Here is a 72,089-nt window from a genome sequence, read left to right as displayed (position 1 = left end):
GCCTGAGAAACATGAATGCCAAGTGAGTGATAAACCACATGATCGGGATTGCCCACACTTATTAAAATAAATTAAATGCTAAAGCAAAAAAGAGCTAAAAAAGAGTAGAAACTCAAGCATAAAAAAAAATACAAAGATTCAAAAGCGAGGTTGCACACCTTGGGGGCTTATCGAGGGTCTTGAGCCTTTTTCCCCTTCTTCTTCAAGCCTTTAGCCTAACCACGTTACAACCCTTAAAAAGACCTTTTTGAGGTATACATACACTTGTGCGAGGTTCGGCTAGAGCTACGTTCGGCCTGATTCCTAACGGATACGTAGGCAACCTCACATCGAGGTGCGGCCGTAATAAACATGCATTCATATTCACATTCACATTCACACACCATGATCATATCAAGGGATCTCCTATGATCATCCCTATTTACTTAGAGATAGACTTGGGGGCTTGATCCCTACATCATTAGCTTACCTAGCCTAAGAGTCACCACCATTTGACTCTTTTCAATATATTTTCCCACACACTTAGCCCTTGCGACCTAACTTTAGTGTCACTATCACACACATCACAGATACATGACCAAACATACTTCCCTTAGGAACCCCTTTGTCATGGAATTTTAACACAACATTGAAGCATGCCTTGTCATATCAACATCACTCATCAATCATAATTGTCATTGCATCACGAAGTATGAAGTGCTTAGCCTCCGTGCCTAAGTTACCCAAATACTTTCATCATTGAGTCAACCATTGAGATAGCCTAGGATGGATTAATCCTTGCACCTTGAGAGATAGTATCAAACAACGTTTGACTAAGCTCATTCAACATGCATTCGAAAACTTCAATTCTTTTTCGTGTCTTTCTTTTTCGGGAGAAAGTCGGTACCCTCCACAAAAATGACGGAAATTTTTTGCTTTTTTGCATTTTCAAGTCCCACGATCACAATACAATGCACACGCGAGTCATGTACACGTTGAGTCATGTCATGATATCACCTTGATTTGAGTCTAACACATGTGTCAAACACTTTAAGTCGAGTCAACCTCGAGTCAATTACATCAAGTCAAGTTCATACCTTGAGTCACGACAAGTCAATGAGTCAAGCAACACTAAGTCTTACGTCAACCCTAAAGAAAGATAAGCAAAGTCCTATAGTCAAAGATATAAATGCAGGTGTATCCTAGCAAGCGAGGACATTCCCGAATTTTTTAAAAAAAACCGCAAATATGACACAGGAGATTCCTCCAAGATAAGAGGAATTACATTGATTGGTAAATTAGAGATGAAGAGCTTTAATTTACAAAAGACTTGAGCGGATTTGGTTGAAAGGAAACTACCAAGCTTAAATTTCAAAGTGAAACTGAGCAACAGCGGCAGCAAAAGCAGAATAGGGAAGACCCGACTCCAGCGCCAGACAAACACATCCAGCGTCTGGCAATATATTTCAGCTCCTGGCGCTAGATCCCAGCGTCTGGCGATAGAGAAAAATCGCGGCGCCAGAGATATGTCAGCAGCGACAGAGCTCGAAGCCTCTCAGAACAGCAATTTCGGGTTCCTTGGTACGCCAGTAAGCCCCTATAAGCAATTTGACATGATTGAGTAGTCGATTTGATTACAACCGCAAATAAGTGATCTACCTGAAGAAAGATCGTCTCACTTAGCTTAAAGCGCCTAAACATTGGCTCATCATAAAGGCACCGACATACTGGTTCAGAAGCACCGACGTAATGGTTCACATCACCGACACACAGGTTCACAATTCAAAGTACCGACATACTGGTTTATAAGCAGCAGAAGAGCTGATGCACTGGCTAAAGCAAGTTTAAGCGAGCTTTAAAGATCAACAAGCGTTGGTCTTCGGTGATTTTCTTCAGAATATTATCACAACAACTGAGGATGACTTCAAGTAAAGTTATTTTCGACGGCATTCGCTAAGATTGTGGAGGTTGTCACCAAGATTTGAGAAGATAGCACGAGATGGGCGGTCTTCGACGGCATTCGCTAAGATTGTGGAGGTTTTCACCAAGATTTGAGAAGATAGCACGAGATGGGCGGTCTTCGACGACTTTTTACTATAATTGGAAAGGTTGTCACTATGATTCAAGAAAGAGGCTCGAGATGTAGCAGCATTGATCGACGGCGTTCCCTAGATTGCGGAAGATCGTCAAAACAAACAGCAAGATGGCGTTCCCTAGCTTGCGGAAGGTTGTCACTACAGCATACAATAGTAAATGGGTTACTTTCGGAGACGTGTGCTCGACGGTGCAGGATACGCGTTTCTTAACTCTTTTATCTGTTTAACTAATGCTAGTTTGCAGGTATCGGCGTTTCAAGAGTGATTTAGGATCGCAGAACGTTCTGAATCATTCTCCATCCCTATCGATACTTTGACTTTTGTTTTCGAAACTTGCGTTTCTCCAAACTCAGTCAAAGTGGGGGCTTCTGTAAACACCTATTTGTATCTCCCCAAAACCAAACCCGGTGATGAGTACCTTTCACGTCAAATCGTAATCGAATGAAGTGAAAGTGTGGAAAGTCTAGTGTTGCGGATAGTTTTAATTTGTTTTCTCTTCTCTCTATTTTTGAAAACCAATTTTAAGAAAACAGCCAATCCAGTTTGGTTGGTCCATGATATGGGGTCCAATATTAGTGTAGTTGGATAGTTCTTAAAAAGAGCTTTCCAACGATATATTATAAGCCCAATTCCGATAAATATTGAGGAAGTTATGTCCAAATTACTAAATTGGGCCCGGTTTGAGCCTTATATGCGGCCCAATGATGTAGGGGAGGGCCTAGTATGGATTTATCATTCCTAATGAAATTAGGAGTGGTTTTAGTCTTCTATATTCATCTAGAAGGTTCTTTTCATTCTTAATTCAATTAGCATTGATAAGTTGACTTTTTAGAGTTTTAATCAGAATAAAAGAGTGTTTTTGAGGAAAATACAATTTTATCCTCCTGTACGGTTAAATTCTATCTGATTTTAGAAAACGCGTCAAAAACGGGATTAGTGCCTAGCGTTTGGCGCTAATTGCCAGCGTCGGCGCTAATCAAGTTCTATTTGCGTCAGAACTCTAATTTGTTTTTTTTTTTTTTTGGCTGATTTTCTCTATAAATAGTCTCCTAAAAACCCTGTTTTGAATAACCAGTTCTACAATCTACAATCAACAATCTACAATCATCAACTTTCTAGCTAAGCTAAAGCTTCTTTCTCTCTCTTTTCTAAACCTACTCTTTTTCTTACAAAATTCCGCATTCACAAGACCTAAATACACCTAGCATTATTCGAAGTTGCCTTCGCCCTAGACGTGAAAGGTTTTAATTTCTGAGTGTTTGGTCCCAAATCTTTATTTTAATTATTTAATTTAATTTTTTTAATTATTATTTTCCTTGAAGTTACTAACGTGTGTATTTTGTTATTAGAAAGAGGTACGAGGCATCCAAGTAAGTGCTTTAATGGTTTTTATTGATGTTATTATGTAGAAATCATGTCTAGGTTGTTATTATGATTCCTAGTGTCATGTTAGGGCGTTTTGATCTTCCTAGTATCATGTTTAGGGTAACAACTATAATTTCTAATATCAAATATGACAATTGTGTTTCCTGCAATGCTTCCTATTTTCTTTCCTAATAGCATGTTAGTATCATGTTAGGGTTAAAGCTTTGATCTTTGACGTTTAGTGACATGCTAGGGTTTGTTATTAATCTTGTTAGTATCATGCCTAGGATCTTGCTATTATGCTTTAACATTATTATTATTATTATTATTATTATTATTGTTATTATTATTATTATTATTATTGTTATTATTATTATTATTATTATTATTATTATTATTATTATTATTATTATTATGATCATGATTATTGTTATGATTATTATTATGTTGCTTGATACATTATTTATTGTTATTGCTTGATCACACCCTTTATTCATGTTTAAAGGGAATTGATACTTGTAATCACGCTTAATAATCTCGTTTAGGGTTAATTTGATTATAATTCAAGTGATCGCCAATAATAGTTTTGTTTGTGCATTAATATTCAACAACATAGATAAACAGGTTTAGGGTAAACCTATTGATTGCATGTTAGTCAGAAAGCGCACATGAATACGATCAGAATAAAGTAGAGGCCTATTATTAGGGCAGGTTCAATCTCTTTTAGGTTGGATTTGTACCTTCATCCCCGAACTACCAGTCATGGTTCAGGACCTATTGGAGTTAACGATCTCCTGGATTGTTAAGAGGTGTAACCTTCACCTCGTGAACGGTTTACAAGTTCCTAAAACTTGTTGGCGACTCTTTTGCTCTATCTTCTTTCCCTTTGGAGGCCACCATACTTTAGTGTATGATCACAGTGGGGTTCAAGCTAGGGGTAGTGCTTGAAATATTCCCTACAATACTCACAACGTTATAATTATATATATATATATATATATATATGTATGTATGTATATATATATATATACATATGTATGTATATATATGTATGTATATATAATAATAATAATAATAATAATAATAATAATAAAAATAATCGAGATAGAATGTATCTCGATATTTGCGGTGAAAATTGTTAAAGTTGAACAACCCTTTGTGAATATAATATTAAGTCTTTTTTACATTTAAGAATCACCAAGTTAGACTAGCAACAATTCAGCTTTACCAAACCCTTTTAACATAGTTAGTCTCGACATCAAAAAGTAAGTAAAAAAATCTATACTTTTATCTAAATAGGTAATTCCCATTGTACATTGCTCCAATCTATGCTTCATTAAGAGGGAAAAGCTTGGTTTTATCCTTTGGACGATTTAGGCTGATGAGACAAGTCTCTCCTACGCATTTTCTGTATTACACTTTCCTTCTTCCCAGCTGAATACATATGCTAGCAGGCTCTATTTGGTCTACAACTCTAGCATATGTGTACCGTCTACTTTGTCTTAAAGAAGTAACAAGACCAGCCTTTTCATTATATCATAATATTTTGGTGTTTGATTGATCTAATTTTTTGTTCAAATAACTTAATACGATTAACAACATATAATGCTATTATTATCTATGGCACCAGAATCATCTAAGTCGTTCGAGTAAATTGTATTTATATAATCAATCGTGATTAAGAACTCTACTCGCAAACAAATCAATCTATTAATAACTTCCCTGTTTTAGATTTTGGTTTGAAGCACTTTCGAGGTTTGTTCAAGTTCTCAATACATAAATTTTGGCAATACTTAAATGACAACAAATTAATGAACATGATTAACCTAAGCAACCACCAAAACTATAAGCATGATCCAAGCATAAAACTAACTAGGTAGAACCATAATCAACTTAGGCCGAGGTTATAAAGCATTAAATCTATTTTAATTAAAAGTACTCATACTCATCACTGTCGGAATCTTCAAACATCTTCCTCAACCCTGGTAACTTGATAGATCATCAGATGCAATCCATCTTGGTTGCATCATTGAAACAAAATGTATACAGTCTTAGAGTTATAATTGGTATTGAAATCACCAACAAATCTCATGTGTGTATAATCAAAATTAAATAGCTCGAGGAATGCCTTACAATAAAAGTTGTAGACATAATGTGGCCATACACAGTTTTCTGCTTATGATGAAAACGTGGAAAAGCCTAATTATCCCATATTATCATAATCCCACCATTGTTACTGTCTGGACCAATTACCTCTACCAAATACTCTCCTACAAGTTTCTTTCGAATGAAGTTGATAAAAGGCTTACAAGCTCTAGCATCAGTCATAATAACTAACATCGGTCTAAAGGCCCTAAACAAATTCCCAAAATTTTCTTCAAAAGAAGGTCTATGCACGCTCCTTGCATTCCATAATATAACAGTTCACCCCCTCAAGAAATTCTTAGTGCTAAAAGATTTAGCCGTCTTTTGCTAGCTAATATTGACACTATAAAAACGGGTACCGCTACATGGAGTAATGCAAGAATGAACACTGATATTTATATGAGACAAGTGATCTTCGATTTTAAATACATGAACCCCAACCCTATTAGCTCCTAATAGGACTTCTTTAAGGTTAATAGGAAATGAGAAAATGGAAATTTCATAAATGGATATTATAATAACTAAATAAAAAACATGAACTAGATCACTAGGAATGAACCGAGGACTCACATAATCCTCTTCTTGGCAATACCATCTCATAAAAACAGACACTCCCCTATGCAAGTACGCATCCGTGTCTTCAATTACAGGGATGTATGCAGGTTGAGTTAATCTTGGTGAAGTTGCTAGCTAACACCATTACCCTAAAAGGAGATCTATATGGTGTTCCGTTATCTAGGTCAATTGCTATCTCTAACCTCAAACTCGACACACCCACTTAAATGTAAACACTTAAATCAGTTTCGTCTTGGTAGTAAATGGTTGAGTTAAAATCCATCTCAGCTTCGTTGGTAGAATCAACTGGTTTGAAGTATAGAGTTTCCTTCTGTGGATGGTAAAGTAAACTCCGGCGACTAGATGATTGGAGTTGTTGGTTGTTGATTTGGGATACTGACAGGGTAAAGTCGTATCCCCTAATAAAAAATAATTACCTAAATCACTAACTAAGGTAGATAGGGAAGTAGGGTCGATCTCCACAGGGAAACTAGTCTTTTTACTCCTAATTTATTATTATGGTCCAAACTATTTAAGTAACCAATATTTATAGTTGAATATGAAACTAAACTAAAAAGAGTAGGAATAGGGAGAAAATAATATATAAAGGATCTAGGGCATAGGTTCACCAATAAATTATACTCCGGGGTAAAATAGGGTAATCAATCATTGACATTGCATAAATAACATGATTAACAGGCTCTCGCAATTTATTAACCAACATAGATCTAACAGGCTCTCGCAATTTACTAGATCTAAGTTCTTATTGAAAATAGCCTTTAATATCAGATTAACATCTGCTCGATTCATCAATTTAATATTGCTATACTTTTACAAGCCGCAATTGTAAAACATTAAAACAATTCAATAAGAAATTATCATGTAATACCAATAATCAATAATAGCCAATCATCAATGCATCAACTAACCAGATTGTAAAGGGCTCTCGCTACAATCACACAATTAATTTATAACCTAAAGAAATATTGAAACTAGACCTAAACATTAATTCTCATCTCTCGATTCTTGAATTAATATTGTCAAACTCATGCATAAAAGATAGGCCTAATCTAGTTACAGAGCATTAATCCAATCAATAGGAAATTAATCTAGCATTGATAATCAACAACAATAATTTACCCCTTCATATTATTTATTAGATCCCCATAAACCCTAGAAATTAAACTACTCACACATATTAAAAACCAAACCAATCAAAGCAATAAAATAAGTCATGGTGAAAGGAATAAAATAAATAACTAAGATTAAGGGAAGAGAAATCGTTACCAAAAGAATCTGGAATTAATCAAAGAAATAAAAACAAAGGTCTTGAGAGAGAGTTTAGAGAGAGAAGTCTAAGTAGAGAGAGAAAGACAAAGGAAGAAGAAGTAAAAGTCGTATCCTAATTAATCCGTAGAAAAACGTATTTAAACAAAACTAAAAACTACTCCTAATTAGAAACTAATTGCTCGTCAAAAACACTTCTCCAGAAACACGCGCCCGATTGGGCTAGAGGCCGCCCGATCGGGCGCGCCTTTTTTCTCGCATGCTCTTCTCGCTGCATCGCCCGATCGTGCTAAGCCTCGCACGATCGGGCGCGCCTCGGCTTGCTGCGCATCCTGCCCTTGCACGCATCCACCCGATCGGGCGTATGCTTGCCCGATCGAGTCCGGTCTTCTTCTCCAAGGCTTGGACTTCGATTGGGCTAGATTTCTCGGCCCAATCCATATTTCCTCTCGGGTCTCGAATACATGGTCCAATTGCCTCGTGATCCAAATAACCGAGCCCTTAATCACCGGCTCGATGGCTCTAACCGGCCTTGGGCTCCATAAGTGGTCGTGTTCTTCCAATGCTCATAGTTGCTTCATAAAAATCCCGGGAAAATGCTCCAAAGGTGCAATTCCCTGCAAAACTCAACCAAAACTACGAAAACACTAGAAAACACATATTAGTAATAAAAGTGGCCCGAAAGAGCCAAAAACACTACTAATAATGACCACGGGACGGGGGTAAAACACTATATAAAACAGACATATCAGATACAATGGAGTGTCGGTTAGAATTCATGATGAATTTCGTTTGATAATTGTAATCACGAAGGAAGTAGTTGATGGAGGAACATCTAAGAGTGTAGTTTTAATCCTTTTTCTGTTGCACGGACGCTTAAAAAAAAGAATAGTGGAATGTCTGACATGTCTCCAACATTAAACAAGTTGCCAATTGAATGTATTCATTTTCTAATGGTTGTTTTTACAATAATACCCTTAACCCTTAACCCTAAACCCCAAACAAGAAGCTCAAACTCGACTCGGTCAAACTCGACTTGAGTTTGCTCGTGCTCGAATCAGCTAGTAACCCGATAAATGTAGCCATAAATTCAAGATTTTTACATTATGTCATTCTTAAAAGTTAGGTGTTGATAAACCCTCTTCTCGTGGTCGACTTCGACTACTCGCTCAATTAGCACCTCATCCTAAACCCTTAACCCTAAACTCCTAACCTTTAGTCCTAAAAACAAAACCCTAAACCATTTGCCTTTTTTTCGTAATCGTAAATTGTAATCAATTCCGACTCGAGAACCCGACCTTAACTTGACCAGATCTTAACCAAAAACCAATTTCATCCAACACTTTATGACCGTAACCCGAACCTGCTACTAACCGTAAACTGATTTAATCCGAGAACCGACAAGCATATCCGTACTTGAACTAGTACCCGACCGAATTATTAAAAATATTTTCTTGACCTTATATAAATTTTGATCTAAATTAATCATATATAGGCTTACAAAAATTTTGATGATTCTTGATCACATAATTAGAATTATATAGTTTAACTTCATCACATTAAGATTTATTGGAGTTGAACTTTAACCAAAAATCGACTAAACACTACGCTGAACCGGAATTTTTTTTATAAATAGGTGCACTTTTCATAGCATTGGATGCCATATATATTGGTATGACATCATCCCAAAACTTCTAAGGTTGATTGATTTCCAACTAAAGAAACGACGATTGAAGGCCTTTTATTAAAAAAAATTCATGACTTTTGTGGTTGATGATTTGACATACAACCTATCATTATTTTCTTTTTTAAAGGTTTTAATATTAAACCCCCAAGTTATTGGTCTTTCTTAGGGATTTGACAATTTAATAACTAGTTGTTTTTCCTTGTTTTGAAAATTTTAACTTTAATAAACAAAACTATAAATTTGTAATTAAAATGCTAATTAAGTACAAGTTAAGTATGGTTGTAGCTTTATAGCCTATACTTCAAATATTATAACAACATACTATTGGTTTTGGATTTAAAAATAATCATTGCTTCAACTTTTGAATTTACAATTATACCCTAGGTTATTGAGGATTGATCAAGCAAGTGTTCCCTTTAGAATAGATCAAATATTAACTTATAAACGAATATAGGTGGAATGCTTTGGATTCATCTTGGTTAACTAAGGACATAAATACATAATAACCACATCAGACTCTTTAATTTCAGTAACCAATACATAGAAATCCAATGATTCATTGTCACTAACAAAATAATCCGTATTAGCTCACCAAAGGCAACAATTACATAACATATATGCTTTAAGCTAGTCTAGACTAACATTAATCCCCATCACTACTCTCATCTTCATCTACGTGAGTAGGTAAATCATCTTCATTCATCTTCATTCAGGTTCGTTTTCCAACCAGGATGTACAAAATCAAAACAAAGGCATAATACATTATTAACTCACGCAAATATATATAAACACGAGGGGTTCATGCATGTAGCAAAATTAATACCAAACAAAATCACGACTAATTACTATTTAAATTATTACTTACAATTATAGTTGTGGACAATACATGACCGAACAAAATCTGTTGCTTCCGATGAATATATGGTAGCGCACGTCTATCCCAAATAACTAAAAGGACCCCTAATCCATTGTCGGGACCAATAACTTCGATTAAGTAATTTTCACCCAACACCTTGCGAATTAAGTACACAAATGGCTTGTTTACTCTAGCTTCAGTCAAGACAATGACCATAGGTGAATAAGCTTCAAATAGGATGGCAATATTTTCATCAAACAAAGGTCGATAGATACTTCTAGCATTCCATATCACTAACTTAGAACCCTTCATGAAACATCTAATTTTTTATGAGCTCTTAATTATCTGAGAACTAATACATACGTTGTAGAACCTAGTTTGACTCAATGTAGCTACGCAAGAGAGGACATTCAAGTGAACATGTGATATCATATCATCAACCTCCAACACGTGAACACCAAACCTATTACCACCGAACATAACTTCTCTTGAATCCAAAGGCACTGAGAATATTGGAATCTTCTCTGGGGATATAATGATTTTCAAATCAAAAATGGGGACTAAATCCTCTGCAATGAAAAGAGGATCCGTGTCCTCAACATTGTAGCAAAACCATTTCATGAAAACTAAAACACCCTTGTTTAAATAAGCATCCATTTCATCTAGAAGAGGGATATAGAACAGTAGAAACTGATCCGGATGATCGTGTTCCACCATCGTCCAAAATTGGGAGCCAAATTGAGATCCATTCTCTGGACACGTATTAAGTTCAGAAAATAAGGCAAACAAAGAAAGCTGATTATCAATTGTACAATCACTATCATCGTGATAGTATCTTATTTTGTTGAAATTCAGTTCGGATTTAGAAGATGCACACACAGGTTTAAAATACATTGTTTTATTGCGAGGACGAAAATTGATTTTGCGCCTTGAGCTACCAATCTCAACTTTGTGAAACTATGATATAATTGATTTGGGATTAGTTTACATTATGTCAATAAGGGAGTTTTTTTTCAAATTGGATATCTTAAGGAAGTGTATGATAACGATGTAAGAGATAGGACAAGACAAAAAAAAGACAATTATTCCTTTCAATTCGGTCTTTTAAAGAAACATTGATTTTAGAAAAGTGATTTTGTACACGTGGAGAAGAAATTTTATGAAACAACTATAAGTTGATATATTTACCAATTTACCCTAAACCCTAAACCCTAAACCCTAGCCCTAGACCCTAAACCTAAACCCTAAACCCTTGACGCTAACATACATAGATAAAATCTCGAAGATAAATCCTTAACCTTAAACCCTCAACACGTTAACGATATCACGATTAAATACACAGATAACATTATGCTCACTGGCTCATCAAAATAAAAGCTTCAATGTTCAGCTATTACGAAGTAACAAGTTTTAACTAGGTTCAATCCATTCTAACTTTATGTAATTCTCGTTGTCGGTTGGATCGATTTAGCAATTATGATACATACATTCAATTCTTATTCGACGTATACTTACAATTACGGTTAATTGAATGGATTAAATTGAACTGAACAGAAATAATGGTACCCTCATTACCCTAAAGTGTGTGATAGATAATTAACAAATGCAATTATTTATTCCTAACCTCGGTTCATTATATCAAAAATTTGCATCATATGTTATAGTTAACATTTTGAGCATCGGTTTACCTTGTTAAACGTGACCACTCTACTTTGATATATGTAGCTACCCCTTCAGTCATACTACTACCTTTGTTTTTATTTGCTGACACGTGTTGACTTAAGTAATATATACACACTTCCTATTGATCGTGTATTGTGACTCATACGTAATGACCAATTATAGCCATAGTAGCCGGTAGACCTGGAAAATGGGTCATTTGGGTCAGGTATGGGTTGGATCACTTTCGAGTCAGGTCATTTCGGGTTAGCTAACATTCGGGTCGGGTGTGGGTTGGGTCAAGTCGATTCGTGTTTCGGGTCAATTTCGAGTTAGGTATGAAAGGAATGGTGTTCTTCGAACAAGTGTACTATTCCGTTAGTGGGTTCAGAATTATTAGAAAGCTAATATATAAGTAAGGTCAAGTGATCGGAATGCCTGGGTGGAGGCTTTTTCTGATCAGTAATATTAATGCATAATTAATATTACAGCTTAATCTTGACTGAACCCTTTGGGTCACACCCAAGCAACTAACGAACCGAAGTGACGAATTAATCCGGAAGGAATTAATAAGTCAACCGAGTAATTAATATTTAGACGTCAGGAATTCGAGCTTAGAGCGTCGAACCCGAACGTCGGAAGTAAAATTGAAAAATAGTAAAAGACGAGATGTGAAAATAATAATAAATCAACAAAGACCAAAATACCCTAGCATCGGAACACCGAGTGCTAGGGGGTATAGCCAAGCTAGCAGCCCGCACCAAGTGCAGGACTTGCTAGGAAGCTGCGGCTAGCTGCCCGCACCTAGTGCGTGGCGTGCTAGCATGCTACAGCTAGCAGTCCGCACTAGGTGCGCGGCATGCTAGCAGCAGCTCTCGGCAGGAGCAGCCCGCACGCAAGTGCATGGGGTACCGGTCGAGAGAGTGCGAGCAGCAGTCTGCATCTTGTGTTGCGGGGATGGCTGGGTCGAGAAAAGGGCAGTAGAAAACGGGAAGCCCACTTGGGTGCCTTGGTGCCCAAGTGGGAGTTGCCAAGTGGCGCAAGGTGGGGGAGAATGTGGGAAGCAAGTTTGGTCCCCCTTCCTCCAAATGGTCCTCACCTAACCTCTCACATGAGTTTGCCACTTGTTGATTTATTACTAGTTTGATTATTAATTTTATTTTAGCTTTAAAATAAAATTGGAAAATCAAATTCTCCCACATTGATGGGAGAGCTTTTCACACTCATGCATTTCCCTATAAATACCCAAGTTGGGGTATTGGGAAAGGAACTTGAGTAAGAGTTGAAAAAGGCATCACCATTGTTAAAACCTTTGAACTCAATAATTACTCGGGTTTTGGTCGGGCTTTGCTAACCCCAAGGCATTGGACCGTTTTCGGTGGTCGAGTTGTGGGTGGACTATCGTTGGAGGCCGTCGTAATTTCGAGGCTTGCTTTCGAAGTAAGAGCCCCTTCCAATTGGGCGAAGCACGCTCCAAAGGTAATCGTTTTATCTTAATCTTGTGATTAATTTAATTATGTTTATCGTTTTATTTAGGAAAAATGGAAAATAATAATCCCACCTTTGGGCTTTCTTCTCAAAACAATCCCTTCTTTTTGAAATCCCAAAACAATCCCACCTTTAATCCCAATTTGCTCAAAACAAGACTTTTACCGGTTTATAAAATTGGTAACCTGTTTCAAAAGGTTACTTGCCACGTGTCGTCTTTTGATTGGTTTTTTAAAAAAAATTAAGATTAATTAAAAAAACATGTCTTCTTCCCTCTTCCCCAACTACCTCCCCGCCGGACCAGCCGCCCACTTGACCCAACTACCTCCCCTTGCCGGAGCCTAACAAAGAGTACTCCCAACCATACCCCAAGCCACCTATCAGAAAATCCCACCTGACCCACAATTCCATACCACTCAAACTCCACCAATTGCAATTCGCAATTTCATTAGACAACTCAAACTCCATAACAATAACAATTGCAGTAAATATTTGCAATAATAATAATAGCGAGAAAATAAAAGATAATTAGATAGAAGAAGAATATTCAACAATTGCAAGGTGCTTTAATGGAAGACCCTATTAGTGTTCAAGATTTATTGCGTGGGTCAGGTAAGATTTTTCGACGGTGAAGGTCAGGAGGGTCGCGGGATCGCTGAGGTCAGGTGGGTCGCGGGATCGCTAAGTCAGGTATAATTCTGGTGTTTTGGGGTTGGGTGGGAGGGCTGCTGGACTAGGCGAAGTTCGGTGGGTTAGGTGGTGGACTAGGCGAAATTGGGTGGGAAGGCTGCTGGCAAGATTTGGTCAGGTGGTGGTGTGGTGGTGTTGATTAGGTGGTGGATATGGAGGGGTGGTGTTGATTAGGTGGTGGATATGGAGGGGTGGTGATAATGGTGGAGCTAACAATGAAGGGGTTAGGGAGGATAGCTTAAGAAATAAATTTTAAAAAAAATAAAACTATTAACCGGTTAAACAGGTTATGGATAAAAGGGATTGTTTTGACCAAATGGGGGTTAAAGGTGGGATTGTTTTGGGATTTCGAAAAGGTGGGATTGTTTTGAGCAGAAAACCCAAAGGTGGGATTATTAGTTTCTATTTTTCCTTTTATTTCTTGCGAGTGCGGTCTTGTATTTAAGTTTGTTTCCGCGATGAGTCGGACTCACCAAATCCCAATAGCGGTATTAGAGCCTCGCTCGTTTATTTTAAAATCATAATATTTTTCAGGCTGTTTTTATGGCTTAATTTTTCTGGTATTAAGTTGCTAATTAGATTAGTAGCTCGTTTTATTTATTTTAACCTCGTATTAGAGTTGTCTTCAGCCCCAAACCCAGATTTCGACCCAAAAATAGTGAATTTTAGGTGGAAAAGGCGTTCTGGAAATGGTTTTGTCCTCCTAAGACTCGGTTTTTAGCCAAAAAAAACGACCAGAAATGCACTTTTCGAGGGATTTTTCATTTTGACGAAAAATTTTAAGTATTTCTAACCTTGAAAATTAATTGCATATTTATGGTGGTTATGTAATTGGTTCAATACATATTTTATATGCAATTTTAAACCTCTTTAGGCATGATTACTTGGTGGTAATTTGTGTTTGAAAGCTTGGTTTTATTTTTCACATAATTGCAAACTAATTGCATTAAGTGTGAAATTGTTGTTCTTTGAGGCTTCTAAGTACTAAAGATTCAATCTTTAATTATGTTAAGTGATTGGATCTTTGAGTTACTAAATTCCATGAATTTTTGTTAAACTTTGTTGATTTAATTATTTTTTAGTTGATTGGAATCATAAAGTTTGAAACTTGTGATAGAAATTTGTTTATCTTTATATTGGAAGATATAATTTTTTCAAGGATTCACAAGCATTAAAGTTGGAATCTTTATTGAACTTATGTTCATTTTTCAACTCCCTTTTATTTTGTCAAAAACTCAAGATTAATTGAAATTAACTAAATTGATAGTGAGTAATTGCCCTCTTATTTTTGTTGCACCAAGTTAAACCAATTTTATTAAAGAATGGTTCTTGGAAATAATTTTGGTTACATGCACTTGGATGATTTTTTTATATAAGTTAGACTTGTTTAAATTTTCAATTTTGCTCCCGAAAATTAGTTCTAAAATTAATTTAGAATTAATAAATTGTCACGCGAAATTTGGGATTAAAATCCCGAGGCTATGGCACGCAAATCGAGGCAAAGCCTCCCTTGGCTAGCGAGGCTGCATAGCAGCCCGCATGTGGCTGCCAAGGGCATGCTCGATGCGTGCGGCCATGTGCGTGGGTGTGCGAGCGTTTAGTGCGTGTATATGCTTGGTGTTTTGGTGTAAAGGGGCAAGCAGCCGTGGCCTTGTGTCTAGCGTCTAGGGTGGACCTAGTTAGTGCTACGTGGGGTGTTGAAGGCATGTGCGCCTAGCCGTATAGTGCGGGGTTGTTAGACAAACTTAACTTTCATGTGGCACGTATGTAATGCGTGAACCACTTGAGTACGGTTGGCTTCGTGTTTTTTTATTTTGCCGTTTTAATTATTTTATTAATCTAATTTGGTTTTAATTATTTTAATAAATTTTGGAGGCTAGGTTTTTGAGCGGTATTGGCAAAATTTATTTTGACAAATATTTGGGTTTACCGACTTAATTAATTGGATTAATTAAGTTGGATGCGGAATTTAGTGGGAGCTTCATTTATTATTTTCATAATAGGTTAAACAACTTTGACTAGTTTTAATTAGGCGAGTTAATCGGATTAACCACCAAGATTAGTTACTAGTGTGCCCGTTTGTTTGATGCATTATTACTTGTTTGTTGTTGGAAAATGCATGGGCCATTCACAGATAGTGAATGGATGAATGGAATATATATTCTCTCATAAGTGTTATGAAATGGCAACTAGTGGGGCCCGATTAGGATAGAAAATACGGACTACGTGCCGTGATGTATTTTTGTAAATCTAAATACGGTCTACGCACCATTGAGTATTTTTGTACGTTAATATTTAGATTTGTCCTAATCGTAGATACTAGTATTTGCAAAGTTTGGTGAAGTCTTGAAGACGGAGTTTCTTGGAAGACGGAGCCTTGAAATTGCAAGTGAAGACCTTTTGAAGACTTGAAGATTTCAAGGGGTCATGCTAGTTGCCAATAAGCATCTTATACTTATGCTTTATATTTATGCTAGTGCTTATATATGAATGATATGTTAGATGTATGTTTAGGCTTTCTTTATGTTGTGATGATTAATTAAGTTCACTTAAATCAAGCAACATAGAAAACCTAGGTCCCTAATAATATTGAGTTAAACTTGCGTTTCCAAAACAACACTTTCACACTGAATGAGTGTGATGGTGGGCTACGCCAAAGCGAGGTACCATCACTACTCCAAGGATTGTAAGGCACACCGGGTTTTCATGTTGGTTTTGGTTGTACTCAACGATATGAGTGATGGAGTCCATACATGTTGAGGCAAAAGAGATAAATCGTCATGAGAGCATTAGATGCGACAATTATCTAACCAAGAGTGGCTTGGAGCCATTAGGAAAGAGTTTCTTACCTTAGAAGATTGAGTGTTAAGATAAGCCAAAGCATGCTTAACCACTCTTTGTTTCTTTCGGTCTTGGAATCAACTTATTCTCGCCAAGTAGGGACAAATGTAATGCGTGGATAAGACGTTTAATAATAAGATTGAATTTTGCATGAATGCTCTTAAATTTCAAACTTATTATATTCTTGATAAGTGGTTATACTTTTCACTTATATTTATAGTATTCTAAATCAAATAATATTGTTTCCATGATTGGTAAAGCAAACTTTGAGGATAATTCTCAGAGAAAGGAAAAGCATTTCTAAAATACAATTCTCATAAATGACTTTTATAACAAAGTCCGAAAGGACTATTGGACATCATGTATTCAAAATACTAGGTAGTTTTGATAAAACATGAAGTATTGAGTTCCAAACTCAAATTGTCAATATTTGACAACCAACATATCTTTTCGCTTCATACAGAAATAAGTAGGACTCATCAATGTAGTAGTTCAAGCGTGAATTAAAGAAAAAGATGGAACTTTGTTTTACGGCGCATTAGATGCTTAGTTATGCCCAACAAAGTATAAAAGTCAAGGTACTTAAATAAATGGTTCTTAAAGTAAGGTCATGAGATATTGTATGATAAGAAATATAGGAAACAAGGAACGAAGAAAAGGAATAAGATTCCATTTCAACACATGAGTTCATGTTATTGTAGTTAACTTAGCAACTCGTTATCTTCACAAGTATTGGATACTGCTTGAGTGTTCCACTTTGAAAGTGACCTCAAACTATTGAAGTTAAGCTAAGTTATCGACTTACAAACTTAGAATGAAGCAACAAGAGATACATAAGTTGTAAGGTCGTATGCTTTGTTTAAAGACCTTTTAAGCAAAAAGGCTGGAACGAATAATGGTTATTATTATGTTCCATAATCAGCAAATGATCCGTTCACACACGGAAAGACTCACATTCAAAGTAAAGTAGCAATAGTTGAGAATTTATTTTAATGGCATGGTTAACCAAGCGTTGAGTCAAGAATACTTTATTATAAACAAACATTTCCCTAACATGATAAACTCACTAAGTTCAAGTCATGGGCATGATTTGCGTTCCGAACATCTTAAGCAATGTCACATCGACAAGAACGTATTCAAGGCTCTATTAGATAGGCTCTTGATAGTTGCTCGATTCGAAATCGTTCTAAGACAAGAAAGTCTTAACTGTTGAAACTGACAAAGAAAAGAGCTTGTTCTTGGTATAGACAATTCACTCCGAAGGATAAAGAGGATTCAATTACTTCAACGTTTCACAAAGAATTTGAAAGGATATGGCTATATTCATCAAATGTGAAAAAACTTGACATGATTAGCTAAAGAGTTCAGTTAAGTACAAAATCGACTTGGCAAGATATAAAAAGTCTAGATTAGATCGAGCGATGTTTGCTTAAGCTAAGCGTGACCATCACAGAGTTATGAAATTGAAATTTTCATAAATAACTCCACAAAGAACATAGTGTGAGACCTCGATGCCATTTTGTAGGGAATATTTCAAGCATTATCCCTAGCTTGAACCACACTGTAATCATACACTAAAGTATGGTGGCGTCCAAAGGGAAGGAAGCTAGAGCAAAAGAGTCGCCAACAAGTTTTAGAAACTTGTAAACCGTTCACGAGGTGAAGGTTACACCCCTGAACGATCCAGGAGATCGTCAACTCCAATAGGTCTGGAACCATGACTGGTAGTTCGGGGATGAAGGTACAAATCCAACTTAAAAGAGATTGAACCTGCCCTAATAATAGGCCTCTACTTTATTCTGATCGTATTCATGTGCACTTTCTTACTAACATGCAATCTATAGGATTAACCCTAAACCTGTTTATCTATGTTTGTTGAATATTAGTGCACAAATAAATCTATTATTGGCGATCACTTGAATTATAATAAAATTAACCATAAACAAGATTATTAATTATCTTATCAAGCGTGATTACAATTACAAATTCCCTTTAAACATGCATAAAAGGCGTGATCAAGCAATAACAATAAAAATCAAGCAACATAATAACAATAATAATTATAATAATTATAAAAATAATAACAATCATAATCATAATCATCATAATAATAATCATTATAACAATCATAATAATCATAATGTTAAAGCATAATAATAGCAAGATCCTAGGCATGATACTAACAAGATTAATAACAAACCCTAGCATGTCACTAAACATTAAAAATCAAAGCTTTAACCCTAACATGATACTAACATGAATATTAGGAAAGAAATAGGAAGCATCGCAGGAAACATAATAAGCATATTTGTTATTAGAAATTATAGTTGTTACCCTAAACATGATACTAGGAAGATCAAAACGCCCTAACATGACACTAGGAATCATAATAACAACCTAGACCTGATTTCAATATCATAATAACAATAAATCAATTAAATTAAATAATTGAAAGAGAGATTTGGGACCAAACCCTGAGAAATTAAAACCTTTCATCACGTCTAGGGCGAAGGCAACTTCGAACTTGGCTAGGTGTTTCTTGATCTTGTGAATGCGGAGTTTTGTATGAAAAAAGCTAGAAAGAGAAAAGAAATCTTGAAAACTAGAGAGAATAAGAAAAATAATTGTTGTTGATGGAAATTAATTTATTCAAAACGGAGGTTTCAAGAGGCTATTTATAGAGAAAATCAGCCAAACAGATAGAAAAACAAATCAGAGTTTCGACGAGAATAAAACTCGATTAGCGCAAGATGCTGGACATTAGCGCCAGGCGCTAATCCCTGTCGTCAGGCGCTAGTAATTAATTTCACGCGTTTTCTTAGTTTTGATAAAATTTAGTCGTAGAGAAGGGCACAATCGTATTTTCCTTAAAAACACTTCTTTTATTCTGATTAAAACTCTAAAAAGTCAACCAAAGTCAATTTATCAATGCTAATCGAATTAGGAATGAAAAGAAACTTCTAGAAGAATCTAGAGGACTAAAATCAATTCTATTTGCATTAGGAATGATAAACTAATATTAGGCCCTCCTCTAGATCATTGGGCCGCATATAAAAATCAAACCGGGCCCAGTTTAGTAATTTGGCCATAACTTCCTCATTATTCATCGGAATTGGGCTTATAATATATCGTTGGAAAGTTCTTTTCAAGCCCCATCCAACTACACTATCATTGGACCCTTTCCATGGACCACACCAAAATGGGTTGGCTGTTTTCTTAAAATAGGTTTTCAAATACAAAAAGAAAGAAAAGAATTAAAAACTATCCGCAACACTAGACTTTCCACACTTTCACTTCATTCGATTATGATTCGACGTCAAAGGTAGTCATCAATCATCACCGGGTTTGGTTTTGGGGTGACACAAATGGGTGTCTACAGAAGCCCCCACTTTGGCTGAGTTTGGAGAAACGCGAGTTTCGAAAACAAAAGTCAAAGTATCGATAGGGACGAAGAATGATTCAGAACGTTTTGCAATCCTAAATCACTCTTGTAACTCCGATACCTGCAAAACTAGCATTAGTTAAACAGATAAAAGAGTTAAGAAACGCGTATCTTGCACCGTCGAGCACACGTCTCTAGAAGTAACCGATTTGTTGCTGCATTGCTGTATTTGCTGTTGTATTTGTGACAACTTTCCACAATCTATAGAACGCCATCTTGCTATTTTGATGTTCACTCGTCTTTGAACAATAGAGGTTTTTCGGATATGTTCACGCATCTCTGAACAAAGAGCTTCTTTTTAATATGAACTTCTGAATGATGTGTCCACGCGTCTCTGAACAAAAAAGCTTCTTTTTGAGGATTGTCCACTCGTCTCTAAACAATGGAGCTTTTTTGGATAAGATGCCCACGTGTCTTTGAGCAGGAGAGCTTGAAATACATGTTTATGCGTCTCTGAACAAAAGAGCTTGAAAGGATTGTCCATGCGTCTCTGAACAAAAGAGCTTGAAAGAAATGTTCTCACGTCTATGAACAAAAGAGCTTGAAAGAAATGTCCACGCGTCTCTAAACGAAAGAGCTTTGATACTTGAATGTTTGTTGCGATAATATTCCGAAGAAAACTTCCGTAGACCAACGCTTGTCGATCTTTAAAGCTCGCTTGAACTTTGCTTCCGCTATGCCAGTACGTCGGCGCTTTTTCTGCTTGTGAACCATTATGTCAGTGCTTCTGCCGTTTATGAACCAGTATGTCGGTGTCTCTGCTGTTTATGAACCAGTATGTCGGTGTCTTGCGATGAACCAATGTTTAGGCGCTTTAAGCTAAGTGAGACGATCTTTCGTCAGGTCGATCACTTATTACGATTCTAATCAAGCCGACTACTTAATCATGTCAAACTGCTTATAGGGGCTAACTGACGTACCAAGGAACCCGAAATTGCTCAAAGATGTTGAAATAACTGCTCTGAGTAGTTGAGCGTTCTGTCGCCACTGCAATGCCTCTAGCGCCGCGATCTGGCTCTGTTGCCAGACGCTGGGATCTAGCGTCAGGCGCTGGAATCTGTTGCAAGAAGCTAGATGTTGTCGTCTGGCGCTAGAGTAGGGTCTTCCCTATTCTGCTCTTGTTGCCGATGGGATGCACCTGTATTTATCTTTGACTATAGGACTTTGCTAATTATGTTAGGGTTTACCTAAGGTTTAATGTCGCTTGACTCATTGACTTGAACGACTCAAGGTATAAACATGACTTTCTGTGATTGACTTAAGGTTGACTCGACTCGAAGTGAAATCACACGTGTGACTCATGATCCGTGTGTGCTTGTATTATGATCGTGCGACTCGAAAATACAAAAAAGCAAAAAATTTCCGTCATTTTTGTTGAGGGTACCGACTTTCTCCGGAAAAAAAAAAAGACGCGAAAAAGAAAGAAGCGAAGTTTTTGAAGGTGCATGTTGAATGAGCTTAATCCGTTAACGTTGTCTCTCATAGTACAAGGATTGTAACATCTTAGACTATCCTAGTTGACTCGATAATGTAAGTATTTAGGTAACTTAGGCGCGGAGGCTAAGTACTTCATACTTTGTGATGCAATGATGATTGATGAGCAGTTTTGACATGACAAGGCATGCTTCAGCGTTGTGTTAAGATTTCATGACAAAGGGTTCCTAAGGGAAAGTATATTTGGTCATGTATCTGTGCGGTGTGTGAAAGTGATACTAAATTTAGGCCACAAGGGCTAAGTGTGTGGAAAATATATTGAAAAGAGTCAAATAATGGTGACTGTTAGGCTGGGTAAGCTAATGATATAAGGATCAAGCCCCCAAGTCTAGCTCTAAGTAGATAGGGATGAGCATTGGAGATCCCTAGATATGATCATGGTGTGTGAATGTGAATATGAATGCATGTTTATAACGGCCGCACCTCGATGTGAGGTTGCCTACATATCCATTAGGAATCAGGCCGAACGTAGCTCTAGCCAAACCTCGCACAAGTGTGTGTATACCTCAAAAAAGGTCTTTTTAAGGGTTGTAACGTGGTTAGGCTAAAGGTTGAAGAAGAAGGGGATAAAAGGCTCAAGACCCTAGATAAGCCCTCAAGGTTTGCAACTTTGCTTTTGAAATATTTGTATTTTCATGCTTGAGGTTTAGCTCTCTTTTTTTTTGCTTTATTTATTTTTGCTCTCTTCTTTTTTTTGCTTTTGCATTTTTTTATTTTTATAAGTGTGGGCAATCCCGATCATGCGGTCTATCACTCACTTGGTATTCATGTTTCTCAGGCACGGTACCGAGCACTCGATAAGAGACGCAATCTGAGACATGTTCATATCAAAGATATTTTCATATCAAAGACATTGGAACACTTGCCCTTTTGTACACTTTTATTTTTATTATTTTTTTTGTTTTGCTATTTTAATCTTTTAAAGTTACTCAAGTTTTTTATGAAATTGAAAATTGCATAAGTTGCACACAATCCCATCCTAAAGTTAGATCGATATGGGTTGAAAAATGAAAGGTATATCGTTAGACGAAGCTCAAAGTGGTTTGTGAAGAAAGGATTGTAGATTAGAAGGGTGAAAGGTGATATGATGTGGCTACATGGGGTGCCTCAAATCATTGGTATACCTTGTGCTTAGTTTGAAATGGTTTTTTTTTTATTATTATTTTTATAATTAAAATGCAATTCAATACGATGATCATATGTAAGGAAATAAAATGCTCATTTTATTAAAGGAAAAGAAATAATGATCCTACAAAATAAATCTAAGGAGAAAAAAAAGGTGCCTATGCTAGACTTATTGGGGAAAGGGTAAATAAAAAATAGAAAAAAGATCATGAAATCTTGTCGTTGAAGCTTGCCTCTTGTCCCTTGGCTTATCATCACTTAGTGTTCTTGCCGACTGGAGGTATTGGAAGCCCATTATTGTCGATCAAATATTGGATTGCTTCCTTTAGCTTCCAACATCTTTCAGTAGTATGACCCCTACCTTGATGGTACTTGCAGCGTACATTTGGGTTCCAACTAGGCAATCTCTTCTCAAGTGGGGGATCTTGAATGGGTCCAATAGGAGTAATGAGTCCCTTTGCATGGCGTCGATCGAAAGCATTATCGTAGCTAATTCCAATAGGGGTGAAATCCTTTCTTAGTTACTTTCTAAATCCTCGATTATCCATGGCTAAGATTTCATTAAGGTCGAAAGTACCAAAACTATTACTAGAGTAGGTATTTTCGGAAGAAGAAGGATATTCGTTCTTCTTTCCTTTACAACCATTGTTATTATTGTTACTAATCCTGGCCTTTTTGTCGCTCGGAGGAACATAAAGGAGATTTGAATCAATGAGGTCTTGAACACGATCTTTAATTGAGAGCAAGACATACTTCGGTGGTGTGACCACGACCTCTATGATATTGGCAATAAGATTTTGGGTCCCAATTGGGATACCGTTTTTCAGGCGGAGGGTCTTGACTGGGACCAATGGGGTGAATGAGACCTTGATCGTGAAGATAGTCAAAAGCTTCGTTGTAAGTCATTCCCATTGGTGTGTATTCTTCAATGGTCCGTTTTGCCCGTGGCTTAGGAGCATTGATTTCTTCATTAAATCCTTCGTGAGAATTTTGTTCAATAACCATCACCTGATTTGCTAGTCCTTGTACACATTCAAGAGCATGGCAATGACATCTTGCAATTTTTGAACGTCCTCTTTTAGACTTGACGAGTCTTCTCTGGTATCATCTAAAAAATACTTTCATCCTCCTCAATCATGTCCACTTCATCAAGAGAGGTTATATAAGTTGTTTCAATCATGGTCTCACCTACAGGTATGATAAGGAGTCAAAGATCGAAGGATGTTTGATCTTCTGCGATGGCTAGAATCTCGAAAGTTTTATTATCATCAATCATATCTTGAATAACTTTTTTGAGTTTCCAACACTCCTCAGTGTTGTGACCCTTTCCTTAGTGATATTTGCAATGTTTATTAGGATCCCGCTTAGGTGGCCTGGCTTTTGGAACTGGATCTTTGATAGGCCCTATGGGCATGACTAGTCCTTTGTGGTGTAGCTTTTCGAAGGCTGTTTGATAACTCACACCAAGTGGAGTGAACACTCTTATCGACCTTTGTATTCGTGATTTAGAGGCGGTTCGTAGCATATACTTCCTTAATGGGGGAGGATAAAGAAGGATGGCCGTTCTTCTTTCCTCTCGCACTATTATCTTTCAGAAGGACAACTTCAATGTCAATGCCTATATTATACACAGCATTGAAAGTATTCAAGTTGTGTTGGTATTTTAAGTGCTTTGAATACTTCCCTTGAAGGTTTTTGATGAATATCCTCACAGATTCTTTTTCAGTAGGAACCTTGACCATATTAGCAGAAGCTTCCCTCCATTTGTCGAAGAAAGAAGTGAACCCTTCGTTTTCTTTTTGTTTTAACATCTCAAGTTGTCTGTGGTCTGTTTCGTCTTGAATGCTGCACTTATATCTATCTATGAAAGCGTTTGTTATCGACTCCCAGGTAGAGGTTTTCTCTTTGTCGAGGGAAAAGAACCATTGTTGACACACGGTTTCAAGAGATAAAGAAAACAAAGAATGAAAGACTTTCCTCTCAATTCCCTTAGTGTTCATTACGGTTTCAAAGGCTCTTAGATGAAAGTAAGGGTTATTTGTTGCCTTGAATTTAGGGATGTCAGTGGCATTGAACTTATGTGGAAGAAGTTCCTTGTCCAGTGAGACCCCTTGTGAACTAATGCCTTGGAATTTGTAGTCACTAGATAGCTTGCTCAAGCTTTCTTGCATAAGGTCGATTTGTTGTTGCTTCACAGGGTCATCAATTTTGAGGGTTAAAGCCTTTAATGCTTCATTCACGGTAGTTAATTGATTCCTAAGTTCGTTGACTTCTTCTTGAGTTGCCATTATCTTCTTAGCTTTCCTCTTATGAGGAATCGGGTTTATCAAAAAGTAAGACTTGACAAAGAGGTTATCCTTGATTAATCGCCCTTCTCTCCTTGACCAAGTACTGTGGAAAGGGAAATTAGGGATATAGACTGTTAATTATTTGACTCAAACTCGATTCAACATGCATAGATGGAAGAAAGCAAGAAGAATGAAGGGATCATGTAGAAAATGGAAAGGTGATGTGGGTGGAGAGATGTGAAAAGAAATTACGAATAGAATGTACCCCCAACTCAAATGACGGAAAAAACTGACTCATGTATGAACCTAAGACATGGTCATGGTGTATATACATATTAGTGGGTACTTTATTGTGAGTGCAAGTGTTATGTTAAGACTCGTGTCATGACCATGTGGCTAGACTATGTGACTAGACTCGAACAAAGACTAAGTTAAGACCTCACGTATATGCATTAAACTAGACAGGTTGTGGTATTTTAGTCATAACTTTTGATCTGTGACTCTGATTGGGATGAAAACAATGCCAAATTAAAGATAAAACTCGAGGTTATAGATACATAGGAGTTAAGACTCGTAGTTCTTTTTAGAACTCCGGCTATGACCAAAATAAGTTGACGCTTGTGCAGTATACGGGATAAAAATCCGGGTTGACTTAAAGGGACTATGACTCGATTTTAAGTTTATTTTTTAGTTCAAATTAATTAAACAAAGTCCCTTAGTCATTAGTTAGTTTAGTTAATCTCAAATACAAGTCAAAAAAACGGTTAGGAAAAACACATAGAGTATGCACAACAAATAATGCACAATTAGGCAAATAGTCACAACATGATGTAATGAGTTTGCAACCTAACCATGGCTCTAATTCTCTAAAGATCGGGATATGGGTTAGTCAAAGAGGGTCCATGGTTAATTGTCCGGATGCACCGCGCGGAAGCCTTACCTTTTGAAGGGTTGGCGCGAGTGGATGGGACACCATGAATTAAAAACTCGCTTCCATGGTTTGGTGAATTCAACATTCTCGGATGTACCTTTTGTTGCACAGAGCTTTCAATCAGGTAGATGGAGCATGAATTCCCAGAGGGTTATTTCCATATGTAGAACACATATAGGTTTCAGAAAAGTGAGAAAAACTTAATCGGGAAGTAGGAACGAGCAAACAGTGCTAAAAATTGGTTGAAATTATAACTCATATTTCTGGCTCGGTATTGGAAGGACTTGGCGCCAGCAACCAGAGGTCGGCGCCAACGATTTGGCTTTGGCGCCTAGCGACTGAAGCTGTCTCCTGGCGCCAAAGTCAAATCAGTGGCGCTAGACTCTGTTTTCTGACGCTAGTTCCTACATGCCTCAACAGCATTCTGTGCTCGATAAAATTTTCCAGTTTCGCGCAGCATTATTTCGATCCTAGTTGTGAAAGATATTCCTCAAATTTCCTACGTGTAAAAATCCTATGTTTTTAACTCATTACGGATGGTCTTTCCAATGAGATATTTTTTATGCATATGACAATAATGTTAATCAAAATTACACACATGAAATACTTAGAACTTTTCGAGTCTCATCCACTCATTCTAAATCATTGCCGAAATAAATTTTAGGAATTAAAATAGAAATCTTCCCCAGTGGAGTCGCCAAAAACTGTAGGGAATATTTCAAGCATTACCCCAAACTTGAACCCCATTGTGATCATACACTAAAGTACGGTGGCTTCCAAAGAGAAAGAAGATAGAGCGAAAGAGTCGCCAACAAGTTTTAGGAACTTGTAACCGTTCACGAGGTGAAGGTTACACCCCTTAATGATCCAAGAGATCGTCAACTCCAATAGGTCTGGAACCATGAATGGTAGTTCGGGAATGAAGGTGCAAATCCAACCTAAAAGAGGTTGAACCTGCCCTAATAATAGGCCTTTACTTTATTCTGATCGTATTCATGTGCGCTTTCTGACTAACATGCAATCAATAGGTTTAACCCTAAACCTGTTTTATCAATGTTGGTTGAATATAAATGCACAAATAAAACTATTATTGGCGATCACTTGAATTATAATCAAATTAACCCTAAACAAGATTATTAATTATCTTATTAAGCGTGATTACAAGTACAAATTCCCTTTAAACATGCATAAAAGGCGTGACAAAGCAATAACAATAAACATATATCAAGCAACATAATCATAATAAATTATATATACGGCTATTTCACCAAATGCCACTGAGCAATTTAATAATTCACCAAATGCCATCGGACTTTTCATAATTCACCAAATGCCACCCAGTTTTTTTAAAAATTCACCGAGTGCCATTAATGACCAACGGCCGTTAGCTCCGTTTGTCATTAGGGGTTAATCATGACACATGTCATGATATAATTGATCCATTTATCTTATTTAATAAAAATTTAAAAAAAAAACAAAAAAAAAAAAAACAATTTTTTTTTAAAAAAAAAAAACCCAAAATTTTCCCACCCACCACCACCATCGCCAAACCCTAGCCCCTCCCCCTATCTCGTCGAAAAACGGCCAGCCACACCCTTAACCACCAAAAAACGATCGGACGGCCCTTTAACACCCCACCTGACCCACCGCCGACCCCCAAAACCACCCACACAAGCTGCCACGACCCCAAAAACAAACAGCGAGCACACCCTTTGATGCGTGAGGTGGTTGCGGGGGATGGGGTTTTGGTGGGGTCAATGGGTTGAAGAGAGAGGTTAGGGGGTTCCGGCGGATTTCGACGGGGGCTTGGGTTTTGATGCATCGTGTTGGTGGGGTCAATGGGTTCAGAGAGGGAGGTTAGGGGGTTCCGGCGGATTTTGACGGGGGCTGGGGTTTTGATGCGTTGTTTTGGCAGGGTCAATGGGTTCAAGAGGGATGTTAGGGGGTTCCGACGGATTTTGACGGGAGGTTAGGGGGTTCCGGCGGATTTCGACGAGGGATGGGGCTTTGATGCGTCGTGTTGGTGCGTGAGGTGGTTCGGGGGCTGGGGTTTTGGTGGGGTTAATGGGTTCAAGAGGGAGTTTAGGGTGTTCCGACGGATTTCGACGGGAGGTTAGGGGGTTCCGGCGGTTGGCTTTGGGCTGTCGATTGGCTTTGGCTGGTGGTTATGGTAGTAGGGCTGGGTTGGGTTAATATTTAGAGTTTTTTGTTTTTTTTTTAATTTATATTTATTTTTTAAACCAATAGTTGACTGACACGTGTCCATATGTGTCATGATTAAGCCCTAGTGATTAACAGAGTTAACTCCGTTAGACAATAATGGCGCTTTGTGAATTTTTTTAAAACTCGGTGGCATTTGGTGAATTTTAAAAACCTTGATGGCATTTGGTGAATTATTAAATTACTAAGTGACATTTGGTGAAATAGTCGTTATATATAAGTTATCCGTTAATTAATAAATAACATTAAATAATTCGTAAATTAACAAATTACGTAAAACAATTTGTGAATTAACAAAGTGCGTTAAATTATATAATTCAACACAACAATAATCATAATCATAATCATAACCATAATCATAATTATAATAATCATGTTAAAGCATAATATTAATAGCAAGATCCTAGGCATGATATAACAAGATTAATAACAAACCCTAGAATGTCACTAAACATCAAAGATTAAATATTTAACCCTAACATGATACTAACATGAATATTAGGAAAGAAAATAGGAAGCATCATAGAAATCATAATTAATATAAGCAAATAACCCTAAATATCATACTAAAGAAAGCATCCTAACATGATACTAGGAAGATTCTAAACATGATACTAGGAATCAAAATAATAACTTAAGCATGATTTCTATATCAAAATATCAATAAAATCAATTAAAGCACTTACTTGGATGCCTCGCATCTCTTTTTAATAACAAAATACACACGTTAGTAACTTCAAGGAAAATATAAAATTAAACAATCAAATTAAATAATTGAAAGAGAGATTTGGGACCAAACCCTCAGAAATTAAAACCTTTCACGTCTAGGGCGAAGGCAACTTCGAACGATGCTAGGTATGTCTAGATCTAATGTATGAGGAATTGTGTTTGTAAAAGGCCTAGTTTAGAAAAGAGAGAAAATATAAAGATTCTTGATGAGAGTTGGTGAAAGAAAGAATTAGAGAGAATAAGAATTTATGGAAATTGATAGAAATTGATAACGGAAAACGGAGTTTTTAGGAGGCTATTTATAGATAAAATCAGCTGAACGGATTGAAAAACGAATCAGAGTTTCGACGAGAATAAAACTCGATTAGCGCCAGACGCTGAACATTAGCGCTAGGCGCTGGACATTAGCGCCAGGCACTGAAGGTTAGCGCCAGGCGCTGAAGGTTAGCGCCAAGCCTTAGCGCCAGGCGCTAAGCCTTAGCACCAGGCGCTAATAGCCATTTTCATGCGTTTTTTTGATAAAATTTAGCCATTCAGAAGGGCAAAATCGTATTTTCCTTAAAAACACTTCTTTTATTCTGATTAAAACACCAAAAAATCAACCAAAGTCAATTTATCAATGCTAATTGAATTAGGAATGAAAAGAACCTTTTAGAAAAATCTAGAAGACTAAAATTAATTCTAATTGCATTAGGAATGATAAACTAATATTAGGCCCTCCTCTAGATCATTAGGCCGCATATTAAAAGCAAATCGGGCGCAGTTTAGTAATTTGGCCATAACTTCCTCATTATTTATCGGTATTGGGCTTATAATATATCGTTGGAAAGCTCTTTTCAAGCCCCATCCAACTACACTATTATTGGACCCTTTCCGTGGACCAAACCAAATTGGATTGGCTTTTTTCTTAAAATAGGTTTTCAAAAAACAGAGAGAAAGAAAAGAATTAAAAACATTCCCTCAACACTAGACTTTCTACACTTTTACTTCATTCGATAATGATTCGAAGCGAAAGGTACTCATCACCGGGTTTGGTTTTGGGGAGACACAAATGGGTGTCTACAGAAGCCCCCACTTTGACTGAGTTTGGAGAAACGCAAGTTTTGAAAACAAAAGTCAAAGTAGCGATAGAGACGGAGAATGATTCAGAACATTATGCGATCCTAAATCATCCTTGTAACGCCAATACCTGCAAACTGGCGTTAGTTAAACAGATAAGAGAGTTAAAAAACGTGTATCTTGCACCGTCGAGCACACGTCTCTGAGGGTAACCGATTTGTTGCTACATTGCTGTATTTGTGATAACTTTCCGCAAGCTAGGGAACGCTGTCAAAGATATCCTCGCCTGAAGCTATCCTCATTTGTTGCGATAATATTTCGAGGAAAATTACCGAAGACCCACGCTTGTCGATCTTTTGCTTTTGCTGTGCCTGTACGTCGGCGCTTTTGCTGCTTTTTTATCGGGGTTGAAGTAGGTCGTTGGAACTACTAACCCTAACCAAATTAGAAATTTATAATACCTAAACTTACACTAAACTAGTTAGTGGCAAGCAAAGGGTCGAACCCAAAAAGACTAAGTATATCAATTTGTGCTAACTAGACTAGTAGGAAAGCTTGTGAGATAAAGAGAGGTTCAACTAAACACAACTAAGAACGAATAACTAAAACTAGGGAAAGTGGAATCCAATTACATCAATACATTCAATAACATCATACAATTAGATGAAAATGACCTTGATTAGGAACAATCAACACATTTAACTCACTCTCACACAATTAAGCATGTTAATTATCCTACTAAACTAATTCACTCTCGTGAAACTAGCCTAGCAAAGGTATGGAAGAAATTAGGGCTCTCAACCAACTCACTCTCGCACAATCGATTGAAAGAACAATTAAGAACATAGAATCAATTAGCTAGAAAGATTCTAATCCATAAAAGCATCATCCATACACAATAATAAAGAAACAATTCCATACTAATCACAATCAATCATTCAATTTATTAACATAACCTTCATCCATTTCCCTAGAACAAAATCTAAGCTAACATAATGAAGAAAGACATGGAAAACAATGTAAAATAAGAATAAAAACAAGATTAAACAAATAAACTAATTAATCTACTCAAATCAATAAACAAAAAGCAAAAACTAAGAATTAAGCAAGAAATAAAGATGAGAGAAAGTTAGAAAATAACATTGAATAGATGAGAAGAAGTTCCACAAAGTTGCTTCTTCAACCTCTCAAAAACTCCATGGAAATCCAAGCTTTCTCTCTCTACACTAATCCTAAACTAACCCTAAGAGAGAGAAAATAAAGGCTAAACTAAAACTAATCCATCTAAAATAAAATGTTGATTGATAATCATTAGAAAATAACCCCAAAGAGGGTATTTATAATACAAGCTAAATTAACATAAAAGAAATTAAAAAAAAAGAAATAAAACTAAACTAAAACAATTAAAATACTAAACTAAAAACCAAAAAAAAAACTAAAAATAAAATAAAATAAAATGAAATGAAAAGAAAAAGAAAAAGAAAAATCCCAAAATTCCCACCCAAACCACGAAATCCCCACCAGACTACCATAACACTTCACTTTCGAATTTGCTGCTCCAATTCAAACACCCATTCACGCATCATCATCACCGTTCATACTCCACCATCATCAGCAATCATCACTTTGCAGTCGTCCGATTTTCATTAAAATCACGTGAAAAGCTCGTGATAGACCCACAATTGCGCGCCCGCACAGAAGACGCACAGCAAGTCGCGCAAAGCTTCTGCCTCGACTCTGATTTTGGATTCCAATTGCGCGCTTTCTGACAGGGCTGCGCGGCCGCGGTGGAGGCTTGTGATGGTGAGTTTGGGTGTTGTGAGTTGCGCGGCTATTAGGTGAGTAATTTGGTGGTGATTTGGGTGGTTGATTGTTGGTGAAGGGCTGGTGGATTAATTGGTGTTGCGGGGGTCAATTGAGGTGGTAATTGCTGGCGGTTTGGTGGAAAATGGGAGGTGACGGTGGAACAGGGGGTGTGAAATGGTGATTAATTGGTTGTTGTGGGTAATTGATTGGGTTGCTGGTGGTGTGAGGATGCGGTGGCTGATGGTGTTGTGTTTGTTGTTGTAGGTGTTGGTGGACGGTGGTTTGGGTGATTGATTGTGACGGTGCCTGTGATTGGAAGGTGCGGTTTATGGGAGCAGGGGAATCGGTGGTTTAGGTGGCGAAATGGGAGGTGCGTGGCTGGAGATTGATGAGTGTGAATTGGAGTCGAATTGAGGTGTGGGATTGGTGGTGGTTGATTGCTGGCGGTTTTGCGTGGCTGTGGAGGTTGTTGGTGTTGTTTGGATGTGGTTGGGATGGTGGTGTGCTGGTGAATGTGTGGTGAAGGGGGTTGCATTGGTGGAGCTGGTGGTTTGGGTGGCTGAAGGTGGTGGTGTGCGGCTGTTGTGGTTGAGTGTGGTGGAGGTTCTAGGTGGATGCGGTTTTGTGTGGTGGTTTATGGTGGTTTTGGCGGTGGACCTCGGACCTTGAACCCGATCGACCACGGACCCGAAAACACCTACAACCAAAAACAACACGAGGGGAATTTTAAAAGATAAAATAAAATAAGATAAGATAAATAAAGTAAAATAAAATAAGATAAATAAATTAAAATAAAATGCTAAAACTAAAGAAATAATAAAATAAAATAAAATGAAATAAAATAAAATAAAATAAAACAAACTAGAAACTAAAAGAAAATAAAATAAATAAAAAGGGAGAAGCGGGAAATTATTAACTAAAACTACAAAAATAAACTAAAAACTAATAAAAACTACTAAAATACTCAAAATAAAGATAAAAGACGAGAATAAGCAAATAAAAGAAATAAAGAAGAAAAAGGGATAAATTATTGTAAAATAAGCCGGAAAGTGACTCAATAAACACCCTAAAAGTGACATAAAAGTCACTTATCACTTTTGAACCTGTACGTCGGTGCTTTCTGAATTGTGAACCAGTATGTCGGTGCCTTTTCTGTATGAACCATTATGTCGGTGCCTTTGCTGCATGAACCATTATGTCGGTGCTTTTCGATGAGCCAATGCTTAGGCGCTTTAAGCTAAGTGAGACGATCATTCATCAGGTCGATCACTTCGTACAATTGTAATGAAGCCGATTACTAAATCATGTCAAATTGCTTAGAGGGGCTAAATGGCGTACCAAGGAACCCAAAATTGCTGTAAGAGGTCGAAGTAACCGCTTTAAGTTGATGAGCATTATGTCGCCACTAAAATTCCTCTGGCGCCACAAATTTGGCTCTAGTGCTAGGCGCTGGAACTAGCGCCAGACGCTAAACCCTATCATCTGGCGCCAAAGCCTGTCGCTTGGCGCTAGAGTTGGGATTTCCGTATATATCCCTTTCTTCGTCATTTCCGCTGCTGCTGCTTGCTTTTGTTCAAGAAATCGCCGATGAGCTTCACTTCACTCGTTCTTGCTCGTTTCTCAATCGAATTTGCTCAAATCAGTTGCAAATCGAAGCTTCTTTCATCTACTTTCTCGATCTATGTAAGTTTTTTTCAAACTCACTTTGGTTTTGATGAATTTTGCAAATATTAGTTCACGAATTTCTTGAAAATTTGAAAACTTTGTTTGTCAAATTTTATGCCATGAAATTGCTTGATTATGTTTATATATTGCCTTGGAAGTAATTTGAGACTTGTTTGACTCAATTTGGTGAAGAAACGAACAAATCACCATTGTTGGACCTCTTAAGGTCGGGAATACAATGTGGCTTGTTCTTGATACTTTTTCTAGCAATTCTTGTCAAATTTGTCACAATAATTACCATAGTATTGCAAGAAATTGGATGGATGCTTGAAAAATGTCGTGTATGCTCACTTTGAATTTGTGCTCTGTTTTAGTATTACGTACTCTGTTTTTTTTTTGCGAACATAGTATCATGCGGCTGGGCGAACCTTAGATACTATAGAACCTTAATTTATGATGATTTTGCACAATGTAGTATGGCTAGAAAGCGAGGTTTGGGTTTACGGTCTCGAGACACACGACGGGAGCATGAGCCCGTAGAGGAGGACGCCGACCCGTCCACTTCTCTCGGTCCCCTCCGGAGTGGGATGAGCGGTCTCTATATTTCTCCCACGTCCACCACATCTCTGAAAGGGTGCGACGTGGGATCACGGTTGGTAGGACGCGCTACCACGACTCAGGCTGCGATACCCTGGGCGACCTGTACAAGATGCACATCGGCGTCGATGGAGAGGTGTGACTTCTCTGGGAGTCTTGCGAGTTGACTGCACTGTTCGAGACCTCGGAGGCCATGATTGCCTCTAACAGGGGTCACCACGTGGCTCGCGCCCTAGTGGAGTTTTTTTGGGACACCACCAACACTTTCCACTTCCCTTTGGGTGAGATGATGGTCACCTCGACCGACTTCAGTCTCATTACAGGACTGGAGTTTAATTCTACTACGCTGTCGTTCGACAGCGATATCAGTGTCTTCTCACCTGAGGTTGAGGAGTTGTTGGGTTCGATTGCTGTTCAGGCTCGTGCTGAGGTAGAGTCGACTCAGTTTAGCACTAAGGGCATTCGCCGATCAACTCTGGTGGCAACTTTTGAGGATGATGCGACCACTCGAGAGTAGCGGGTGTATATCTTTGTGTTTATCTTACTGTCAGGGACGTTTTCCCCTGACAAGGGTAGTAGAGTGCTGCTTTACTACCTGCCTGCGGTTCGTGATCTTCACTTGATCAGGACTTATGACTGGGCCAGCTTGACCTATGCTGACTTTGTCCGAGCGTTGCGAGACTCGTGTCGACACCGGTCCTTCATGGGAAACGTCGCTCTGTCCGGCTTTTGGAGAGTAGTAGAGGTATACTTTATCTCCCATAAAGTTTAGCTCTAAGCTTTGGTTAGCATTTGCTAACACTTTTTCCTTTTGTAGATCTGGTTCTATGAGTACTTTCCTTCAGTTGCGCCGGCGAGACCGTCGCCACGCGGGTTTCCAGTAAGCGCCTGTTCGGGAGGCCGCCGCGTTGGGATGTCTACTGCTTATGTCCGAGATCAGATCCTCTCGGTATGGTTCTTTGCATAGTTGAACACTTTCATATTACCTTTGGTAGATTCTTATCTCATAGACGTTCTTTGCAGGAGCTTGACGTGCAGTACCGGACGTGGAACGGCTTGGTTGTCTCGGGGTTAGCTGTGCAGTACACCGCTGAGCGTCGTTCTTGCTCATCCGTCGCGTCATATGTTCAATGGCACCAGGCTGGTGAGCATGTCAGAGAAGGCTGGCACCCCTTGGCGATCTTATGCGATCCCTAGGCGGTGTTATGAGGAGGAGCTGTTGCCGCTGTTAGCTCCAGCCCCTGTTCTAGCTGAGGAGGTGGCGGTATGATTTTCATCTTTTATCTTTTGTTAAGTAGCCCCCAAGTGATATTTTACTGACTTTGATTTTCATTCGTTAGGCTAGACCTACTGAGTTCGTGCCACCTCGTATGTCCATCCATTACTAGGGGACATATGGGCCGATCGAGGAGATGATTCTCCGGCTCCTGAGGATGAGCGCTTCGTGGAGCGGTCGATTCCTCGCCACCAGTCTCGGGTAAGCTTTATTTATTTACAATTTTGTTCATGTATGTTATGCATTGCTACTGATTTTATCTCTTTGACAGTTCTCGCGCGAGGTGGTCACGACGATGGCACGATGTATAGATGCCTTCCGGAGCCAGCTCGTTCGGATGAGGAATGTGGCTACGTGTCGTCGCAACGATGCCGTTCAGGAGGTAGTCTTCCTTCTAATTTTCGCGCTATTGCTTCTATTTTTTATTGTTTCAGACTTAGTTTCTTTTTGCAGGGTCAGCCAATTCCTTCTCGTACCAGGACGAGACCTGAGGTCCAGAGAGACCTGGTGAGGTCTAGCTCGAGACGTCGTCGTACTGGTTTTGGCGGTCGGGGTGGTCGCTCTGAGGATGCTCGGACCGAGGCGGTGGAGGGCTCGGGATCTTCATCTTAGAGTGCACGTGCTGAGCCGGTAGCCCAGGGAGAGGCTACCTCAGCTCTTAGAGGTGGTGGGATGTACGAGGACGGCTTGTCCTCGCAGCAGCCTCCGCAGCCTCAGCCTCAGGGCGATCTTGGGTGGACAGGTCCTATGCTTAGTTTTCCACCTCCCGAGGAGACCGGAGCTGGAGCTGGTGGAGAGGTTACTCCTCGTACTATGCAGTTTTATTATATGATGGGCGTCTCTCATCATCTACGTCCTCCGGCGCCGTAGTTTGTGCCTGTGTTTATTATTTTGACTTGTATAGAACTTTGCCTTTACTAGACTCATTTATTAGACATATTTGTATATACATATCATTATGAGTTTATTTATTTAGCATTTATTTTTCATTTTATATGTGCATATTTGTGTCTGCAAAGAATTGTGATAATTAATAATTTTGCGCAAAAATTCCGTCATATTTATTATTGATAGAGGGTATCCGACTTTCCCCCCCCCCCCCCCAAAAAAAAAGAAAATGAAAAATAAAAATATTGGACTTACGAAAAACTTAAAATTAAGTGTAAATAAAATCCAAAAAAATATAATTAATATATTTAATTAAAAGGGTATAAAAAGGATAAAAAATCGTAAAGCCATTGTTCAAACTCGAATCAGCCAGAAAAACGCGGTTTTTGAAAAGCTCGCTTCATAAGACACGTCAACGCCACTTGGCGCCACGCATATTGCGTTGGCGCCAGACGCTACTTCTTAGCGCTTGGCGCCAGGTTCTGGCGTTAGGCGCCAGACTTTGGCGTCTGGCGCTGATGAGCGCTGACTCCGAATCCTTTTCGGATTGAAACTGTGCTAATGTTGTATATAAATAGCCCCCTGGTCTGCCGATTTTCTTCATAATTTCAGCAGATTAAATATAGTCTTAGCTTTTGAAAAATAGATAATCATGTCTTTAATCACTAAGAGTTTTACCAACATCACTCATGAATGGTGTCGGTCTCTAACTGCCAAGGAGAGAAAATAATTAGACTTTTTTCATATGGGGGGTATTTATGGTGTCAAGGGGGTAGATCTTGATATAGACTTCATTCATGCAGCCTTAGAATATGGGATGTGGATACTCATTATTTTAGACTAGGGTGTGATGAAATTAGCCCATTACCGGAGGAATTCGGTGTTATCATAGGCTTTCCCGCATTAGATCTTGCAGTAATCCCTAGAATAAATGAATATTATTATAAGGATTTTTAGCGCTTCTTTAATTTAAAAAACAAATATCTAACAAATATAGTAGATGGTAGCATAGTCAATATGAAAGAATTTGCACGCCATTATTTTGATAGACCTTATTCTGAGTCTTTTCATGTTTATAGAAGAAGGGATTTTCTCTTTTGCATGCTTAACCAATATCTTCTCACTAGTGGTAGAACTAATGAGGGTCAAGCAATTATATCAACTGTTTTGGAGCAAATTGAATTTGGGAGAAATCTCATGCCATTAATTGTTGGAGAGTCTATGCTTAGTCTTGATGAATTGAAGAGAAATCCAAAAGCACCTTTTCAGGGCTCTCAAATTATATTACAGGTAGAAAAATAATATCACAAAAATCAAAAACATATTTTTGTATAGTAATATTAATTTATTTGCATTGATTTTTTTTTTTTTTTTTTTTTGCAGATGTGGCTAATGGAGAGACTAGAATTAATTAGTCCTCCTGACAATGTTGAAAAATACACTCCAAATTGCTTTGTGAGAAGAAAGAAACGCTTCTCTAAGATGGGGCGCCATGAATGGAAGAAAGTCTTTGCCTCTTGCAACTTTGCCATCAAGTGGATCATACCTTGGTGGAAAATAGAGAAGATGATTGGTGTCAACAAGCAACCCTTCTGTCGTCTTCCAAGTTTAACCAAGATGACTTTTTATTATCCCTGCAGAGTAAAAAGACAATACGGCCTACTTCAAACAAATCCTTCTAGGGATCTTCGTCGCCCCTATGAATTCCCCGTTTCTCAAGAAGTAGAAAATTTTGATTCTTATTGGAGCGCTAGACCTTTATGGGAAGTGATTACCAAAAAGGTTCCTCTTTCCTTGCCCAATTATGTGAAGAGGTGGCTTCTCAAGAAACCTTCAAAGGACATGAAGAAAAATTAGAGTAAAACTGATGTGAAGAGTCGTCTAGGTGACAAAGTGATTCCCGTTAAGGAACGCTTGGGTGAAAAGGTTGAATTCAAAACACCTACAATTCCTAAGAAGAAGAACTCTACAAGGGATAAAGAGAAAAGACAAGATGACACTTTAGAGAAGAAGGCTTGGGTAGAGAAGAAATATGGAGTCCTAACTAAGGGAGAAACTATTTACTCTAAAATTGAATGTAGGTCCGCTAAAGGATGCCTACTAGCTAAAGTCATGGATGATGAAGAGGATGCAGACAAAAAAGAGAGCAAAGAAAGATTAAAGCATTGCTTAACTTTCAATTATTAGACTTAGTTTTAAATTTAAAGTTAATTTGTTTTATTAAGCTTTATTTAAATTCCATCAATAATGTAATTTGTTAGTTTACTTTATTAATGAAATTTCAGCTTTTTAATTAAATTATCTCCTTTAATTTAATTTATTAAAGCAATGAAAACAGAAAGTTTAATTTTCCAGAAATTTTTTCGAGTACTGAAGTCGAAAATTTTCCGAAAATCACCGAAATATTCCCAGGTACTCCCAGAAAAATGGCGCCACTTTTTTATGACTGGCGCCAGCTGCGGCAGTCTGGCGTCAGACGATAGACATTGTCGTTTGGCGCTAAAGTTAATCGGCTGGCGACGAAATTTTTTCTGTGATGCCGATGCTTCGTCGAATTTTTGTCAAATTTATTTTTAATCTGGAATGCGAGTTTTGCAAAAAGTAAAGTGGCCTCACCCGTAAAGGGTTGCCTACGTATCCTTTCTTAAGGAATCAGGCCTAACGTAGCTCTCTTGAGTATCCTACTCAAGTAATTATGGGTAGTAATTTTTAAGCTAGTCAAGATTTTTCATGTTCGAGAACTCATTGCCATCCATATCAGTTAATTTTGTTGCATCTCCTGATAGGATTGTTTTGACAATATAGGGTCCAGACCAATAAGGCCTGAATTTACCCCTTGGATCTAAAACATTCTTCCTTAATGCATTTAACACCAAGTCTCCTATTTAGATGTTTCTTGTCTTAACCTTCTTATTAAAATGCCTAGCCATACGAGTTTGTTAGCATTGAGTATGATGTAGAGCTTCTAGTCGTTTTTCATCAAGTAGAATTAGCTCCTCATATCTCGCCCTAGTCCATTCAACTTCATCGAGTTTGTTTTCTAATGCAATGCGTAGAGATGGTATCTCTAACTCCACAGGTTGTACGACATCCATTCCATAAACCAAGGAAAATGACGTATTTCCTGTTGATGTGCGAATTGACATGCGATAACCCGACAGGGCGAAATGGAGTTTGTCAGGCCAATCCTTGTAATTTTCTGTCATTTTCTCGATGATAGTCTTTAGATTTTTATTAGCCGCTTCAACTGCTCCGTTTTCTTGAGGTCTATACGGAGAACAATGATGGTGTTGAATGCCATATTTTTGTAACAATTCTTCACACTCAGCTTGAAAGTGAGTTCCATTGTCACTTATCATTTCATGTGGGACTCCATATCGACAAATAATATTTCTTTCAATAAAGAGTGCTACATGTTTTGCAGTAAGTTTAGCATATGATTGTGCTTCGACCCACTTTGTGAAGTAATCAATTGCTACTAGGATGTATTCATGATCTCCTGTTCCCGGGGGAGTAATTTTACCAATAATGTCAATTCCCCATGTAGAGAATGGCCATGGTGAAGTGTAGGTGTAGAGAAGAGATGGAGGACCATGTTGTAAATTGGCATAAATTTGGCACTTAGGGCATCTTTTTTACATATTGATGACAATCCCTATTTATGGTAGTCCAATAGTATCCTTCTCGCATTATCTTTTGGACTAGCATTTTGCCATTAACGTGAGTTCCACAAATGCCTTTGTGGACTATTCTCATAGCTCTTTGAGCATCCTTTTTTCCTACACATAAGAGAGCTCGACCGTTAGGTACCCTTTTATGTAACTCATTGTCTATGAGTACGTATTGGGAAGCCAAAAGTCTTAATGCTCGTTTTGCTCTTTTGTCAGCATGAGGAGGGTATTCTCCTTTGGTGACATAATTAAGTATATCTGTATACCACGATTCTTCTTTTTCTTCTTCTTCATCTTGGATCACTTCATCATCTTCTATAGCTTGAATATAAGCCGGTTTATGCCTTTTTTCTATAGTTAGAGACATTTGCTCGATTTTCGTAGGAATCCTAACCATCGAGGCTAGTCTTGCCAAGGCATCAGCAAATTGATTTTCCTCTCTGGGTAGATATGTGTATTCTACCTTTTCTAACTAATTGGTGAGAGTTTCCAGATAAGTTTGGTAAGGGGCTAGACTTTCGCTCCTTACTTTCCATCTTTTAGAAATCTGGTTAATGATCAATGAAGAGTCTCCGACTATTCGTAATTTCTTCACACCCAATGCCAAAGCTGTTTCAAGGCCTACTACGCATGCTTCGTACTCAGCAGCGTTGTTGGTAACGTCGAAATCTAGCTTTATGGAGATTGGAACATGTTCTTCTTTAGGTGATACTAGTAATACTCCAACGCCACATCCCTTTTGGTTTGAGGCTCCATCAAAGTATAAGGTCCAAGTATCATCTTCTGTGACCATCAAGTCTTCGTCTGGAAACTCATTGTCGTGTATTGGCGTTGGATCTTCTATTGGAAAGTTTGCTAGAAAATCTGAGACCACAGATCCTTTGATAGCTTTTTGAGGCATGAATCTTACATCGAATTGGGCTAAGTTGACTATCCATCTTGATATGCGTCCATTGAGTGTAGATTTCTCGAATAAATACTTGAGTGGATCCATTCGGGAAACTACAAAGACTGTATGCACGAGCATGTAATGTCTTAACTTAGTTGTGGCTCACACCAATGCGAGGCACAATTTCTCAAGTGGTGTATAGCATACTTCATACTCGAGTATCTTTTTACTTATATAGTAGATTGCATTTTCTTTACCTTCTACTTCTTGTGCAAGTATGACTTCCATTGTTTCTTTGGTGACTGTTATGTACAACCTAAGGTATTCCTGGAAGTGTTGGTGCTACTATGGGAGGATTTGCGAGATAGGCTTTGATCTTTTTAAAGGCTTTTTGACATTCATCGTCCCATATTACTGGTACATTCTTTTTAAGCTTCTTGAATAATTGCTCACATATTGTTGTCAATTTTGATATGAACCTACTTATGTACTGCAACCGGCCAATAAATCCTCGAATTCGCTTCTCGATTTTGGGCGGTGGCATTGACATGATTGCCTTTATCTTGGTTGGGTCTATCACAATTCCTCTAGAGCTTATGACGTAACCCAAAAGCTTGCCTAAGGTGACTCCAAAAGCGCACTCGGATGGGTTCAACCTCATGTTGTATTTCCTTAGCCTTTCAAAGAGTTTTCTCAAGGCTACTTGATGGCCTGGGCGGTCTTTTGACTTCACAATCATATCGTCCACATATACTTCAACTTCTTTGTGCATCATGTCATGGAGCAAGGCAGTCGCTGCTCGTTGGTAAGTAGCACCCGCGTTTTTCAACCTGAATGGCATTACCGTGTAGCAGTAAGTACCTCATGGTGTTATGAAGGTTTTTTTCTCCATGTCTTCTTTTGCCATGAGAATTTGATTATATCCCACGTATCCGTCCATGAACAACAGAAGTGCATGATTCGCTGTATTATCTACCAAAATATCGATGTGCGGTAAAGGGAAGTCGTCCTTTGGACTTGCCTTATTTAGATCTCGATAGTCAACACACATTCTTACCCTTCCATCCTTTTTCGGAACTGGGACGACGTTGGCCACGCATTCGGGGTATTTGGATACCCTGCAGTTATTTGTTTTTGAACTTCTTTTATTTTAAGAGCTACGTTGGGTTTCATTCGATGCAACTTTTGTTTTACAGGTTTCATTCCCGGGATTCGCGGTATAGTGTGTTGAGCTATTTCTCTGCTAATATCTGGCATATCTTCATATGACCAAGCAAATACATCGATAAATTCTTTAAGTAGATTGATTAAATCGGTTCTTTCTTGTTTGTTAAGTGTTAATCAGATTTTAACTTCTCTTTTAATGGTTGAATCATTTGAGATATCAACCGTCTCGGTTTCCTCTATTATTGGTGTTTTTTTTTCAAGTGTTTCCATTGCTTTAATAATTTTTTGTCATTTTCATTGTTATTTAAGCAATGCTCGTCATCTTGGATTAAAGAAAAGCACGAGGAGTAAGCGGAAGAAGACATATTATTAAACTCAGAAATCATTACATCAAAGAGAGAGATGTCCTCAGGGACTTAATTGCTAACTATCCTATGGTGAGAGATAGAATAAGGGGGTACTACAGCTAAGGATTTAGATGAATCTACAGGAAAAGACTCTGATTCTGACTCTGACTCAGACGACTCTTCGAACATTGGTCCTTGCCCTGTCGTTTTGGAGATTCTCCTTCCACTTGGAGTAGTCACCTTGACTGTCTTGCGCCACCCTTGTAGTGATCCTTCTGCTGAAGTGATGAGCTTCGAGGGGTCTAAGTTTTTTCTTTGTAGGACTGTTTGGATGAGCGAGGAGTTATCCTCTATGTACTTCGTCTCATCTTTTACTCGCCCAAATAGTAATCCTATGACGTTAAAGTCAAAGCATGGGGGTGCTTTCTCCTTGTGGATAGGAGTTGGGATTTCATCTAGAAAATAGCAATCTAGGAAAATTTCGAATCCCGATTGCCTTATTCCATTTACAACAAAAGGTTCAGGAAATTCGTAGCATGGATAGTCCTCTCCTTCTTTTATGAATTGTCCATTGAGAGTAAGAGAATACTGATCCATTGGGATTGCTTTCTTTTGGATGCGAGCGTTCCTACGTGCCTTAGAATTTTCCTAGGCTCGCTTGAGATCTTCCTGAGTCAATCCAAACCAAGTTCAAAAGTGTCTAACTTAGGGAGGCCAGGTAATTCCAACGATTTTGCTATTCCTTTCTTCTTTCCTAGATTCATTCCAGGAAAATGCCCTTGTTTCTTTAGAATAGCGTTTACTGTCATATTGGAGTAGGGATCGTGGCAGAGAGGGGTCCTTTCATCCTCCTCGATTAAAGAGACCTCTTCATTAAATCTCCACAAATCTTCATCTTCTTCATCGTGCTCCACATTAATGATCGGATTTTCTATATCTTTAATCCTCATGGGTGAAGCATCGATCGTAATAGGAATTCCTCCAACTATGGCCTTTACCTGTTGGTGGAGAGATGAAGGGACGGCCTTTAGGTCATGAAGCCAAGGGCGTCCAAACAGTAAGTTGAATGAAGCTTTGATATCTACGACTTGAAATGTAGTAGCGTGTTCTATCGCTCCCGCCGTTATATTCATGGTAATCTTGCCAAGAGCTTGACTACGAGTGTTGTCATAAGCTCTTATTCCTTGTGTTGACGGGGTTAAGTCTTCATCCCTTATGCCTAGCATCCTCGCAGTTCTGAGTGGACAGACATTAATTGTCGATCCATTGTCTACAAGAGTCATTGGGATGTTCTTTCCCTTGCAAACTACTGTGAGGTTTAATGCCTTATAATTCTTGTCACCTTCTGGAGGTAAATCCTTGTCAGAAAAGGTGATCAAGTTGACAGGACTAGGGAGATCACTCATAAGGAAGTTAGCCAACCCCTCAGGAGTGGTGTCAGAATCTATCCCTATCTTATCCAAGGCATTCATTACTGCCAACCTATGTTCTCGATATGATGCTAAAAGTTCCATACGTTCATCTCAACCTTGGTTTTCTTGAACTATTTGACAACATCATTGTCTTCTATGATAGGTATGGGAACTTACTGCATAGGTGGTATAGGTTGTGTTGAGATGGGAGGTTGCATTCTCCCTGACCTTGTGAGGACGTCTATAGATGAATCCTTTTCCTCCCAAAAATCGCTTATTGGGTATATGACTGAAAGTGGAGGTTCTTCCATATCCTTAAGATAGACGTCTTCATCATCACTATCCCAAACCCCATTGATACTAATGTCTTCTTCTTGTGGAATTTGGACTAGTTTTTATCATCAATCATTTTCTGAATTAAATCTTTAAATTTAAAACAGTTTTCAATAGTGTGACCCCTGATTGATGGTATTGACAGTAGAACCTATCTGTCCTTTTTAGCGATTCAAATGGTCCCGGTTCGAGAAAGTTGACCTTGCCACTCTCGGAGAGCATGTTGAACGTTTTAGCGTAGGAAGTCTCAATTGGAGTACAGAGTTTATTACTCTTCTTGGGTCTGTCAATTACTTGTAGAGAGAAGGGTTTCTTCTTTGTGGGTGGAATTGTCACACTTTTTCTGAAGCTCCTCTAATTGTTTCTTTGCGACTTTGAGAGCTTCACGTAGCAAGCTTGATCCTTCCCACATGGACCATATAAGCAGCCGTACATCCTCTTTGCTTGCTGGTTCAAGAAAGTCATCCATGGCATCGAAAAAGATCTCCTCCTCTTCTTCGATAGATGAATATCTTCAATAGGTTTGATGAGAGATGAGGGATCAACCTCGTTTTCTTCATCAGAGATGGCCAAGGAATGAGTGAGAGGTGCATTGTCAATGCTTGGCTTCTTACTGTCATGAGGTAATGGTAGTTTGTTGTTATCAATTAAATCTTTGATGACTTCTTTAAGCTTCAAACAATTTTCAGTAAGATTGCCCCTACCTTGGTGATATTTGCAATGTGCTTTGGGCTTTCAGTTAGCTGTCCTCTTCTCGATTGGTGGGTCCCTAAATGGTCCAATAGGAGTTATAAGACCTTTTGCATTTAATCGGTCAAATGCGGTGTCATAACTCATACCTATATGAGTAAAGTTCCTCTTAAATGGTTTCTTTTGTCCTTGGTTATTTATAGCAAGGACTTCACTCAATTTAAAGGTGCTAACATTATTTAAGTGGGTGGTTTTGGAAAAAGAAGGATTGTCGTTCTTCTTGACTTTCCAGCCACTGTTGGAGTTACTGTTAGCAGCTTTCAGCTTAGCCAGGTCGTCTTCAATATTAATTTCAATGTCATAGACGGCCTTGAAGGTATGGAGATTATTTTGGTACTTGAGATGCTTAGAGTACTTCTCTTGAAGGTTCTTGATGAACAACCTCACAGATTCCTTCTCGCTTGGTACTTAAATCATCTTAGCAGAGGTTTCTCTCCATTTGTTGAAGAAAGAAGTGAAACCTTCATTATCCTTCTGCTTGAGAATTTCAAGTTCCCTATAGTCAATTTCAACTTGAATATTGCACTTGTACCTATCAATGAAAGCGTTTACTATTGACTCCCAAGTAGAGGTTCTTTCTTTCTCAAGAGAGAAGAACCACTGTTGGGAAACGGTTTCAAGAGATAGAGAAAACAAAGAGGGAAACACCTTCTTGTCAATACCCTTAATACTCATTATTGTTTCGAAAGCTCTTAGATGAAAGTAAGGGTTGTCAATCGCTTTGAATGTCGGGATGTCGTTGGCATTGCACTTCTGCGAAAGAAGATCCTTGTCCACCGAGACCCCTTGTGAGCTAATGCCTTGAAACTTGTAGTCACTAGACAACTTGCTCAAAATTTCTTGCATGAGGTCCATCTGTTGTTTCTTCATAGGATCATCGATTTTTAGGGTTGCCATTATCTTCTTAGCTTTCCTTTTTCGAGCGATTGGTTTGTCGAAAAGTTGAACTTTAATAAAAAGGTTGTCTTTAATTAAACGCCCTTCCTTTCTTGACCATGCGCTGTAAATTAAACCATTTTTGTTTTAATGACTTGACTCAAATTGACTTTGACTTTACGGGTTTAGCAAAAGAAAAAAGAAAAAATATGCATATTTTTGGCAAAAATAAGGTGCATATTTTTGGGAATTAAGTATAGGGTTCAAACAAGTGGTTTAATTGGAGGATTAACATCCGACTTACCCTCCTAAAAAAATGACGGAAAATACGCGCATATATGACTCTCTTAGACATGGTCAAAGTGTGCATACATATTAGTGTTTGCTTTATATGGTGAGTGCAAGTGACATGCTTTGACTCTTGTGTAAGACCATAGGACTTAGTGCCTAGACTCGATTTTAGGACTTGACACGGTATTATTACCAGTATAAATTAACCGAATTTATTAGCAAACTGTTCAATTAGACACAAAGTGGCGCTACGCTCCACAGAGTGGCGCTGCAGTTTAAATCTCGGCGCCATTGCTGGAACGTTGATCTGGAACTGCTTTCGGTTTTATTAATCTACAGGGTATGCCAAAAGTCGTACTAAGTCAACTCTGATTAAATTATTAGACTTTAATTACTCAAATTAATTAATTAATTAGGCAAAGTTCATTTAGTCATTAAATAGTTTATTTAGTCTTAACACAAGTCAAACAAATGGTTAGGAAAAAACACATAGAGTATGCACAACAAATAATGCACAATTAGTCAAGTAGGGACAATATGATACAATGAGTTTGCAACCTAACCATGGCTCTAGTTCTCTAAAGTTCGGGATATGGGTTAGTCAAAGAGGGTCCATGGTTAATTATCCGGATGCACCGCGCAGAAGCCTAACCGTGAAGGGTTGGCGCGAGTGGATGGGACATCGCAAATTTAAACAAAAACTCGCTTCCATGGTTTGGTGAATTCAACATTCTCGGATGTACCCTTTGTTGCATAGAGCGTTCAATCAGGTACATGGAGCATGAATTTCCAGGGGGTTATGTCCATATGTAGAACACATATGGGTTTCAGAAAAGTGAGAAAAACTCAATCAGGAAGTAGGATCGAGCAAACAGTGCTAAAAACTGGTCAAAATTAGAACGCATATTTCTGGCTCGATATTGGAAGAACTTGGTGCCAGCAAACAGAGGTCGGCGCCAACAATTTGGCTTTGTCGCCTGACGACAGAAACTGTCGCCTGGCGCCAGAGTCAAATTAGTTGCGCTAAACTCTGTTGTCTGACGCTAGTTCCTACATGCCTCAGCAGCTTTCTGTTCTCGATAAAATTTTCCAGTTTCGCGCAGCATTATTTATGTCCTAGTTGTGAAAGATATTCCTCAAATTTCCTACATGTAAAAATCCTATGTTTTTAACTCTTTACGGATGGTCTTTCCAATGAGATCTTTTTTATGCATATGACAATAATGTTAATCAAAATTACGCACATGAAATACTTAGAACTTTTCGAGTCTCATCCACTCATTCTAAATCATTGCTAAAATAAATTTCAGGAATTAAAATAGAAATCCTCCCCAGTGGAGTCGCCAAAAACTGTAGGGAATATTTCAATCATTATCCCTAGCTTGAACCCCACTGTGATTATACACTAAAGTACGGTGGCGTCCAAAGGGAAGGAAGCTAGAGTAAAAGAGTCGCCAACAAGTTTTAGGAACTTGTAAACCGTTCACGAGGTGAAGGTTACACCCCTTAACGATCTAGGAGATCGTTAACTCCAATAGGTCTGGAACCATTACTGGTAGTTCGGGGATGAAGGTACAAATCCAACCAAAAAGAGATTAAACCTGCCCTAATAATAGGCCTCTACTTTATTCTGATCTTATTCATGTGTGCTTTCTGACTAACATGCAATAAATAGGATTAACCTTAAACCTGTTTATCTATGTTGGTTGAATATTAATGCACAAATAAATCTATTATTGGCGATCACTTGAATAATAATCAAATTAACCCTAAACAAGATTATTAATTATCTTATCAAGCGTGATTACAGGTACAAATTCCCTTTAAACATGCATAAAAGGCGTGACCAAGCAATAACAGTAAAAATCAAGCAACATAATAACAATAATAATCACAATAATTATAAAATAATAATAATCATAATCATAATCATCATAATAATAATCATTATAACAATCATAATAATCATAATGTTAAAGCATAATAATAGCAAGATACTAGGCATGATACTAACAAGATTAATAACAAACCCTACCATGTCACTAAACATTAAAAATCAAAGCTTTAACCCTAACATGAATATTAGGAAAGAAATAGGAAGCATCGCAGGAATCATAATAAGCATATTTGTTATTAGAAATTATAGTTGTTACCCTAAACATTATACAAGGAAGATCAAAACTCCCTAACATGACACTAGGAATCATAATAACAACCTAGACATGATTTATATATCATTATAACAATAAATCAATTAAAGCACTTACTTGGATGCCTCGTATCTCTTTCTAATAACAAAATACACGCGCTAGTAACTTCAAGGAAAATAATAAAACAAACAATTAAATTAAATAATTGAAAGAGAGATTTGGGACCAAACCCTCAAAAATTAAAACCTTTCACGTCTAGGGCGAAGACAACTTCGAACTTGGCTAGGTGTTTCTTGGTGTTGTGAATGCGGAATTTTGTATGAGAAAAGCTAGAGAGAGAGAAGAAATTTGTAAAACTAGAGAGAATAAGAAAAATAATTATTGTTGATGGAAATTGATGATTCTAAACGGAGGTTTCAAAAGGCTATTTATAGAGAAAATCAGCCGGATGGATAGAAAAACAAATAGGAGTTTCGACGAGAATAAAACTCGATTAGTGCCAGACGCTGGACATTAGCGCCAGACGCTAATCCCTGTCGTCGAGCGCTAGTAATTAATTTCACACGTTTTCTTAGTTTTGATAAAATTTAGCCGTACAGAAGGGCCAAAATCGTATTTTCCTTACAAACACTTTTATTCTGATTAAAACTCTAAAAAGTCAACCAAAGTTAATTTATCAATGCTAATCAAATTAGGAATGAAAAGAACCTTCTAGCAGAATCTAGAAGACTAAAATCAATTCTAATTGCATTAGGAATAATAAATCCATATTAGGCCCTCCTCTAGATCATTGGGCCGCATATAAAGATCAAACCGGGCCCAGTTCAGTAATTTGGCCATAACTTCCTCATTACTTGTCGGAATTGGGCTTATAATATATCGTTGGAAAGGTATTTTCAATCTTCATCCAACTTTACCATTATTGGACCCTTTACATGGACTAAACCAAACTGGATTGGCTGTTTTCTTAAAATAGGTTTTCAAAAACAGAGAGAAAGAAAGAATTAAAAACTATCCCGCAACACTAGACTTTCTATACTTTCACTTCATTCAATAATGATTCAACGCGAAAGATACTCATCACTGGGTTTGGTTTTGGGGAGACACAAATGGGTGTCTACACATTTAAAAATGACTCGAACAATGATGGATTACATCCCTTCCTATAAAGTTCTTAAGATTTGCAAGAAGGAGTAATGTTACACTAAACAAAATGTCGAAGCTAAGAAAGGACGCCATATTCAGTTATGGTTAGAATTATCTTCTAAATGTCTTTTCAAGTATATGTCTAAAACTCTTAGCCACAGTGGGAGTTCACTGGCTCAGTGGGAGCTCACCGACTTAGTAAGAGCTGGGTAGTTGAGTGGGAGCTTAATGGCTCATTAAAGGTTAAGATAGCTCAAGTGGGAGCTAACTGTTTGTTTTACAATGAACTTTTACCCAAAGACAATATACATGTCTCTTTGTAAGCATTCAAGTGAGACCACGGGCATTACCTCCACAACCTAATTGAGAACATAGTGTTTGTTGCTTTAAGTGGTGTCTTCTGGAAAGTAACACATTTCCAAAACCACAAGTGGGAGGATAATGAACTCGATGACAATTGAGCTTAGAAAAAAACTAAAACTTAGAATGTCGGAAGACCTTAAAAGGACTTCGTGAGAATTCTTGATCAAGAATACTCAAAAGGACTTTATAAGTGCCTTAAAAGAGAATTCATTACTCACAAAACATCAGAAATGTTGGAGTAAGATCAACATAATAAAAGGGCTTTGGTAGCACCTTGAAACTCAGTGGTTGATGCAATTGCCCCGTATAGGTATAGAATTCACCAAAGGTTTGGGTTGAATCCTATAAATTTTCTATTAAGTTAGAAATAAACCTAAGACTTACAAGCATACTATTTACTATTAGATAGTAAAGGAATAATGCCTTGTAAGATAGCTACAACAGATCCAAATTTTGAATAATGGTTAGAGGCCATGAAAACCCGAAACAGACCCCATGTTTGAAACTTGATTAATTTGCATGAAGGGTGAAAGACCCATCGATTGCAAATAAGTTATCAAGGAGAAAACTAACAAATGTAAAAATTTATATGTATACATAGCTAGATTGGATGTAAAGGATGATTAAATTCACGGAGTTGATTTTAATAAAAAAAACCTATTCACCAATTGGGATGCTTAAGTCTTTCCGTGATTGATCTAGAAAAATTGCACATATGAAATATGGAAAAATAGATACCAAAATTGCATTTCCAAAATAGGATTTTGGAAGTGACTATGGAATAGTCTAAGGGTTTTAAAAATTTAAATAATGCAAGATTTAAAAGCAAGCTCAAGGAATCCGTCATAGGATTAAAGGAAGCATTGCATATAGGAATTGGAAAGTTTTTTCTCATAATGTTAATAAGAGGATTGGCTTATGGAGAAACATAGAAATTCTGATGAATAAGAAGTTTAGTGGGAGCAAAAGTAAAGGTCCAACAAGAAGTTTACGAACTCTATGGTGAAACAACTATCAAATGCTAAATGTTTAGATTTGAAAGTATTTTGACAATGGACCAAGCTAAAGGCGATACTTAGTATACATATTGGGAATTAAGTTCTATGGTATAGACTTAATTAAATGTTTAAACGAGTAAAGGAATTTACCGTATTAAACATGAAGGACTTTGAAAGGCTTTCGACCCATATGTATAAAACTAAGTAAATATTTGAACTAAATATAAGCTAGGCTAAATACTAAGTCAAACAAGAAAGACTCTAGTAAGAGACTTTCAACCATATCACATAGCGAACAATTTAGCAAAGATTCAGTGAAACTGAATGAGCTAAAATGTCAAATTGATGGGATACAGATTTAGACTCATTTTACAATTAAATCCATCATGTAAAGCTATGATATGGAATCGTCATACGACTTAATTTCTTAGAGCATGTGAAGTATGTATATAGTACCAATCAACTTGAATCTGAGTATTAGATTATAGTTAAGAACATCCAAAACACTTGGATGAGTTAGAGGATGAGTTCTTGACGCATGGAAAAAAATATAATTTGAGCATTGATGATGCAAGCACAAACCTTAAATAATGATGAAATCCTTAATAAGAAAGCCATTGGTAAGCACGAGGTAAGAAGCGTCGTGGCTTGAGAAATGGTAGCATGCATGTGCATCCATGTATAATGTGCGAAAATTTAAGGTAAATTTCCATGATCACAAGTGATTAGGGTATTCCAAATCATTGTGGGCCGTTGGGAGTGAAACCCAAGCAAGGCATCATCAAGAAGTCTACTAAAGTATATGATGAGAATATTGTTGCCTAAAAAAAGCAATAATAAGGATGTTAAATGGAAAGTTCGTTGTTGAACGTTGATGATTGTAGGTCGTTGTCAAGCTGAAGGTCACAAATCATGAAAATGAGTAGGAGCCATTGCTTGGAAAATAAATCCTAAATTACATGTAATTCATTAACACTCTCAAAATTTTATCATCTTATTATGGAAATGGTCGATAATGAAGATGCTACGATTTGCAAAGTAATTATAACTAAACCTATGCAATAAGTGAACGACAACATTCACAAATTGCGTGAAAGAAATCAAGCATATTAGATATGGGTGTGATTTATATAAATGTTTTATGAAGAGTACTAATCTTAAAACATTTGGAAAAACCAATTATCATAAGATGAAACATTGTGAAGTTTCATACTGGAATAAAAATTTTCTAAATATTCCACAAAACTATTTAGTTGTGGTTTAGAATTAAATAATGAGTCCATTTTATTTTAAAGAATATTCAAAATAGGGTATCAAGACAATGTCTTGGATAAAGAAACACCTATTAAGTGAACATTGAATATTTTAATCGAAAATTATCCCTAATCAAGGTCATTTATATGGTGGACAATTAATGACCAATAGAGATTAGTGTGTAGTATGATTTATAGCACCGTTTCTTGTGCTATAAGGACATAAATCGTTTGCACAGGTATTGGTTTAGAACCATACAAGATCGACCTATGAGAATACCTTAAGAAATTCAAAATCGTCATAAGTATATTTCTCATTATTGCTATCGAAACTCTTTTCCTTGACTATGAGTATTGTGAGGTATTTTGTTTGAGTACTAGTCCGTTTTTTTTATGTCGGTCAAACGTCTGCCGTAATTGAGGATTATAACGACGGCTATCAGTCGGCTAGGTCTTCTTAGTAAGAGAAGCTACATTACAAGACTTGGAATGTCCCCCTACTAACAATAGGGAACATGTCTTGTTGTTTACAAGGCCTCTCAAAGAGCGAGACTGTGAAAATGCATGGTCGTGCTCAGATGGATTTTAGAAATCATCTGCTTATTAACAGTCAAACTCGAATTCGAGAAACACTTTTGGACGTAATAGGGATGACGAATAATCTTACCCTATAGTTCATGAAGAGACATAGGAAAGGGGTTGTACACTAAATGCGCACTTGTCCGGAAGGACAAGTGGGAGATTGAAAGGAATGGTGTCCTTCAAACAAGTGTAATATTGTGTTAGTGGGTTCAGAATTATTAGAAAGCTAAGATATTCAGTAAGGTCAAGTGATCGGAACTCTTGGGTTGAGGCCGCTTCCGATCAGTAATATTAATGAATAATTAATATTACAGCTTAATCTTGACTGAACTCTTCGGGTCACACCCAAGAAACTAACGAACCGAAGCGACGAATTAATCCGGAAGGAATTAGTAAGTCAACCAAGTAATTAATATTTAGACGTCGGGAATTCAAGCTTAGAGCGTCGAAAGTGAACGTCGGAAGTCGAGTAAAAAAATAATAAAAGACGAGACGTGAAAATAATAATAAATCAACAAAGACCAAAATACCCCTAGCATCAGAACACCGAGTGCTAGGGGGTATGGCCAAGCTAGCAGCCCGCACCAAGTGTAGGGCTTGCTAGGAAGCTGCGGCTAGCTGCCCGCACCTAGTGCGTGGCGTGCTAGCATGCTGCAACAAGTAGCCTGCACTAGGTGCGCGACATGCTAGCAGCAGCTCTTGGCAGCAGCAGCCCGCACGCAAGTGCATGGGGTTCCGGTCGAGAGAGTGCGAGCAGCAGGCCGCATTTTGTGTTGCGGGGATGGCTGGGTCGAGAGAAGGGCAGCAGCAAATGGGAAGCCCACTTAGGTGCCTTGGTGCCCAAGTGAGAGTTGCCAAGTGGCGCAAGGTGAGGGAGAGAGTGGGAAGCAAGTTTGGTCCCCCCCTTCCTCCAAATGGTGCTTACCTAACCTCTCACATGAGTTGGCCACTTGTTGTTTTATTACTAGTTTGATTAATAATTTTATTTTAGCTTTAAATTAAAATGGGAAAATCAAATTCTCCCACATTGATGGGAGAGCTTTTCACACTCATGCATTTCCCTATAAATAACAAAGTTGGGGTATTAGGAAAGGCACTTGAGTAAGAGTTGAAAAAGGCATCACCATTGTGAAAACCTTTGAACTCATTAATTACTCGGGTTTTGGTCGGGCTTTGCTAACCCCAAGGCATTGGACCATTTTCAGTGGTTGAGTTGTGGGTGGACTATCGTTGGAGGCCGTCGTAATTTCGAGGCTTGCTTTCGAAGTAAGAGCCCCTTTCGGTTGGGCGAAGCACGCTCCAAAGGTAATCGTTTTATCTTAATCTTGTGATTAATTTAATTATGATTGTGGTTTTAATTATTGCGAGTGCGGTCTTGTATTTAGGTTTATTTCCGCGGTGAGTCGGACTCACCAAACCCCAACAAGGTATCGGGTCGAGTCTTGGTCGGGTCAATTTTCGGGTCGGGTCAATTATGGGTCAAGTATGTTCGGGTCATATTCGGGTCAGGTCAAAATCTAGTCGGGTCATGTTTGGGTTGTTTCATTTGTGGATCAAGCTCAAATTAATAATTTTATAGAGAGTACATTTCAATTTATGAGCTTAGCTACGGTTGAAAATGAACAATTTGAGTTATTTTGGTCATTTGGGTCGGGTCAACGGGTCTGGGTCAGGATTTCCAGGTCTTGTAACTGGTGGTCCTATCTGATTTGTCATGATATATATATTCACATTACCAACTTAATTATTTTCACAAATTATACTAGTCCATGTTAGATACAAAAAATTTTCAAATTGCATAAATGATCACACTAGTAACTATTATATTCTTAGTTATAACTGTATTTAGGGTTGACTATGTCATCGTTTAGTGTTATTTTATAATTAACATGATCAATCTGAAATCTCCTTTAAATTTTTTTTAAAAAAAAAAATCGAAGGGAATACAACCATACTTACTTCAGTTACACGGATTGATGATGTGTAGGTTTTTCATTTTACTATCACCGTTGATCTGTACATCAATATTTTATAAACAAAAAATATTTAAGGGAAACATAATTACTTAAACCCATAATTACTGATGATGTGCACTGGACATTGTCCAAAAATTTCTATTAAGTTAGGTAATACACTGTAAATATCATACAAAATCTTCTAAAGATAGACTTCGCTTTTCTATGTGTCAGAAAATTTTTCCAACAGATTTTCCGCCAAAGGATACATGCTTACAGTCAGCTTATACTCTTCTTCAATTTACAAAAGATATGACTTGACAACTCATAATGTAAAATAGGTTTTTGGGAAAAGCAATCAACACTTTTGCTGCAATTCTTGATAATAGGCCGTTCTGTAAAGTCAATAGGACTTGAAGTAGTACTTGCTCAGAAATTTTCATTTTTAAAAATTTTTGTTTAATTTAAATTTTTTGGTTATATTTTACTGAATATTTTCTTTGCGCTACTTTGAATGCACTGGACATGAAGTTTTTATCCATTTGAGTTTGATGAACGGCACATGTCAGTTTGAAAAGACATATGATGGACACCTGTTATTTAAATGGATATCCCTAAATAAGACTCCAACACATATTTTTCACACAGATGATAACCTAGAGTACCCAACCAAAGTAAAATTACAGTATTGGAACTTATTAGTTATTACCATGGAAAACACAAACTTTAACCTTAAAACCCAACTTACCCAGCTAGTTGGTACCCTGTTGCAACCAAAACCAAAACAATCTTTCGGAAAACTAGGAAGGCTGGAACTCCAGAAATGGATTTCAACAGATTCACGTACTTTACTGCGAAGAAGGCAAACAGAACGAGGGATATTGTCAGCGATAGGACTACTATGGACATCATTCGTAGTCCAGATATTCCCCTAAGTGAGGAATTGGATGGAATGGTCATGGTTGGCCCCTCAGGTAAATTTGTTCCAGCCCTTCTCCCTAATTTAGTTGATGTTTTTTGGTATGATTAACTTAGTTGATGTGTTTAAGGAGCTATATGCTGATAATCCTGAAGTCATTTACGACACCTCTAAGATTAGTGGGATAGTGCCCTATTTTCTGGTTAAAATAGTTGATCCAATCCCTGAATTAGACATCGAGGGCCCTATTTACCCACTGAAGATTCAGAAAACAAGAACTGAACTTGCTTGTTACTTTGATGGTTTGCAAATCTTTTGTCTGCATGCTAAAATTAGTTCTATCGATGTTGTTTCTTGTTTGGGAAAGTACAAGGTTGATCCCTTCCTTAGGTTCATGGATGTGAGCATTGAAACAAGTTATGTTGGTAGTGAAAAGGATTTTGGGTTAGGTTCATCTAATGTGTTGTGGAATGCGTGTGGCTTTACTAGGACATCCTTTAAGCGACATGTCCTTAAGATTTAGGAAGTCCACAAACCAATGATTTGTCATCATTTCTGAGACTAGGGTGGGTAAGAAGTCGTTTGAGGAGGTTGTGAAGGAAATTGAGGATGATATGAATTGGACATTTGATGAGAGTGCAGGGCTAAGTGGTGGGTTTGCTATAATATGGGACCAAAGCAGGGTTGAATCTAATGAGATCCTTGTGTGTGCTGATGCTGAGAGCCCTCTTAGGATGCCAGGACCCCTTAAGGTAAAATCACATACTGTAGACATCTACTTTTGGCCTACTGTCCCGACAGGAAGTGCAATGACGATAAATAAAACCATCTTCGTGTTGGATTGAAGTGGAGAATGCTTATGGATAACTAGTTAACCCACAAAACACAAAAACTAGCCCAAACCAAAAAACAAAGCTAAACAAGGTCTAATTAACTAAATCCGATTAATATTAGGCTTAAGCCCGTGCTTAAAACCCAATAATGACGGATTTAGGAGCGCCTAGGTTAAATTTTAATGCTGCCATAAGAAAATCCGCGAGTATCTCAATCAGTCGCGAAGGGAAGGCGCGCGCAACTAATTTAGTTGTGCGTGACACTCAGCGCAACCTTTAGAGATACGCTCGCGGAAGATTAAGAATTTACGAAAATATAGAATTGAATCTTACCATAATGCCTCGCGCAAGACATTCAGTTGCGCTGCCCATAGCAGCGCAACCCAATCACTTGCGCTTTGATGCCGCGCGCAACTAATCCAGTTGCGCGCGCACCTGCTGCGACAAAATGTTCAAAACCCTAATCCTACCCATTCCCTATAAATAAAGGCTAAATACGAGGCTTAAACACACAGAAAAAATAACCTAAAACTCTGGCGGAATACTTGTGAACTTGTGCTACCTAACCCCTCTTGTCCTAAACACTCACCCCTTGATATTTTGTTACTACGGTGGAGGTTCCCCAACAAGAAGGTGTCCATAAGTGTTCTAAACAGAGATCTAGCAAAGAGAAGTGCTAAATTACCGAGCACTTAGATAAATCATATTTATTTTCTTGTTTAAAAGAACCTTAATTAATTAATTAGTGTTGTTTGATCACCTTAAAAGGACTAATTAATTTCCACATAGTACCCTACGTTAAGTAAAGATTATAATTGGATAATTATCTGTTTGTTGATCACTTAAGCCAAGGTGAATATTGTTTATTTTCTTGTTCTTTTCACGAAATTGATTAAATAAAGAATAACGACGTTGCAATGTAATTCCTACGTAAATTAACGTGTGTAAATAAAATCAACTAACTTATTTATAGGTATCGCGTTGAATATATTATTTGGTAATGAAATTGTAAAAAAGGAAGAGCTAGTAGAGGCCGTACTAGGGCTAAAATAGTGATTCCTCTCTAAAAGGAACGTTATTTTAGTACCCTCGCTCCCGAACTCATTTCTGGTTTATGTAGATCAATTTGGGCATGGGTAAACTTACGATTCATGCTAATTATTCCATGAACTCCACATGGAAGAAAGGCATGAACGAGGTTTATGAGTTTTCCTAAAACTCATTGGCGACTCCTACTTGTTTCTTATAAAAAAGCGTAATGATAGAATCAATTCTAATTCAAGGTCCCCCAAATAGTTAGGAATTCAAATCCTAATACACCCTAACAAGTGTAAATTCCTAGGCTTTTAAATGGCCATGGGCATCTAAGGAAGGACCCCCCTTACGATGGGATCACCCTCCTTACACATACAATGTTAATCTTTTGTATGCATATCCTAAGTTCACTGTATTTATCATATTTTTTTATCTAATTTGACAGGCTGCAAAGGAAACCCCTACATAAGGAGCTGATGAGATAGCTGGTGGTGAAGAACCTTCTAAGGAAGCGAAAGAAGGGGCTGGAGAGATGTTAACTGGAGTGGCCTAAACTGGAGACAAAGCTTGAAGGCTACAAGGGATGGTGCATGTGCCACACAACTATCCCTATGTAGCTGGAATTTCTATGATGACTATGTTTAATAATATTATGCTATTAAAATGCTATTGATGTTTAATTTCTATGATGACTATGTTTTGCTATGGACATATAGAATTCTATTTATGTATTAACTAAGCTCAAGTGGTGTCTTGGACAGCTATGTACTAATTTGTGGGATGTATTCCTACCTGTGCTACTTATGTATGGATTAGCACGTTTATCTACATATTTTGACTATGTATTATGGGTTTATTAATTATTTTCTGAGATTTTGGTAAATATGATTAGATTAAGCCCTAAAAGGCATCAAAAGATTAGATTAAGCCCTAAAAGGCATCAAAAGATAGGTTCAATAATTACAGACCTTCAAAAGTTAAGCCCCTAGAGAGCATTAAACAATATCTACTAAAGATTCAAACCTAGGCCAAACACTTACATAATTGTTTAATCCTACATGCAAAAGATACTAGAAATAAGTAGAGCATATACACAAGAAACAGTCTGCATATTTGCATACATAAATTTCCAATAAGACCTTCAAAAGGGAGTAAAGAGTTTATTATTCTTCCTTAGCCAGATAGTCTACTTCCTTGGTGTAAGATGCATAGATCCCTGCATTGAGAGTATATATAGGAATTGAGTAAGAATAATCAATGTGGCATTGAATCCTAACTCAGTACTTTGGCAGTCAAAGTGTATATAGCTAGAGTCAAGTGGGTTATTGTGAAGGAATTTGTTGTGTAAAAATAAAGATACAGTCTACTATGTTGTTTCAATGTTTTTAGGTCTCATATAAATATTGATCTACTAGATATAAATAAATCAAGTCAATGGTTATTGTGAAGGAAACATTATTCCATTAAAACATTTGTGTCCCAGCTTGATCATACCAACTTAACACCCAAAAAAAAGGTAACAACACATTAGTCCCTTAATACAAGTGCATTACACCAGGTTCGAGGAAGATGAGATAAAAATAAACAACTAATTAACACTAATCAAAGAACAACTAACCCAACCACAACCCACCTAGGGATGCACACAAACCCAAATAATGAGGGCTTAACATATATAATTTAACCTGTTTAGTAAACCAAATTTCTTGATTAAACTAATATGAGCAACTACCCCTTACGAATTTGTTTTTTCTAAGTGAATGAGCAGTTTGGATTAAATTGGGAAGATGGTCAATAGTTTGGAATATTTTTGGTAATTCATCCTATTGTGAAAGCAGATCGAGGAAATTTTGTTTCATGTGATCTAGCTAGAGGTTAATAGATTTATATATAGAATCACTGATTAGCAAAACTCTCTTCATATTAGGCCATAGAATCCATTTAGGTATGATAGTGACAGTAGAATAAAGGTTAATACATATTTTAGGACTTATAGGGTCTATCAAACGAGGCAAGTTCACTTCACTAATTGATCAAATCTGACTATACAACATACAAAGTAATGCAACACACATATGCTACACCAGTACTACTATGAATGACAATAAACTAAACCTGACAAACCCCACACAATACTCTATTTGTTTCCTTCAATGACAATGAGACACAAAAGAACCATAATTAAACATTCCACTGTCACTATCATACCTAAATGGAAACAAACAAACACTAAGAATAGCATAAGATAAATAAATATCAACATCCAAAAAATGTAAACAACTACAATGGTACTTACATTCTAAATGACCTTAATCAATTTAGGTAAAGTAGTTTATTTCAGTTACAACACCAAACAACAGTTATTTTCTTTTTAAATTCAATAGGAACAGGACATTGTTAGGGAACAAAAGATCTAAACAACTAATTTACACTAATCAAAGTTCAACTAACCAACTACAACCCCTCATAGGGCTGCACACAAACCCAAATAATAAAAAAAACCCAATAAACAATTATCAAAACAGAAAACCCTAACCTTCTTAGTGATCTGGAGACCTGCGGTAATGGCTGCAATGATATTGGTTGCTGGTGTTGTTGTTGCTGCCAGTACCGTAGTCATTTGAGTCCACCTCAGGGTCAGAATCATACAAGTTGTCATCGGAGTAATCTCCTTCATCATCATAACCTTCAGCGTCGAAGGGATCCACCGTCATTCGCTCATTCTCTTTGTCTGAGTCCTCGTCAGTAGAGGTATCGGCTTCTTCATTAGATGTTTCCTCATAATCTTCATCTTCACCGTCTTCCTCTAGGTCGTCGTTGACCTCATCATCGTTTTCTTTCTCATCATCTCCCTGGTTATTTTCACCTTGCTCCTCCTGGTTATCATCCTGGTTGTCTTGATCTCCAACCTCTTGGTTATCATCACCACCGTTGTCGCTGTCAGCTTCATCATCGCCATTTTCAACGTCTTCACCATCCACGTGATCGACTTCTTCTTTGCTATCAGAGAGGACGACAATTGGAAACTCCTGATCTCTACATTTGGAGCTTTCTTCTCCCTTCTCCTTAGCAGCTCCAGATCATATTCCACGTGCTTCAAGATAATCACGGTAGGAGTTGATATCGGCCATCAAGATGTCAAAGTAGGCGTTGAAGCTAGCAAGGTTCTTGTCTAAATTTTTTGTTGGATTGGGCTTCCAGGACAGTGGTTTGAAAGGCTTTGATGTTACAATGCTTTTGCTTGAGTCGCCACTTGCCATTTTTTGGAGTGTAGAGGAAGGAGAATAACAAAGGATTAGTTACAGAATAGGAAATGAAGAAGACAGAGAATAGAAGGAATTTATGGGACCCACAGTATTAATTAAGAGGAAAAAAAATTGAAGTAGCCCCATAAATGAACCAATCAAAACGAAGTTGTAATTATTTGCATGTTAGTTAAGTGAAAAAAAAAAAACACATCGTTTCCCAAAAATAGTTGTATTTTGGTTGATGTATGATGATTTTATAATTTTATGTGTTACTCGGGAGTATTTATGGACTTCATACACAAATAAGAACAATCCTGGAATAGAAAGTTTGTTTTTCGCATTTTATCTTTTACGTCGAATCGTGAGTCACACGTTTCAAATTGACAATACAATGCACACACTCGACAATCTTCTACATTATTTATGTATTATTATTTTTGTTCAAATTTTTTCAAAACTGTTAAAATAGTATAAGATCAATCGTGTAACAATAACAAGTGTGAGCATGTACCCATAATAAGTGTCATCGGGAATTCTTTCGTTTTGTTATGCATAAAGTACAAAATTGGTTTTTTCTATAGAAAAAAATTAAAAAAATACGAAGTAGATGTTAGTGCATTGTATAATTGATTGTTTGAACAATAGTTTAAATAACACAATAAATAGACAATTGTCATTGATGATGGCACATAAACCAACAACATATTTTAAATAGTGTAGTAGTTAATAGTAAAGAATTTTCATTAAAAATTATGTAACCATATTAAGACTACGAGTTTAGAGGCGCACAATACGTGCACGACTATCCTCTTCAAATTTACTCCCCTTCAAATTTACTTTATATTTCGTTCATAAGCTATTTTTATACTTTACTCCCCTTCAAATTTACTCCCCTTCGAATTTAATTTATATACTTGCACGCTATCCCCTTTAAATTTTATCCCCTTTAAATTTACACGATTCGGTATATTCCGTTCATTAGTTATTTTTATACTTTACTTATTTGCATAATGATTAATGACATTTAAGGGATGGACTATCCGATGAAAGAATAAAATAAAAATAAATAAAAAATAAAAAATACTCCTTTTATAGTCATTAACTAAACGGACTTAGATAAATTTCATTTCAATTATATATCATTTAACTTGTTAATACTTATACAATATTTGCACACTATTAATGTTGTTACTACTAATTAAATTTCAATCTACATCATCAAGTAAATTCCAAATTAAACTACTTGTTGTATACTTGGTATAGTTTAACATAACTACACTTGAAGTAGTTATTTGATTTTATAAAAAATAACTACCATGAGAGGAGTTATCTTTCTAAATTAATGGAGTTATTTTTAAAAATAACTACCATGAGAGGAGTTATTTTTAAAGGTGACTTTAATTATAATTATTTAGAGAGGTTAAGATACTATTATGTATGTATAATATTCATTTTGAATGCCACCAAAAACACCTCTTATCTTTATATAGGTAACATAGTGTAGACACCTAATAATGTCTCCCCAAAACCAAACTTGATGATGAACAACCTTTCATTGCAATTATTGGTCGGGTTGAGTATTTAATCTTGGAGTGCTTAAATACATATTTCCATTTCATAAATCAACGCAAATCCTAGCCCATTTCCCCAAACCATAACTTATTTTCCTCTTTTCGTGCCTTTAAACCCAAAATAATTCATTTCGTGTCCTTTAAAATCATTCATTTCGTGTCCTTTTTAAAAAACGTTTAATTCAGTTTATTTTGTCCATAATCTGGGTCCATTGATTTAATAATTGGATGGGGCTTGAAAAGAGCTTTCCAACAATATATTATAAGCCCAAATCCGAGTTATAACGAATAAGTTATGACCAAAATATTAAACTGAGCCAAAACCGAACCTAAGTCCACCTTACCTACAACCCAATGATCATGTGGAGGGTCCAAATTATTTAATCCCATTCCTAAAACAATTAAGATTAATTAGAAGCTTCTATAAGTTTCTAAAATATCTTAATTATCCTTTTTGAAATGATAAGATTAAAGAGTTTGAAATTGAATAAAACTTTTTTTTGAAAATCCTATTTTTATCCGAATTGAAAGACGTTCAAAGATAGTCAGATATGATTTTTGTGCCTCATAATTTTTATCCAAATTTTATATGGTTGGATAGCCCTTGAAATTATCTTTTCAATGATATATTATATTATCAATTCCGAGCTATAACGGAAAAGACATGAATAAAATATCAAACTCTATCCAAAACTAACACAGTCTCACTATTTTGGCCATATATCTTTTGTTCTAAAAAATATTTTAATCTGATTCCAATTGGATTAAAAAGTAGACTTCAACAGCTTTCCAACGACATATTATTTATCTTATTCCAATTTTTGGATCAAAAGATATGATAAACACAGTCTATCGAGTTTTATTCCGATTTAATTCGGATCTTATCTTGTTTTTTTTTACCCTTTTTTTCTCTATAAACAGATGTCATATCTCCCCTTTTTTCAATCATCTACAAGCTTGACGATCAAATACTTCTCTCTTTCTCTCTTTTACACCAAAAAATCATTATATTCTCTCTTTCCCATATTCTAAGCTTTAAACCTATATTCCTAATTACACCATTCTTCCCTTAAGCATTCCGAGGCCAGGAGTCCATACTTAACCCGAGCTTCCGTCCTTAAACCAAGGCGTGAAAGGTACACATAACTGATGGTTTGGACCAAATCAACTCTACTTTTTATTTTATTTAAATTAATTTCTGTTTGATTTATATTTTTATTGAATTTACTAACAATTTATTCATGATGTAGTAATTTAAAGGAACGCGCGGAATGTGAGTAATTCATTAATTTAATTACTTATTTTATTTTTATATTGTTTTATTCATGATTAGGTTATTTTATATTTGATTTGACTAACTCTATTATTGTTAAATTGCTTCCAATATTGATGTTTATTCTGTTTGATCACCATATTACATGTTAAAGGGAATATGTAATTGAAAATCACGCCTAATAAGATAATTTGGACAATCGGTTTAGGTTCCTTTTTAATCTTGTTGTTTAATCAAGTGATCACTAATATGTTAGAATTATAAGTTGCATTAATATTAAACCAATTTAGCATAATAATAGTTTGGAGAAAATTGAATCTTTGTTTGCATGCCTTTGAGATCGCAGGAATCACTTTTCACTATAAGAATCGAGTAGAGGCCAATACGGGCGAATGTGACTCCATGACTCACTTCGTACCATCATCCCCAATCCTCCTTTCGTGGTTCCGAACCATATAGAGTTAGTAATCTCATGGATTATGGCTGGGGTGTAACCTTCACGAGTCAATCGTTGTTTCCTATCGTTATCCCTTATCGTGGTTTCCTTTTTATGATCTATGAACGGTTTACAAGTTCCTTAAAAACTTGTTGGCTTCTCCCTACCTTCCTTGTCCCTAATCGTATTATGTCAATTCCCACTTCCTATGAGTGCCAAGCATATTCACAACATTCTTTAACGTAGGCGCACTTCGAACCGTATTAATCTATCCCTGCTCCTTTCTTCAGGTTTTGGCTCTGGAAATTGCCCAATAGGTGTGATCAAGCCTTGACCGTAAAGGCGATCAAAGGCCGCATCATAAGTCATTCCTAAAGAAGTGTAAGTTCTTTTCTTCTTGGGCAATGGAGCATCAAGAGCTAACACTTCATTGAGATCAACTTGGCTTATATTGTTGGTAGTATTTTCTTGCTTAGAAGACGAAGAAGAAGGATGGTCGCTCTTCTCGTTTTTCCAAGTGTTATTATTGTTACTACCGGCAGTCTTTATTAGATCATCCTCGATATTGATGCCAATGTCATATACAGTTTCAAAAGTGTTCAAAGGAAGAAATTTGAGATGTTGCTTGTACTTGTGAGTCAAATTTTGGATGAAGAGGTGAATCATCTCTTTTTCTTTGGGAGGATTTACCAAGAGTGCAGTTGTTTCCCTCCACCTGTTCAGATAAGCGGTGAAGCCTTCATTCTTTTTCTGTTTGAGAATGGAGAGTTCACGTTCAGAAGTTCTAGCTTGAATGTTATACTTGTAACGATTCATGAAAATTTCGGTGACATCTTCCCAAGTTGCAATGTGTTTGGCATCTAGAGAATAAAACCATTGTTGGCAAGCATGATTTAAGGAGAGAGGGAACATCGTAGGGAAGAGTGTTAGGTCCAATCCTTTGAGAGCCATGGTTGCAGAGAATGTATTTAAATGGAACATTGGGTTGTCAGTTGGCTTGAACTTGGGGATATCAGCAGTGGAGAACTTCTCAGGCAGTCTGTCCTTCATATCTAAGGGAGTGGGAGGCCGTTCCACATAGGTGAAATCCTCATAAATCTTGCTCATTTGCTCTTTGATCTTGCCCATTGCAGCCGCGGTAACTTTGTTTTGCTCTATAGTGTTGACTCTAGTAGTGAGTGCTTGTAAAATGTTAGAAATTGTTTCAATGGACTTGTTAATGTTCTCAATATCTTCCTTAGAGGCCATTGGGACAAACTGAAAGTAGTTTGAAGGTGATGAGTGACGTGGAGATGGCAAAGTTCTCTTTAAACGCCTCTTGGATTTAAGAGATTGTTGCGGTAATGACTCAAACCGTATTAATCTATCCCTGCTCCTTGACCAAGTACTGTGAAATAAAACAACTGCACTTAATTTTTTGACACATTGCTCAAGATAGGAAAGGAAGGGGAAAAAATTCATTTGAAAACAGATGAGAATAACTCCGATCAACTCATCTTTTATTATAACGGAAATAGGGGTGCATGAACCTAGTATACGATCATAAATGACATGGTGTATGACTCGAGTCAAGAAAAAATAAAAAAAGTGGGTGGAATAATACTAGACTCGTGAGTGATTAAGTGATGTTATAAGACTCGTGGTATGATCGTATGGCTACACATGTGAACAGTAACCAAAATGACTGATGCGAGGACCAAATTAATACGGAAGACTAAAAAAAACCTGATCGGACTTATTTCCTAGGCACCGTGACACGGCAAACTGCACCATGTCAAGATACAAGCTGCCATGACGCGGTGATCTTTTTTTTTTGGGAAAATTGTCGTGACACGGTAAACATTCCCGCGGCGCGGTGGATGCTTACGTGGCACGACAATTTTTATTTTTTTGGAATTCCACCGTGCCATGGTGAAAATTGTCGTGACACGGTAAACATTCCCGCGGTGCGGTGGATGCTGACGTGGCATGACAATTTTTTTTTAGTTTGCGCTAATTTCGAAGTGAGTACAGTCCATTGGCAATCGTTAGTCATAAAATAATCCACCATAGACAAAGAAAGATCGTTAAAGTTAGGAACAAAATGACCAAACATAAAACACGTAGGCACAATGATGCAAAGTAGTTCGCAACCTAAGTTCAAGTTCTATGTTCGATTATGGTTAGGTTTATTTGGTGTCAAAGGGTACCATGGTTAAGAGTTTGGATGCGTTAGCAAGGCAGCCTCCCTTGAGGGTGTATGCCAACGGGCGGCTCCGCGCGCGAGTTCGTGATGAAATTGAACTTGACTCCATGGTTTGGGTGGATTTAAAAACTCGGATGAACCCTTATTGCCATGAGAATTTTTGAGCAGTCCCAGATTAATGCTCCAGTAATGGCGCAAAAATTTGGGCTGCAGCGCCAAACGCTGTTGTGCAACGCTGAGCGACAACCGTGTCGTCTGGCGCTGCACTGCTGTGTGCGGCGACATACCTGTTGCTTTGGCGATTGTTCAGGATTTTGCTCGAGTCATCACGAAAAGTCAAATTAAACAGTCTATTAATCAGTTCGATTATTTTGTTAATGACAATAACCTTATTTGATCCTTAATTGAGTCTAAGCACTTAGTCCCATGATCTTACACAAGAGTTAAAGCATATCACTTGCACTCACAAATAAAGCACACACTAACATGTATGTACACTTTGACCATGTCTAGAGAGTCTTGTATGCGCGTGTTTTCCGTCATTTTTTTTGCGGGGTAAATCAGATATTAATACTCCAATTAAACCACTTGTTTGAACCCTTATACTTGGTTCCCAAAAATATACACCTTATTTTTGCTTTTTTCTTTTTCTTTATAAACCTGTAAAGTCAAAGTCAATTTGAGTAAAGTCATTAAAATAAAAAATGGTTTAATTTACATCGTGCGGTCAAGAAAGGAAGGGCGTTTGATCATAGACAACCTTTTTTTTCAAGTACAACTTTTTAACAAACCAATCGGTCGGAAAAGAAAAGCTAAGAAGATAATGCCGAATCAAGAAGAAGTTAATGAGCTCAAGAAGCAAATGGCTGGTGTTACTGAGTTGCTAAAGACCTTAACCCTCCAAATTTATGACCCTGTGAAGTAACAACAAATGGAGCTCATGCAAGAAAGCTTGAGCAAGATATCCAATGATAACAGGTTCCAGGGCATTAGCTCGTAAGGGGTCTCGGTGGAAAAGGAGCTTTTTCTGCAGAAGTTCAATGCCAACGACATCCCAAAGTTCAAGGCAACTGATAACCCTTATTTTCATTTAAGAGCCTTTGAAACTATAATTAATATTAAGGGTATTGATAAAAAAAGTATTTTATTCTTTATTTTCCTTATCTCTTGAGACCATTTGCCAACAATGGTTATTTTCCCTTGAAAAAGAAAAAAACCTCTATTTGGGAATCAATTGTAAACGCTTTAATTGATAGGTATAAATGCAATATTCAAGTTGAAACTGATCATAGGGAACTTGAAATACTTAAACAAAAAGAGAATGAAGGTTTCACTTCTTTCTTTAATAAATGGAGAGAAACCTCTGCTAGGATGATTGAAGTACCGAGTGAAAAAAAATCTGTGAGGATGTTCATCAAGAACCTCCAAGAAAAGTACTCCAAGCATCATAAGTAACAAAACAATCTACATACCTTCAAGGCCGTCTATGACATTGGGATTAACATTGAAGACGACCTTGCTAAGCAAAAACCTGCTAACAATAACTCTAACAGTGGCTAGAAAGGCAAGAAGAACGACAATCCTTCTTCCAAAACCACCCACTCAAATAATGTTAGCACCTTTAATTTGAGTGAATTCCTTCTTATGAACAACCAAGGACAAAAGAAACCATTTAGGAGGAACTTTACTCCTATTTGTATGAGTTATGACACCGCATTCGATCGACTGAATGCAAAAGGTCTTATAACTCCTATTGGACCATTTGGGGATCCATAGATTGAAAAGAGAACAGCTAACTAGAACCCCAATGCACATTGCAAATACCATCAAGGTAGGGGCCATCTCACTAAGAACTGTTGGAAGCTTAAGGAAGCTATCCAAGACTTGATTGACAACAATAAGCTTCCATTGCCCCCTGCAAGCAAGAAGCCAAGCATTAACAATGCACCTCTCTCTGATTCTTTGGCTATATCTGATGAGGAAGACCATGTTGATCCATCATCCCTCATCAAACCTATTGAATAAATTCATGCAATTGAATAAGAGGAGGAAACCTTTTTCGATGCCATGGATGATTTTCCTTCTGAACAAGAACCTGCAACTAAGGAAGAAATCTGGATTCTCATACGATCAATGTGGGAGGGAATAGACTCGTTACGTGAAGCTATTGAATTAGCAATGAAACAAAGAAAGGAGCTTCAAAACAAACATGTTAAAGTTCCACCTATGGAGAAGAAACCATTCCCTTTCCAAGTAATTGACACACCCAAAAAGAGTAATAAACTCTACAATCCAATTGGGACTTCCTATGCTAATATGTTCAAAATGCTTTCCGAGAGTGATAAAGTTAATCCTCTCGAACCGAGACCATTTGAATCATTGAAGAGGACAGATAGGTTCTACTGTCCATACCATAAATCAAGGGGACATACCATTGAGAACTGTTTTAAATTCATAAATTTAATTCAGAAGATGATTGATAACAGGAAGCTAGTTTAAATCCCACAAGAACAAGATATTAGCATCAATGGGGTTTGGGACAGCGATGATGAAGACGTCTATCTTAAGGATATGGAAGAACCTCCACTTTTAGTCATATATCCTGTAAGCGATTTTTGGGATGAAGAAGATTCACCCATAGACGTCCTCACAAGATCTGGGAGAATGCAACCTCCCATCTCTACACAACCTATTCATACCGTGCAACAAGTTCCCATACCTATTATAGAGGACAATGATATTGTCAAACAATTCAAGAAGACCAAGGTCGAAATGAATGTATGGAAACTTCTAGCTACATCTCGAGAACATAGGTTAGCGGTATTGAACACCTTGGATAAGATAGGGATATATTCCGAAACCACTCCTGAGGGGTTGGCTAACTTCCTTATGAGTGATCTCCCTAGTCCTAAAAATCTAATCACTTTTTCTGACAAAATTTACCTCCGGAAGGTGATAAACATTACAAAGCTCTAAACCTCACAGTAGTCTACAAGAGGATAGATGTCCCAATGAATCTTGTAGATAACGGATCGGCAATCAATGTCTGTCCACTCTCTTGGAAAAATCACTATGAATGTAACGGCGGGAGTAATAGAACATGCCACTACATTCCAAGTTGTATATATGAAGGTTTCCTTCAACCTATTGTTGGGACGCCCTTGGCTTCATGACCTCAAGGTCGTCCCTTCATCTCTTCACCAACAAGTAAATGCTATAGTTGGAGGGATCCCTATTTGTAGACAACCAAATGTGTCTCCCCAAAACCAAACCCAGTGATGAATATCTTTCACGTCAAATCATAATCGAATGAAACGAAAGTGTGAAAAGTCTAGTGATGAGGATGTTTTTATTAAAGTATCTCTTCTTTCTGTTTTTGAAAATATTGCTTTTCTTACCCTATTTTATGGAAAACGTGCATTCCAGTTTATTTTAGTCCACAAAGTGGGTCCAATAATGGTGTAGTTGGATGAGGCTTGAAAAAACCTTTCTAACGATATATTATAAGCCCGATTCCGATGAATAATGAGGAAGTTATAGCCAAAATACTAAACTTGGCCCAAACCGGATTTTACCTACGACCCAATGATCATGTGGAGGGTCCAAAGGTTTAATCATATTCCTAAACTAATTAAGATTAATTAGAAGCTTCTATAAGTTTTAAAAGATCTTAATTTTCCTTTTTGAAAAGATAAAATCAAAGAATTTGAGTTAAATAAAAACTTTCCTTTTATAAAAACTTTCCTTTTTCTTAAATCCTAATTCTATTCGAATTTAAAGATGTTCAAAGACAGTCAGATATAATTTTTGTGACTCATAATCTTTATCCAAATCTTATATGGTTGGATATATCTTAAAATTATCTTTCCAATGATATATTACAATATTAATTCCGATCTATAACAAAAAAGATATGAATGAGATACGAAACTCTATCCAAAACTGACACCATCCTACTATTTCGGAAATATATTTTTATCTATAAATGATTTTAATCTAATTCTAATTGTTTTGGAAAGTAGAATTCAAGATCTTTCCAACAACATATTATATGACTTATTTGGACGTCTGGATCAAAAGATATGATAAAAACAAAATCCGCAAAAACTGCTGTCCATCGAGTTTTATTTCGATTCGAATTCGGATTCTTTTCTTATTCTTCGACCCTCTTTTTTTTCTATAAATAGAGGTCATATCTCACCCTTTTCAAATCATCAACTCTCATCAAGAATTTCTTTATTCTCTCTCTCTTTCTAGCCTAGCCTTTTACAAATACGATTCCTCATACATTAGCACTAAACACACCTAGCATAATTCGAAGTTGCCTTCGCCCTAGACAAGAAAGGTTTGATATTTTTGAGGGTTTGGTCCCAAATATAGTCTAAACTATCTCTATTTCAATTATTTAATTTTATTGTTTGATTTTATTATTTTCCTTGAAGTTACTAACTTGTGTATTTTGTTATTAGAAAGAGCTACGAGGTATCCAAGTAAGTATTTTAATTGCTTTATTGATATTATGATATAGAAATCATGTTTAGTTTGTTATTTTGATTCCTATTATGATGTTTAGGGTTAACAAATAAAAATTCCTAATATCAAGTATGATTAAAAGAATGCTTCCTATTCTCTTTCGTAATATTCATGTAAGTATCATGTTAGGGCTAAAGCTTTGATTTTTATTGTTTAGTGACATGCTATGGTTTGTTATTAATCTTGTTAGTATCATGCATATGATCTTGCTATTAATATTATGCTTTAACATGATTATGATTATTTTCATGATTATTATCATAATTATTATGATTATTATTATGTTGCTTGATATTATTTGTTATTATTGCCTGATCACACCTTTTATGCATGTTTAAAGGGAATTGGTACTTGTAATCACGCTTAATAAGATAATTAATAATCTTTTTTAGGGTTAATTTGATTATAATTCAAGTGATCGTCAATAATAGATTTATTTGTGCATTAATATTCAACCAACATAGATTAAACAGGTTTAAGGTAAATCTATTGATTGCATGTCAGTTAGAAAGCGCACATGAATACGAGAAGAATAAAGTAGAGGCCTATTATTAGGGCAAGTTCTTTCTCTTTTAGATTGGATTTGTACCTTCATCCCCGAACTTCCAATCATGGTTCCAGACCTATTGGAGTTAACGATCTCCTGTATCGTTAAGGGGTGTAACCTTCACCTGTGAACGGTTTACAAGTTCCTAAAACTTGTTGGCGACTCTTTTGCTCTAGCTTCCTTCCCTTTGGATGCCACTATGCTTAATTGTATGATCACAATGGGGTTAAAGTTTGGGATAATTCTTGAAATATTCCCTACACTATTACAATCGATGCTTCACCTATGAAGATCAAAGCCGTCGAAAATTCGATTATTAACGTGGAGCACGATGAGATTGATGAAGATTTATGGGGCTTTAATGAAGAGGTCTCCTTAATCGAGGAAGATGAAAGGACCCCTCTTTGTCACGACCCCCACTCTAATATGACGGTAAATGCTATTCTCAAGAAACAGGGACACTTTTCCGGAATGACTCTAGGAAATAAAAAGGAGACAGCAAAACAAATGGAATTACCTGGCCTCCCTAAGTTAGATACTTTTGTACTTGGTTTCGAACCGACTCGGGAAGATCTTAAGCTAGCTCAGGAAAGGTCTAAGGTGCATAAGAACGCTCGCACCCAAAAGAAAGCAATTCCAATGGATCAATATCCTCTTACTCTCAATGGACAGTTCATAAGAGAAGGAGAGGACTATCCATGCTATGAATTTCCCGAACCTTTCGTTGTAAACGGCATAAGGCAACCTGGGTTCGAAATCTTTCTGGATTGTTACTTTCTAGATGAGATCCCAACTCCTATTCACAAGGAGGAAGCACCCCCATGATTTGACTTTAATGTCATGAAACTACTCTTTGGGTTGAAAAGGATGAGCCGAAAAATATAGAGGATAATTCCTCGCTCATTCAAACGGTCCTACAAAGCGAGAACTTTGACCCTTCGAAGCTCATCACTCCAACGGAGGGTTTAGTACAAGGATGGCGCAAGACAGTCAAGGTGACTACTCCGAGTGGAAGAAAAATCTCAATAACAACAGGGCATGGACCAATGTTTGAAGAGTCCTAGGAGTCAGAGTCTGAGTCTGAGTCTTTTCCTAAAGAGTCTTCCAAGTCCTTAGCTGTAGCACCCCCTGTTTCTATTTCTTCTATTTTCACTCCTA

The 72,089-nt window shown here is 37.2% G+C and overlaps 1 protein-coding gene across 1 annotated transcript; it reads right to left on the bottom strand.

Annotated features, from left to right (window-relative positions):
• Positions 1–59,678: 59,678 nt before the first annotated feature.
• LOC110699969 (prostatic spermine-binding protein-like) lies at positions 59,679–64,914 on the bottom strand. Its single transcript, XM_021877457.1, has 2 exons — positions 64,646–64,914; positions 59,679–60,138 (listed from the first exon to the last, which is right to left on the bottom strand). Exons 1-2 carry the CDS (start codon positions 64,912–64,914, stop codon positions 59,679–59,681), a joined length of 729 nt encoding a protein of 242 aa, XP_021733149.1.
• Positions 64,915–72,089: the final 7,175 nt, after the last annotated feature.

The sequence above is a fragment of the Chenopodium quinoa genome, unplaced genomic scaffold (genome assembly GCF_001683475.1).
Source record: "Chenopodium quinoa cultivar QQ74 unplaced genomic scaffold, ASM168347v1, whole genome shotgun sequence".
NCBI classification, from domain to species: Eukaryota; Viridiplantae; Streptophyta; class Magnoliopsida; order Caryophyllales; family Amaranthaceae; genus Chenopodium; species Chenopodium quinoa.
Note: the sequence above shows the minus strand (reverse complement) of the source record. Positions and strands in the feature narration are given on the sequence as shown.

What these genes read in the sequence shown, in the direction of transcription:
- LOC110699969 (XM_021877457.1), bottom strand. Translation starts at nt 64,914, where the DNA reads ATGGCCTCTAAGGAAGATATTGAGAACATTAACAAGTCCATTGAAACA. An exon ending in AAGCCAACTGACAACCCAAT is followed by an intron (nt 60,139 to 64,645) that starts GTTCCATTTAAA and finishes CCTCTCTGATAG; the next exon opens with CAAAGAAGAAGTCGATCACG.